Below are 72,089 nucleotides of genomic sequence, written 5' to 3'. Positions count from 1 at the left end.
GCACGCAGCAACGGTATCATGTGTGGATCGGGTTGCACGTCGCAATAATGTGATGTTGAGTACAGTCTCCTATATTCTATTTTGTGTGTTTGTGTCCCTTTTTATAAGGAAGGTTCATGACACCTTTTCAGTTGTCTAATTAGTCACGTGGGTTGAGAAATCCTTTACAGAGTTCGTTTTTCTTAGGTATCGCAATCGAGTCCATAGCTTATTAGCTCATAGAGGCATCATATGAGGCTTATGGTTCGTTTTATCGTGTCTGAGGTGGTTTATTGCCTGAGCAGCTTATACTTGGTGAGACGAGATTATTGGATTTTGGATCTGTGCGATCAGATTATATGGAGTGTAATAAAGAGAAAATACCATTATTTGGTTATAATGAGGCAATGGTTCTTGTCATAATGAGAAACTCAATAATTGTTGACTCGACAGTTGATTATGAATTTCTACACATTTCTTCCATCGTGGAAGAATTTCAAGAGTTGGAACATGACTTATATGTATCATGAGGTGTGTTGTGAACATCAGATTCGTGAACTTTTGGCTATTGTTATCGGAGGATGTTATTATAGTCATGTGAATGATGCGGTGCATGGCCTAAATTCAAAAAAGGTATGCAATCCTGTATTAGTGCATCGTGTAGTGATTGATACGACATTCATAGGTTGGAGACAGGCATGGTGGAGAATTCTGGATGTTAGAATTGTGCTCTAAGGCTTATTTGCTTAAATAAATGAGAGAATTTTAAGATTGGCTCGAGTTAATGTGCTCAACTGGGTGTGGTAGCACGGGTAGGTGCATGAGGTGTTAAACAGTAATTTTGGATAACTCCAGAACACTCCTTAGCACGTTCGAGGACGAACGTATATTTAAGTGGGAGAGAATGTAATGACCCAACCGGTCATTTTAACTTTTAGAACCCCGTTTCCTAAAATAAAACTTTCCGTAGGTACTTGTAATGATTTATGACTTGCGGGGATGGTTGGTTCGGAATTTTGAAGTGTTTGAGGTGAAACCGGAACACTTGATTCCTTAAGTTGGCCTTAAAGTGCTAAGTTTGACTTCGGTCAACATTTTGAGAAAATGACCCCGGAATAAAATTTTGATGATTCCAACAGCTCCGTATGGTGATTTTGGACATAGAAGCGTAATCGGAATTTTATTTGGAAGTCCGTAGTAAAATTAGGCTTGAAATGGCTAAAATAGGAATTTAAAGTTTGAAAGTTTGACCGGGGAGTTGACTTTTTGATACCGGAGTCGGAATCCAGTTCCGAAAATTTTCATAGCTCCATTATGTAATTTATGACTTGTGTGTAAAATTTGAGGTCAATCGGAGTTGATTTGATAGGTTCCGACATCGAATGTAGAAGTTGAAAGTTCTAAGTTTCATTAAGCTTGAATTGGAGCATGATTCGTGATTTTAGCATTGTTTGATGTGATTTGAGGTTTCAAATAAGTTTGTATGATGTTTTAGGACTTGTTGGTGTTTTGGGTTAAGGTCCCGAGGGCCGAGGGTGAGTTTCGGATGGTTAACGGATCAAAAGTAGGACTTAGCTGCTGCAAAAGCTGCTGCAATTTTTCTGCTAGAAATGCTGTCAAAATCGGGCTGCCTGTCAAAATCGAACTGCCTGACAAAAATCGAACCCCTGTCAAGATCGAGATCCCAAGATCGAGCTCCCAAGAACGAGCTCCCAAGAACGAGCTCCCGAGATCGAGCTCCCAAGAACGAGCTCCCGAGATCGAGCTCCCGAGAACGAGCTCCCAAGAACGAGCTCCCGAGATCGAGCTCCCAAGAACGAGCTCCCGAGATCGAGCTCCCGAGAACGAGCTCCCGAGAACGAACTCCCAAGATCGAACTCCCAAGATCGAACTCCCAAGATCGAACTCCCAAGATCGAGCTCCCAAGAACGAACTGGGCAGATTTGTAAGTTATAAAAACAGAGGCACTCAACCCATTTGCCATTTTTGACAAACTTGAGCTTGAACAGAGGCAACTTTTGACAGATTTTCAAGGAAAGACATTTGGGGTAAGTGATTTTAACTCGGATTTGATCAATATACACGAATATATCATTGTTTTCACAATTTAATTAGTGTTTTGAGATTGAAATTTGGAAAAGTTTAGAAATCTCATAGAAACGAAATTTTTAGATTTCGGTATCGATTCGGAGTCGGATTTGAGTGAAACTGGTATGGTTGGACTCGTAATTGAATGGGTTATCGGATTTCATAACTTTTGCCGGATTCCGAGATATGGGCCCCGCGGGCGAATTTTTAATTAATTTTGGATCTTTTCTTTAAAATGTAGTATTTTCTTATAGAATTGATTCCTATAATATTTAGTGATTGTATCGAATTACTTTGGCTAGACTCGGGCTAGACGGAGTTGGATAATCGTGGAAAAGGCCTTATAGTGGATTAAATTAGAGCAAGACGAGGTAAGTCTCTTGTCTAATCTTGTGAGAGGGAAATTACCTCATAGGTGATTAAGATTAAATAATTGTTGCTAATTGTGGGGGCTACGTACGCACGAGGTGACGAGAGTCCGTACGTAGCTACTATTAATGCTAAAGTCCGGGTAGTTTAGGACTCAAAGCATGTATTACTTGTGTAAATTGTATTCTTTGATTAATTAATATTAATTGATATATATATATATATATATGAATATATTATGAATTATTTGATAAAGATATTAAAGGATGAAAATCTCATAGGCTTGATTTTCTATTTAAATCAATTAATTGTTAAAAGAAATTGTTCTCCTCCCAAATTATCTTATAATAAACATACTATCCTTCCGGAGGCACATAAGAAAATGTCCTCCTTTCTTGTGGAGCGGGCTGAACGCCTCGGCAGGATAGATGCATCTATGGATCGCGCCGCACGTCCCTCGGCAGTGTACACGACACTCTGGATTGGGTCGTACGTCCTCGGCAGAAATCTTGCTTAATTGTGATGACCCAAAATATCATCTTTAAATTTAATGATTAATTATGTGATCTAAGCACTATTTACCATTACTCGACTTGAGTGTGCAGTCCGTAAAAAAATTTCGGAAAGTTTTCAGGTGAAAAATGAATTAAAATGTGAATTAGAGCTTTAAAACTCAACTGAGTTGACTTTGGTCAATATTTTTAACAAACAGACCCGGATCAGTGTTTTGACAATTTTGGTAGGTCTGTATCGTTATTTGGGACTTAGGAGTATGCCCGGAATCAAATTCCGAGGTCCCTAGCCCGAGATATGAAATTTTGAAAAAAAATTAAAAGTTTAAGTTTAAATAGTGATTGGATGTCAAATTATGTGCAAACGATCCCGGAATAGAATTTTGATGATTCCAACAGCTCCGTATGGTGATTTTGGACTTAGGAGCATGATCGGAATTTTATTTGAAAGTCCGTAGTAGAATTAGGCTTGAAATGCCGAAAGTTGAATTTTTGGGAAGTTTGACCGAGGGGTTGACTTTTTGATATCGGGGTCGAAATCCGATTCTGAAATTTTTTATAACTCAGTTATGTCATTTATGACTTGTGTGCAAAATTTGAAGTCATTCCGAATTGATTTGATATGTTTCGACACAAGATTTAGAATTTAAAAGTTCAAAGTTCATTGATTTTGATTTGAGGTGCGATTCGTCGTTTTGATGTTGTTTGATGTAGTTTGAAGGCTCGACTAAGTTCGTATGGTATTTTGGGACATGTTGGAATAATTGGTTAAGGTTCCAAGGGTCTCGGGTGGATTTCGGAAGGTAAACGGAATGGATTTCGGACAGAGTGCTGGAAATTTCTGTTGTAGAAATTCCGTGCATGGAGCCAATTTTGGAAGCTTATATCTCGCAATTCATAAGGAATCAGAAAATGTGCAAAACATGAAAGTTGTAGTCGTATGATTATAGGTTCCAGAAAGTTAAACTATGCATTAGTTGGACATTTGTACAGAAAGTTATGACGGATTGAATGAAGGCTAGTAGAGCAGTTTCGCCAGAAATTTCGCCAGAAATTCTGATACATGCAGCCGACTTTGGGAGCTTATATCTCGCAATGCATAAGGAATCAGAATAATTGCAAAACATGAAAGTTGTAGTCGGTGGATTCTAGTTTCCAGAAAGTTAAACCATTTATCATTTGGATATTTGTACATAAAGTTATGATCAATTGAAGTAAGACTGATAGAGCTGTTTCTGGTAGACTTAGTGACGAAAAATGGACTTTTAGTGACGGATTGGCAGAAACTTAAGAACCAAAAATGCTCATTTCATTCATTTCGTTTTGGATTTTTGGAGCACGGTTCTTGGGCGATTTTTGGGCGATTTTCACGGGAAAACATTGGGGTAAGTGTTCCTTATCCTATATTGATTATATTTCATGATTCCATACTCATTTACATCATGAATCCGTGAATTTATAGAAGAAAAATCAAGATTTTTGCAAAATCTTCCAAAAACGAAAATTTAAGATTTGGAGGTCGAGTTGTTATCGGATTTTGGTAAAATTGGTATGGGTGGACTCGTAATTGAATGGGTTGTCGGATTTTATAAGTTTCGCCGGATTCCGAGATGTGGGCCCCACGGGCAAATTTTGAGCTAATTTCGGATTTTAATGAAAATGTAATATTTTCTTATGAAATTGATTACTATAATTTTTGTTGACTGTATCGAATTAATTATGACTAGATACGAGTCGATCGGAGTCGGAAAATCGAGGAAAAAGCATAATACTTGGTTAAATTGGAGCAAGTCGAGGTAAGTGACTTGTCTAACCTTGTGTGGGGGAAAATTCCCCTAGGATTGGTATTGATGTGATTATTGAAATATGTTGAAAATCGTGTACACGAGGTGACGAGTGTGTACACGGACTAAATTGTGAAAGATTATATTTTTAAATTGTGTAGATCACTGTTGCGCATTTATTAAATTATTTTATCTTGTTATATTCTTCATCATTGATCTGCGATATATACTTCAAATTTGTTTGATCTTTTCTTACTAATTGTTTTACCTGTTTAGTTGAAACTTGGTTTCTTTTATTCTGTGCATTATTTGAAGGTTGATTTTTTTAAAATTAAATATTATTAATATGAAGTATTTGATATTTTTAAACTTGATATTGAAGCAACGTAGTAAAGATTTTGAAATATTATTTTCCTAAATTATTTACTCCTGAATATTTTTATACTCATTTTGAGGGAGCCGTGAGCTCTTTATTGTGGATTAAATTATTTTGGCAAGTTAAATTATTTGAGCACTTGAGGTGCAAATTGTGATATATTGTGATATTGATACGCATGCGGTGGTATAAGGTCTGGGTGTTGAAACGCATGCGGTGAGATAAGGGTGGCTTGATACGCGTGGCTAGTAGGGGTGACTACTAGAAGTCATGCGGTGTGATAAGGGTGGCTAAAACGCGGGATGCTATTTCGAAAAAAATATTTTCTTTAAATAAATTGTGAAGGCTCCCGCGGTGATATAAGAAAATGAGATATTGTGAATTTATTTATGATTTGGGACTACGAGGCGGTACCTCGGGAGTGCCCTTGTTGATATTGATTTATGGCCATAGTTGCTTTCGATTAATTGTTGTGATTTTCATAAAGTTGAAGGAAATTCTGTTTTGATTCCACGAGATATTATTTGTAATTATTTGATGTCATTAGATGTGACATACTATTTGATTCATTTCCAATGTCTCATTTTATTTTACTACATTGATAAACATTTTACCATGCCATTATTATATTCCAGTAGGGCCTCACCTGACCTCGTCACTACTCTACCGAGGTTAGGCTTGGCACTTACTGGGTACCGCTGTGGTGTACTCATACTATGCTTCTGCACATCTTTTTGTGCAGATCCAGGTACATTTTACCAGCCTAGACGTCAGTGAGTTACTTGCGCACGGAGACTTCGAGGTATATCTGCCAGCGTCCGCAGACTCCGGAGTCCCCTTCTATCATTTTATGTTGCTTCCTTATATTTTATTTAGACCTTGACATATAGAGATATTGAGAATAAATTCTTAGAAGCTTGTGACTTATTTCTACCGGGTTTTGGGAGTTGAAATTGTTTGAATTGTAGTTTATTTATTTCAGATATTTATTATTATTCCGCATTGATAGGCTTACCTAGTCTTAGAGACTAGGTGCCATCACGACATCCTACGGAGGGAATTTGGGGTCGTGACATTAATAATAATAATAATTACACAATACTTGGACAGTTCATTACAGCTTGTAAATTTATCTGATACATTGGAAATTTATTGAAATTAAATTGTAGCTTGTAAAGCTATTTGATAAACTGGAATTTTTATTGAAATTGAAAGATTTACTTAATAGATTAGAAATTATTTGAATTGAAGGAATTTAATTGTTATACTGAAATTATTGGAATTGAAGAAATTTAATTACTTCTGCTGGTTCAATAAATTATTGTTAATTATGTGAATCATCGTTGATATAAATATTTCTATTTTCATGATTATTTAATATTATTGACCCATAGTAAGTGTCATAGTCGGCCATCTCGTCTCTACCTCTTCGAGATTAGGCTTGATACTTACTGGGTACATGTTATTTTCGTACTCATACTGCACTTGCTGCACATTTTATTGTGCAGGTACATATATGTATAGTAGCCTTGTGGGCGCAGAGGTGTTATAAAAATTATGGGGACATAGGTGAGCTGCATTCTATATTACGATCCGCAGCTAACAGGATCTCCTTCAGAGTTATTATATTTTCATGTCTAATTTGTATTCTGGACAAATGTTGTATCAAGCCTAATCATTTTAACTCATAGAGTAAATGATAAATATTTTTGCATGATTAGGCTTGATACAACATCTGTCCAGAATACAAATTAGACAGGAAAATATAATAACTCTGAAGGAGATCCTGTTAGTTGCGGATCGTAATATAGAATGCAGCTCACCTATGTCCCCACAATTTTTATAACACCTCTGCGCCCACAAGCCTGCTATACATATATGTACCTGCACAAAAAAGTGCAGCAAGTGTAGTATGAGTACGTAAACAACGTGTACCCAGTAAGTATCAAGCCTAATCTCGAAGTGGTAGAGACGAGATGGCCGACTTTGACACTCACTATGGGTCAATAATAATAACTGAAATAAAACTAGGATTTTTAAATCAGCATGATTTACAGAATTTACAAAAATTTATTTAATCAGCGAAAATAATCAAATTACCTTCAAATGTAATAATTCTCAATATATTAATTAAATTCCTTCAATTCAAATAAATTCCAATTTATCAATTAAATTTTATTTACAGGAGTAACAATTAATTCTTAAACAAGCAAGAATAATAATCCATTAAATTTCAAGGATTTTTCAATTTATTAATTGGCTTCACAAGCTAAAATAAATTATTAAAGTATCGTGTAATTATTATTATTAAGCACATTTTTGCCGAGGACGTACGGCCCGATCCAGAGTGTCGTTTACACTGTCGAGGAACGTGTGGCGCGATCCATTGATGCATCTATCCTGCCGAGGCGTTCGGCCCACTCCACAAGGAAGGAGGACATTTTTTTATGTGCCTCCGGAAGGAGAGTATATTTATTATAAGATAAATTCGGGAGGAGAACAATTTCTTTTAACAATTAATTGATTTAAACAGAAAATCAAGCCTATGAGATTTCCATCCTTTAATATCTTTATCTAACAATTCACAATATATTCATATATATCAATTAATATTAATTAATCAAAGAATACTATTTACACAAGTAATGCATGCTTTGAGTCCTAAACTACCCGGACTTTAGCATTAATAGTAGCTACGCACGGACTCTCGTCACCTCGTGCGTACGTAGCCCCCACAATTAGCAATAATTATTTAATTTTAATCACCTATGAGGTAATTTCCCCCTCACAAGAATAGACAAGAGACTTACCTTGTCTTGCTCCAATTTAATCCACTATAAGGCCTTTTCCACGATTATCCAACTCTGTCTGGCTCAAATCTAGCCAAAATAATTCGATACAATCACTAAAAATTATAGGAATCAATTCTATAAGAAAATACTATATTTATAATAAAAATTATGAAATTAATTAAAAATTCGTCTGTGGGGCCCACGTCTCGGAATCCGGAAAAAGTTACGAAATCCGATAATCCATTCAATTACGAGTCCAACCGTACCAGTTTCACTCAAATCCGAATCCGAATCGATACCGAAATCTCAAAAAAAATCGTTTCTATGAGATTAATAAAAATTTCCCAAATTTAAATCTCAAAACACTAATTTATGGTGAAAACAATGATATACTTGTATATGTAGACCAAATCCGAGTTAGAATCACTTACCCCAATATTTTTCCCTTGAAAAACTGACAAAAGTCGCCTATGCTCAAGCTCAAGTTCGTCAAAAATGGAAAATGGGACGAATGTCCTCTTTTATAAACTGCCCAGGCAGCCTTCGGAAATTGGGCCTCGGTCGTGGCTTCGATTGTGGCCCTCGAGCCTGGGCTTCGGTCATGGCCTCGATCATGGCCTCGAGCTTGGGACTTGTTCATGGCCTCGATCAGGCCTCGAGCCTGGGACTCGGTCATGGCCTCGATCAAGTTCGATCTTGGGTCTTGATCCTGGCCCTCGAACCTTGCCTTCGATCATGGCCCTCGAGCTGGACCTTCGATCGTGGCTTCGATACTGAGCCTCGTCCCTGGCTTCGACTTAGGCCTAGATCATGGGCTCGATTTCTGGGTTCGATCTGGGGCTCGATAGCTGGGTTCGATCTGGGGCTCGATCACAGCCCAGAATATACAGCATAAGGGAAAATTGCAGCAGCTTTTTAAGTCCAACTTTTGATCCGTTAACCATCAGAAACTCACCCGAGGCCCTCGGGACCTCAACCAAATATACCAACAAGTCCTAAAATATCATACAAACTTAGTCGAACCTCTAAATCACATCAAACAATGCTAAAACCATGAATAATATCCCAATTCAAGCCTAATGAAACTAAGAGTTTTCAACTTCTACATTCGATGTCGGAACCTATCAAATCAACTCCGATTGACCTCAAATTTTACACACAAGTCATAAATGACATAACGGAGCTATAAAAATTTTCGGAACTAGATTCCGACTCCGGTATCACAAAGTCAACTCATCGGTCAAACTTCCAAGCTTAAATTCTTATTTTTAGCCATTTCAAGCCTAATTTAACTACGGACTTCCAAATATGGTTCCGAATACGCATCTAAGTCCAAAATCACCATACGGAGTTGTTGGAATCATCAAAATTCTATTACGGGGTCGTTTTCTCAAAATGTTGACCGAAGTCAAACTTAGCACTTTAAAGCCAACTTAAGGAACCAAGTGTTCCGGTTTCACCCCAAACACTTCCAAATCCCGAATCAACCATCCCCGCAAGTCATAAATCATTACAAGCACATACGAGAAGTTTTATTTTAGGGAACGGGATTCTAAAAGTTAAAATGACCAGTTGGATCATTACAAGCTTGTTGAATTGTTGATTAAATCAAGTTAAGAGAATATTTGAGAGACGTTTTCCTGAAGACTAATCCACTAACGCATGCTTGCATACTTTCACAATGCTTATATTAGTTCACCTCGTAGAGTTAAGATTTAATCGAGAGAGGAATCTTGACTACACATTTTAACTAATCATCGATTCAATTCGTGAGAATCATTAGAATATTAGAGTGAATTAAACTAGAGTTAAATCCCAAATAGTTATCTTCCACCTATCCTGTCAAACCCTTATTCCTCACATTGATAAGAAACCAACTCTGTTAATCTCTAGTTCTTTGTAGTCAATTGTCAATTGCTTTATTTTAGTAGTTAAACGTAATTTATAATCATTTAACTCAAGTGTTGATCCTCCTGAATAGCAATTAAACCAGAAATTACTCGAACATTGTTTAAATCCAACCCCTGTGGAGACGATAATTTAACTATACTATCTTTGACTAGCGAGCATTAATTTAGTGTTGTGTTTTGCGCTCGTCTTTATCTTTTTTTCACAATATCTTCTTCAAAATTCCTTTTAGAATAAAAACCTATACTCTAACAAATTTTATGCCATTATTTTGTGATACTTTAATAGCTAATAAGTTCTTTTTTGCTCTCATGATACTTATAAAATTACTAATTTTGTTTATTGAAAATAAAAATAAAGCATGGCAAAACGTGCGGTCATTCCTTCTCGGCGAGTAAATTCAATTTTGATGCCGATAGTCGGCAGTAAATTCAGTTATGCAAGTGGATGATATGGGATTAGTATTTAATTCTATCTTACCGTATACTAGTATCTATGAACGTGCGTTACACGTTAATAATGACACGTAATGATTTAAATATTTATTTATATGAATGAACAATAAAATTTAATTAATGAAAGAAATTTTATGTATAATAATACAACAATCATCTAAATGCCTAAAAATATTATTACATTAACATAATACATGAATTTAAAATAAAAGCGCATCATCAAAACTTACACAAATTATAAATTTTGTCATGTTAATTAGATAATTATATATTATACTTTAAAAGTTATAATGTGATGATATCTTAACGAACACTTCTTTATGGACAATATTTTTTTGTGTATGTTTCCTCCTAATGCGTTGGTTGCTCTACCTTAACCAGAACTCTTGTTGTCGATCTTGATATCCCTCTTGAAAGTACAACATAAAGTTGGTCGAGCAAGAAAATATATTGCGGTAAATATAGTCCAATAATTAGGATGTTTGTCCTTATGCTTTATTTATTATATTTGCAAAACATAAACATACTAAAAATTATTTTCACACAAATTTTAAAGGATACTCCTTAGTTTCGGAAGACGAAAGTTGAATTTAGGGATAAGAATATATTTAGAAGCACTTTAACCAGTATGATAGTTTTTGTGTATATGACGTTATTGTCAAAACTTCTATATACCATTTGTGTGCAATTACATAAGGTATTCGACGTATCTAAGTTTTTCAGTAGCATGACGGGCATATTTTTCTTCAAAATTAACCTATATACAATGGAAGGTCAATTTTAACTTAGTCTATTATATATACGGTGACCCGAACATACGTAAGAAATAAGAAACTTGACAATAAACATGTATGATAGAAAGTCATTTGATATTAACATATTTAAGTACTGTTCTTGGTAGTAATTATTGGTATTATTTTCTGCCGAGTAAAAAACTGGAAAATATTTTTTTTTTAACTATAAAATTTTACAATCAATATTTTATTTAGTTGATCAACATATTCATTTATGCTAGCTAAGATATCTTTTTAATTCTATTATGCGCTTTGCACAAATTGCATTTTAATGTAATGATAGAAATATTTCTCTTATTAAATGCACTACTATTACCGTTGGGATTGATAACCCAGTGTTCAGGAAAAATCAAATCATCTTTTATTGGATGCTCTTCTTCATTTCCCACACGAAGCAAGAAGACACTAAATACTAGATCTATTCTTACTTTATATTTCTTGTCAGTTGAATCTTTTTCGTTTGAGGCCAAAAGTATAGCTTTGGCAAGCTAACTTTTACAGTCTTTGCTTTTGTCGATTTTGGAACTACTGGTAGTATTTCACAGTCACCTCTCAAACCATTAATTTTTCACCAAATAATTCATTAATATCCAATATATCTCTAGAATTTCGGGCAATTATTTCGATCGTTTGACACTTGGCCATAAGTGCTTCATCCCATGTTATCAATTTTGCTTTCCTTATAAATTTAGCACCATTGCTCTGCTTTGATATATTTGTGATGGTTATTTAAATTGTTTGAAGGGGTATATCAAATCTAAAGTGGGTGGCCTCATAATAAAATCGTTGTTGGTACACCATTTCCTATTATTGCTAACAGTGTCATGCCTCTCGATATGATATTTGCAAGTAATGCATGACATAAATATTATTTTGATTCCGCCGGAGGCATCTACAAAGAATAATCCCATTATACCAGAGCCGACTCTTTATAATATAGTCTTGAAAGCTTGTTCTAGTTCAGGATTTAGCTTTGATAGTGCTTACTCAGACACTTGTATAATATTTTGATTCTTAATAATATACTAACCTTTTCACTTTGTGTTCTAAACACCCTTTTTTAGGAAATAAATTTATATACCCTAAGATTTTTCTTAATTTGAATAAGAATTTTACTCATATGATGAATTTAAAAAATAATTGAATTGGATTCTCTTGCTAAATAATTAATTAAAAGATTTAATTATTTAGTTTTAACATAAAAAATAATTTATTCTATGTTGATTCAGATCTTAATATTAGTTCATCTCTTGTTTCGAATATTTAATCTTAATTATAATTTTATCCACCATAAATTTTATTTTGAAAGACTAAAAGATTTATATGTATTTTCACCTTAAGATCTTTATGTTTGTACAATCATTAGTGGTATTGACTCTTACTAACCATTTTTTCTTTTTCTCACACATTTATATTCTTAAATATTTTCTTAGTTGTTGTTTAATAATATAATTATTTTAGTAGGAAAATAGTTGAAATATAATATAAAAGTATATTATCGTGGGGGTATTATTTTTCTCAGTTCAACTCATTATGCAGTCCATTTAATATTTTTTTTTCTTCGTATTGGACATTATGGAGTGGTAATGTAATGCCAATACGGAGGATTCTTATACAATTGATTTTATTAAACCTTCTACATATTTGTAATAAGAATTTAATAGATAAATTTTTATTAATTTTAAAATCTTAAATATTAAAAATTAGCATAAAAGGTATTGTAGTCCAAAAATAGGTTATTGCAGTTATGTCCTTTCCCTATGAGTTCTTCCGTTTAATATTTTAGGGCTATTTTGATATTTTAATATTGTATTTATGCTTTTATAATAATATAGGCTCTCATTTTTCTAAATGGATTTGGACAATATAATACATTATGAAATTAAATTAGTAATAGGATATTATAATATGTTTTCAAATTAAATTAGTAATAGAAATTTTTAAGAAGTAATAGGATTATATGACTGAAGATATTTACTTGTTCAATTTTATATGGATTAGACAACCCGAAAATAATTATACTAATAAGATTCCTAACATGTAGGATTCCTAACATGTAGTATTATGTTCTAAAACTAATAGGATTATAAGGCTAATATCTAGAATTTCGGTTATATCCTTTTATTATGAATTACTATGTTTAATATTATAAGGTTATTTTTGTAAACCGATATTCTATTCATGCTTTTATATAATAATATAGATAGATATAGATGCTAGAAATTCTTATATAGTTTAAATAAGGTAAGATTTGATAGTCAAATTTTAATTGATTTTTAAGTCCTAAATATTAGAAAACTAAATAAATTGACAATTTTGTCCAATGTGAATTTTATTTTTAAAGGGTAAAAAATGGCGAACGACATTTCGATAAGGGAATTTGTGCTTTTAATATAACTAGTTACTATGTACGTGCGTTGCACGTAAATCTTTAGGCAGAACTTTGATATAAAAGAACAACTAACTAAATTTAGTAATAAATTATTTACAAGATGAAATAATCATCGTTGCTTCACCGTACTCAAAGCAATAAAATATTAATTATACAAATGTTATGACAAATCAAATCCCTGATTAAAGATTTTAGAGAAGTACATATTTTTAATCGCTTCTAAAAATAATAGCAGATAAATATTTTTTTGGTATATATGTGAAATTATATATATATATATATATATATATATATATATATATATATATATATATATATATATATATATATATATATATATATATATATATACTATATAATGACCCAACCGGTCATTTTAACTTTTAGAACCCCGTTCCCTAAAATAAAACATTCCGTAGGTGCTTGTAATGATTTATGACTTGCGGGAATGGTTGGTTCGGGATTTGGAAGTGTTTGAGGTGAAACCGGAACACTTGGTTCCTTAAGTTGGCCTTAAAGTGCTAAGTTTGACTTCGGTCAATATTTTGAGAAAACGACCCCGGAATAAAATTTTGATGATTCCAACAGCTCCGTATGGTGATTTTGGACTTAGGAGCGTGATCGGAATTTTATTTGGAAGTCCGTAGTGAAATTAGGCTTGAAATGGCTAAAATAGGAATTTAAAGTTTGAAAGTTTGACCGGGGAGTTGACTTTTTGATACCGGAGTCGGAATCCAGTTCTGAAAATTTTTATAGCTCCGTTATGTAATTTATGACTTGTGTGTAAAATTTGAGGTCAATCGGAGTTGATTTGATAGGTTCCGACATTGAATGTAGAAGTTGAAAACTCTTAGTTTCATTAAGCTTGAATTGGGGTATGATTTATGGTTTTAGCGTTGTTTGATGTGATTTAGAGGTTCGACTAAGTTCGTATGATGTTTTAGGACTTGTTGGTATATTTGGTTGAGGTCCCGAGGGCCTCGGGTGAGTTTCGGATGGTTAACGGATCAAAAGTTAGACTTAAAAAGCTGCTGCAATTTTCTCTTCTGCTGCATATTCTGGGCTGTGATCGAGCCCTAGATATCGAGCCTCAGATCGAGCCCTAGATATCGAGCCCACAATCGAGGCCTGAGTCGAAGCCAGGGACGAGGCTCAGTATCGAAGCCTCGATCGAAGGCAAGGCTCGAGGGCATGATCGAAGGTAAGGCTCGAGGGCTAGGATCGAGACCCATGCTCGATGCCCTGATCGAAGGCTCAAGCTCGATGCAATGATTGAGGCTATGATCGAAGGCCCAACCTCGATACCCTGATCGATCTCCCTGAGACCGAGCTCCTTGAGATCGAGCTCCTTGATCGAACTCCCTGAGATCGAGCTCCTTGAGATCGAGCTCCTTGATCGAACTCCCTGAGACCGAGCTCCCTGAGACCGAGCTCCTTGAGATCGAGCTCCTTGATCGAACTCCCTGAGATCGAGCTCCTGAGATCGAGCTCCCCTGATCGAGCTCCTTGATCAAACTGGGCAGAGCTGTAAGTTATAAAAATAGAGGGCATTCGTCCCATATGTCATTTTTGACGAACTTAAGCTTTAGCAGAGACGACTTTTGGCAGATTTTCAAGGGAAAAACATTGGGGTAAGTGATTCTAACTCGGATTTGGTCTACATATACAAGTATATCATTGTTTTCACAATTTAATTAGTGTTTTGAGATTTAAATTTGGAAAAGTTTAGAAATCTCATAAAAACGAAATTTTGAGATTTCGGTATCGATTCGGAGTCGGATTTGAGTGAAACTGGTATGGTTGGACTCGTAATTGAATGAGTTATCGAATTTCATAACTTTAGTCGGATTCCGAGATGTGTGCCCCGCGGGCGAATTTTTAATTAATTTCGGAATTTTTATTAAAAATGTAGTATTTCCTTATAGAATTTATTTCCTATAATTTTTAGTGATTGTATCGAATTATTTTGGCTAGATTCGAGCCAGACAGAGTTGGATAATCATGGAAAAGGAAAAATTTTGAATTAAATTGGAGCAAGACGAGGTAAGTCTCTTGTCTAATCTTGTGAGGGGGAAATTTCCTCATAGGTGATTAAAAATTAAATAATTGTTGTTAATTGTGGGGACTACGTACGCACGAGGTGACAAGAGTCCGTGCGTAGCTACTATTAATGTTAAAGTCCGGGTAGTTTAGGACTCAAAGCATGCATTACTTGTGTAAATTGTATCCTTTGATTAATTAATATTAATTGATATATATATATATATATATATATATATATATATATATATATATATATTGTGAATTGTTAGATAAAAATATTAAAGGATAAAAACCTCATATACTTGATTCTCTGTTTAAATTATTAATTGTTAAAAGAAATTATTCTTCCTCCTAAATTTATCTCATAATAAATATACTCTCCTTCCGGAGGTACATAAAATGTCCTCCTTTCTTATGGAGCGGGCCGAATGCCTTGGCAGGATACATGCATCTATAGAGCGCATCGCACGTCCCTCGGCAGTGTACACGATACTCTGGATCGGGCCGTACGTCCTCGGCAGAAATCGTGCTTAATAATAATAATTACACGATACTTTAATAAATTATTTCAGCTCGTGAAGCTAATTAATAAATTGGAAAATTCTTGGAATTTAATAAATTATTATTCTTGCTTGTTAAGGAATTAATTGTTACTCCTGTAAATGAGATTTAATTGATAAATTGGAAATTATTTGAGTTGAAGGAATTTAATTAATATATTGAAAATTGTTACATTTGAAGGAATTTGATTATTTTCGCTGATTAAATAAATTATTTGTAAATTCTGTAAATCATGCTGATTTGAATATCCTAATTTTATTTTAATTATTATTGACACATAGTGAGTGTCTAAGTCGGCCATCTCGTCTCTACCACTTTGAGATTAGGCTTGATACTTACTGGGTACACGTTGTTTACGTACTCATACTACACTTGCTGCACTTTTTGTGCAGGATCTGAGACAGGTACTAGTGGAGGACCTATCATCACATACCCACGTCATCCCGAGGCATAGTGGTGAGCTGCCTTTCTGAGCCGTTCTGCAGCTACCAGTGTCTCTTCTGATATTTCTATTCTGTCTATTTTATTTCAGACAGTATTTGGAGTTTTGTATAATCTACTAGATGCTCATGCACTTGTGACACCGGGTCTTGGCACACACATTAGTAGAAATTGGTATTTTATTATCTTCTTGGAATAAAAGTTTAACCAATGTATATTTGACTTATTAGTTGGCTTGCCTAGCTGTAGTGTTGGGCGCCATCACGACCTATAGGTGAAATTGGGTCGTGACATACTCTTTGGCTAGTAAATATAATTATTTTTGACAAAGCGATCAATTTTGTATTTTGCCCTGGATTTAAGCATTGTATACTCAAAATAAATTGTACAACAATAAATTGTAAGGGATTTCGATTTTTGTACATTTTTCACTCAAAATGATCACCCCCTCCTTAAAATACAACAAAGATAATAGTCACAATCATGCAAGAAAAACAATTACATGTGACACCTATTAAGATGATTTTTTTAAAACATATAATGCAACATTGTTGAGAAGCTTTTTTGCAATTTTTTGAACATATGTAAGAGTAATAAAATACATGATTAACCACATGAATCACATAATTGTGTCGAGTTCGTACGTTTTACTTGAAAATAATATAGAAAATTGCAAAGAAGTATAGGATAACTTTGAAACTCATTTCAATCATTTGAGTTAAAACAATTTTAAAATTTTTAGATAAATCTCTACTATTTAAATATGTACTATCGAAAATAATCAAGAATTTCGTGGACATGAAGAATATATACATTTAAAAGAATTATATTACTCTAAAATAACATATGTATCCCTCAATAAATCTATACCTTAAATAGTACAAACATTTATTTTGTAAAAAAATAAATATTTATTATCTAGAATAAGGTAAATATGAAAAAAAAATAGATAATTTGAAAAACAAAACTTAAATTCATAAACTCAATATCCTCAGAACAATACACAAAGATAAAATCAATACCTTATATTATACTAGCTTCCTATTTATTTGGAAAGTTCCAGCTGATTTTCATATTCTATATGAACATCGTAATATATTTTTGCTTTTGTAACAGAGACGATCCAATCATTGTGCTTCACTTACTTTAAACTGTTTTTAACCAATCATCACGTATAATACTTTAATAATAATTATCACGACCCAAAATCCAACTAGTTGTGATGGCACCTAACCCAACCCGTTAGGTAAGCCAATTACCATCTATCTAACTTCAATAATAATTATTAAAGCAATTAAAGTGAATAAAGGTCTTAATCTTGTACAATCCCCAAGAACTGGTAGTACAAATCATGAGCTTCTAAGAATAGAGTATACAAAGTGGAAATGAAATAAATACGTAGTCTGTTTGAATAATACATAAACAGAGCTTTTATAAATCTAAGGCTACCCTGAACAAGAGGCAGCTACAACAGGAACGCAGGTACATCTTCAAATCTCGCGACCATCGAGCACATCAACAACAACAACAGCCAACATCTGCACGTAATATGCAGAAGTGTAGTATCAGTATAATCGACCACATGTACTGAGTAAGTAGCAAACCTAGCCTTAGGTTGAAAGTAGTGATGAGCTTCTACCAAGGTCGGGTCCAAAACCACTAGTCCACAACAGTTCATAACAACATAAAAAAAATAATACCAGAAGTAATTCAGAGATAAAATGCTTAGCCAAATCATGATTTCAAAAAATAAAGTTCTTCCTTTCAAGTACATCAGTGAAAAACCCCAAATCTTTCTATTCTGTCTATTTTATTTCAGACAGTATTTGGAGTTTTGTATAATCTACTAGATGCTCATGCACTTGTGACACCGGGTCTTGGCACACACATTAGTAGAAATTGGTATTTTATTATCTTGAAATAAAAGTTTAACCAATGTATGTTTGACTTATTAGTTGGCTTGCCTAGCTGTAGTGTTGGGCGCCATCACGACCTATAGGTGAAATTGGGTCGTGACATACTCTTTGGCTAGTAAATATAATTATTTTTGACAAAGCGATCAATTTTGTATTTTGCCCTGGATTTAAGCATTGTATACTCAAAATAAATTGTACAACAATAAATTGTAAGGGATTTCGATTTTTGTACATTTTTCACTCAAAATGATCACCCCCTCCTTAAAATACAACAAAGATAATAGTCACAACCATGCAAGAAAAACAATTACATGTGACACCTATTAAGATGATTTTTTTAAAACATATAATGCAACATTGTTGAGAAGCTTTTTTGCAATTTTTTGAACATATGTAAGAGTAATAAAATACATGATTAACCACATGAATCACATAATTGTGTCGAGTTCGTACGTTTTACTTGAAAATAATATAGAAAATTGCAAAGAAGTATAGGATAACTTTGAAACTCATTTCAATCGTTTGAGTTAAAACAATTTTAAAACTTTTAGATAAATCTCTACTATTTAAATATGTACTATCGAAAATAATCAAGAATTTCGTGGACATGAAGAATATATACATTTAAAAGAATTATATTACTCTAAAATAACATATGTATCCCTCAATAAATCTATACCTTAAATAGTACAAACATTTATTTTGTAAAAAAATAAATATTTATTATCTATAATAAGGTAAATATGAAAAAAAAATAGATAATTTGAAAAACAAAACTTAAATTCATAAACTCAATATCCTCAGAACAATACACAAAGATAAAATCAATACCTTATATTATACTAGCTTCCTATTTATTTGGAAAGTTCCAGCTGATTTTCATATTCTATATGAACATCGTAATATATTTTTGCTTTTGTAACAGAGACGATCCAATCATTGTGCTTCACTTACTTTAAACTGTTTTTAACCAATCATCACGTATAATACTTTAATAATAATTATCACGACCCAAAATCCAACTAGTTGTGATGGCACCTAACCCAACCCGTTAGGTAAGCCAATTACCATCTATCTAACTTCAATAATAATTATTAAAGCAATTAAAGTGAATAAAGGTCTTAATCTTGTACAATCCCCAAGAACTGGTAGTACAAATCATGAGCTTCTAAGAATAGAGTATACAAAGCGGAAATAAAATAAATACGTAGTCTGTTTGAATAATACATAAACAGAGCTTTTATAAATCTAAGGCTACCCTGAACAAGAGGCAGCTACAACAGGAACGCAGGTATATTTTCAAATCCCGCGACCATCGAGCACATCAACAACAACAACAGCCAACATCTGCACGTAATATGCAGAAGTGTAGTATCAGTATAATCGACCACATGTACTGAGTAAGTAGCAAACCTAGCCTTAGGTTGAAAGTAGAGATGAGCTTCTACCAAGGTCGGGTCCAAAACCACTAGTCCACAACAGTTCATAACAACATAAAGAAAATAATACCAGAAGTAATTCAGAGATAAAATGCTTAGCCAAATCATGATTTCAAAAAATAAAGTTCTTCCTTTCAAGTACATCAGTGAAAAACCCCAAATCTTTTACCGAAATTTCCAAAAATATGAATAAGTTTGAAAGCAATAATTTTCCCAAAATTCTTTCAATAATAAATAATATGTTTCATTTTCTTTCCAGATAACCCGTGTAAAAAAATTGCATCATTATGTCCATCTGTCAACATGTGTGAGAAATCACGAATAATGTGATACCGTAGAGCATGAGGAAAACACATCTCTATGCATATATGTCATGTGTGCATGTCAATGCTGTAATGACCCAACCGATCATTTTAACTTTTAGAAACCCATTCCCTAAAATAATACTCCCTGAACATGCTTTTATTAATTTATGACTCGCGGGGATGGTTGGTTCGGGATTTGGAAGTGCGTGGGTTGAAATCGGAACACTTGGTTCCTTAAGTTAACTTTAAATGGACAAGTATGACTTCGGTCAACATTTTGAGAAAATGACCCCGGAATCGGGATTTGACGGTTCCAATTGGTTCGTATGATGATTTCGGACTTGGGGTATATTCGAATCGGGTTTTGGAGAACCCAGGAGCGTTTTGGCGCTTAGTAGTGGAAATCAACTATTTGAAGGTTTAAAGTTCTTTAAATTTGGTTTGGAATAGGTTTTGAGAACTTGAAGTCCGCTTGAAATTTCGAGTTTGAGAATAGTTCCGTATAGTGATTTAAGACTTGCACGCAAAATTTTGTGTCATTCCGGGTAGTTTAAGTACGTTTCGGCGTATTGGAAGTAAATTGAAGAACTTGAAGTTCTTAAGTTTGATTCAATTTGGTTTGGGGTATGATTCTTAGATTTGATGTTGTTTTACACGTTCCGTGAGTTCGAGCAAGTCCGTTTTATGATTTCAAACCTGTTGATATATTCGGGCGGTGTCCCGGGGACTCCGAGTGTCAATCGGACGAGGCTCGAACCAAGTTGGAAGTTGGGAGCCAAAACTGAAGCTCCCAGCTACTATCAGAATCGCACTTGCGCTTGGCCAGTCGCAGGTGTGACATTCTGTAATGACCCAAAATATTATTTTTAAATTTAATAAGTAATTCTGTGTTCTAAAACCTCGAAAAGCACCATTTATTATTCCTCAACCTGCATGCGCAGTCCGTACGATTTCCCGAAAAGCTTTTATGTGAAAAATGGATTAAAATGTGAAATAGAGCTTTAAAAACTCAATTAAGTTGACTTTAGTCAACATTTTGAGCAAACGGACCCGGATCAGTGTTTTGACAATTCCGGTAGGTCCGTATCATGATTTGGGACTTGGGCGTATGCCCGGAATCGAATTCCGAGGTCCCTAGCTCGAGATATGGAATTTTGATGAAAAATTCAAAGATTGAAAGCTTAATGATTTTTAAGAAATTACTGATATTGGATTTATTGACCTCAGGTCCGTATTTTGGTTTCAGAGCCCGGTGTAGGAATCACAAGCCGGCGATGCACAGCTAATATCGAGTGCTCATGTGGGCATACGAATGCGTGGAAGGAATTCAAAGAGTTATGTTTCAAGTTGAATCAATTCTGCACGATAGAATACAAGAAGGGAAATCTTTCCTAAGGGTTCGACAGCCTCTCGAAGATAAGTACAGACGTCTCCGTATCGATCCGCAAGACTCTACTAAACCTGCATATGACTCGTGAGACCTATGTCACCTAAAACTCTAATACCAACTTGTCACGACCCAAAATCTCACCTGTCGTGATGGCGCCTATCGCATTTGCGAACATCCCAAATCCTGTCAGGCTTGCATTTGCGAAGAGTACCTGGGTTAGCATAAGTTCGCATTTGCGATCAAGTGGTTGCAATTGCAGGGAGGCCAGAGTTCGCATTTGCGAACAATACTTCGCATTTGCGAAGTGGGGTTGGGGGAGGCTTGGTCGTATTTACGATCAATTTGGTCGCAAATGCAGAAGATCAATTTTCGCAATTGCGAACAAGTCATCGCATTTACGATGAAAGCAGAAATGGGAAGGACTTCACATTTGCGATGGTTTCTTCGCATTTGCGAACCCTAAATCGCAAATGCGACATCTGCAACTGATCAAAATGGGACTTAGACGGGATTTTGGCTCATTCTCTCAAAGTTTCAAAACAAGAAACCCTAGAGGTGATTTTCCCAAGAACCTTTCTTCCCCAAATCATTGGTAAGTGATTCTAAACTAGTTTCTTTCAATCTTTTACTACATTTCCTTAGATTTCAACCAAAAATCTTGTGTTTTCATGGTGGAAATTGGGGGTTTGGGTAGAAATAGGGATTTTTGTAAATTGGGGATTTAGACCTCAAATTGAGGTCAGATTCCAAAACAAATTACATAATTGGGCTCGGGTGAATGGGTAATCAGGTTTTGGTCCGAATTTCAGATTTGGATCAAGCGGGCCCGGGAGTTGACTTTTGTTGACCTTTTTCAAAAATGGCCTAAATTGAATTCTTTGCAATCGTGGGTAGTTTCTAAGGCTTAATTTGAATCCTTTGGTTGGTAATTTGCTAGATTTTATTGGTTCGGAGGCTTGTTTGAGAGGCAAAGTTGTGGTTGAGCATTGAGTGGTCTTTGGAGCGAGGTAAGTGTTGTGTCTAACCTTGTCTTGAGGGAATTAGGAACCCTCGGACTATGTGCTATGTGGATTTCATGTGAGAGGCATATATGCAAGGTGACGAGTTCTTATGTGCCGTTGAATTATCTATTTTTCCCTGTTTTCCCATGTTTCTTAAATTATCTCTTTCCCTGTCTTAATTGTTATATGCTCTAAATGTGTTCACATGCCTAATTGCTACCAATTAGTTAGTGTTTCATCCTGGTTATAATATTAGATCTTGTCATAGTTTCATGCAAGTTGGTTTATTTGTATCTCCTAGTTATGAATTCTGGATTGGTCTCATTGTGTAGTATTACTTATGCAGATTATCATGTTGTACAAGGTTTCCTATTTGTTTCAGTTTGGTGTTTAGGGATTGTAAAGGCTTTTTCCGTGATTTGAATTGTAAGTTTTACTGTGCATATTGCGTACTTGATATTGATATGGTGGGATCAGGTTGCACGCTGCAACAGGTGAAATAAGGGTGGTATGATGAGGTGGAATAAGGGTGAATCTATACTGTACGGTGGGATCGGGTTGCACGTCGCAACAGGTGTAATAAGGGTGGATTGTTTTGGTGGAATAAGGGTGAACTATGATTATGATATTGTGATATGATTTGATCGGGTTGCGCACCGCAACACTTATATATATACCTATTGTTGTTAATGTTGTTACGAGGAAATAAGGGAGGATTATGTGACGTTCGGTGGGATCGGGTTGCGCGCCGCAACAACCTGTGTGTTTATATTCATCTGAGCTGTGATAATTTTACGGTATTTCCTTTTGCACTTAAGGATTGGAAAATTCTTAACATCGTTGACTTATTCATGAAGTTGTAGCTATTACTTTCAATTGACTGCTTTATTTTGTTATGTATTCTCTTTTTATGTCTCTATTATTTATATTGTGTACAGGTTGTAGTTTGAGTGACCCGCCTTAGCCTCGTCACTACTTTGTCGAGGTTAGGCTCGGCACTTACGAGTACATGGGGTCGGTTGTACTCATTCTACACTCTATACTTCTTGTACAGATATTTAGTACCAGCCCGACCTGATCGTGAGGCTTAGCAGCTTGGACTTGCATATTGGAGACTCAAGGTAGATATGATGGCGTATGCAGACCTTGGAGTCCCCTTCTATCTCCCCTATTTTACTGTTTCTTTTCATTCATAACAATTGTATTTCTTTCAGACTATGTTTGTACAAAATCTTAGAAGCTCGTGAGTTGTGACTCCAGATCCGAATTGTATCAGATATTATGGGCATTATGTTATTCTGCATTCAGTTTTAGCTTCTATTTAGTTTAATTGATTCTGTTATTGAAATTGACTAAAATTGGTTTAAAGAATTCTCTAACACAGGCTTGCCTAGCAAGTGGAAATGTTAGGCGCCATCACGGTCCCGAAGACGGGAATTCCGGGTCGTGACAGTCACGACCCAAAATCCACTATATGTTGTGATGGCGCCTAACGTTGCCGCCAGGCAAGCCAACGGTGATTGATCAATTTAATTACTCATTTTATTACTTTTGAAATCACAAATTTTAATAAGAAAGGAAATTTACACTTTTAAATCCACGGGAATGTACAAAATTGTAGTTTATAAGAGAAATGAAAGGCGATGATAATATACAGAACCGTAAGCACCAACTAGTATAACCCAATACCGGGTGTCACAAGTACATGAGCATTTACTAAGGAATGCAATAATAATACAACATATGTTTAGAATGTAAATGTGACAGGATAAATTAAATTTCGCCAAAATTGTAGTTTATAAGAGAAATGAAAGGCGATGATAATATACAGAACCATAAGCACCAACTAGTATACCCCAATACCGGGTGTCACAAGTACATGAGCATTTATTAAGCATTTTACTAAGGAATGTAATAATAATACAATAATACGATGGAGACTCTATGGACTACGATGCGTAGCCTGGAATGCAGCTCACATAAAGTCTCCTCAACAGTTTCGCCTACGCGCCAAAATAATCACTAAATGAATATGTCAGATCCTGCACATTTATTTCAGAAGTGTAGCATAAGTACGTAAATCAACGTGTACCCAGTAAGTATCTAGCCTAACCCTAGAGAAGTAGTGACGAGGGGTCGATGTCGACACTTACTAGTGGTCCAATAAATCAACATGGTAAATCATAAACAGATAAGAGGTGCAACAGTAGTAGTGAGGTAAAATTATAACTAACACAATCTTCCAAAATTTCTTTCTAACGATATCAATTTCTCAATCTCGTATTCTATCTCAACATCTCAGAAATATCAAGTGCCAATATCAAGCGGATAAGGAAGTACCATATAAGATGCAAGGCATCAGTGGAAGGAAGAACCTCATGAATATTCATATTGTTAGTGATATAATGCACTATTATGTCGAGGTCATACGACCAGATTTGGGAAGAATATGATACTGCCGAGGCGATCGGCCCGATCCCATCATAACGTGTACACTGCCGAAGGTCGAGCGGCACGAACCATATATGCATTTATTATACTGCCGAGGTAAACGACCCACTCCCATGAGAGTGTGTTACATAATCTTTTCGAGGCGTTAGGCCTGATCCACAAGAAAGGAAAGGAATTATCGAATTACGAGACACGAGCTTACGATACAATATATGAACACAAGGTGAGTATAACCTTTACCGTTTCTCAAATAACTTGCCAACAACTCAAGGTAATAAAGCTCGGCCTAATATATATGCATGTATTTCTGTCACGGCCCAAAATCCAACCTGTCATGATGGAGCCTAACTCGATACTAGGCAAACCGAAAATCGCAATAAACCCAAACTTCTCTTTAAGGTTGAAAATATAATATTTAAATACAATACAAACACTCTCCAAAATATGGTGTCACTGAGTACATGAGCATCTAATATTATTACAACTCTGGAAAATACAGTCTATAATAATCTGAGACCAAATACATTGAACAAACAGATAGAGAAGGAGAGACAAGGACTGCGGAACACGGCAGCTACCTCAAAATCTCCTGAAAATCAACCGCGCGAAAGGATCAACACCCGCTATGTCCGGGAACACCTGGATCTGCACACGAAGTGCAGGGTGTAGTATGAGTACAACCAACTCAGCAAGTAACACTAATAAATAAGGAACTGAAGATAGTAACGAGCTACACAGTTATGGTTCATTTCCAGTAATCCCAACAAAGAATAGACATGCTATCAAATATGGCAGTTTAACGTCAAGTCAATTTTTATACAGTTCCTGTTCATATAATCCGTATATCAACAATCTTTCAGAAATTTCACAACAATGATAGATAGCAACAAAGTGCAACAATAAAGGGAAATCAAGTACAACCTCTCAGGACAACAATCACTCACTAGGCTCCCAGCCCTCATCACTCCCTGGGCTCCCAGCCCTCATCACTCACTCAATGGGTACCCGCGCTCACTGGGGGTGTACAGACACCGGAGGGGCTCCTACAACCCAAGCGTTATAATCTGCACGGCCAACTCACGTACCATAATATAAATATTTGGATCCGCTCGGCCAACTCACGTGCTGCACGGCCAACTCACGCGCTATAGTATAATATAAGGATCTGCACGGCCAACTCACATGCTATAGTATAAATTTCTCACAATCAGGCCATCGGCCTCACTAGGTCATAAATCTCTCCAGTCTCTCGGGCTCTCAAAAATCATGAAATCAGCCCAAACAACAATGATATGATGTATCAATAATAACAACAGAGACTGAGATAAAATGTGCAAGTAAAAACTGAGACTGAGTACATATAGCATTTAGCAGGCAATTCAACAAGTACACGACCTCTGTGGGCCCCAACAGTACTATCACATAGCCTAAGCATGATTTAATGTCAAATTTTATCAACACATAGAGAGCATATAGCTAACAATAAATTATTCAACTTTACAGTTTCCTGAGACGGACCAAGTAACAATCCCCTTGGTGCATGCCCACACGCCCGTCACATAGCATGTGAGTCACCTCCAAAATAATCACATGATACCAAAAATCTAGGGTTTAATACCCTCATGACTAGATTTAAAACTGTTACTTACTTAAAGCCGTGAAATTCTTATTCTGTAATTTCCTTTCCTCATGAATTGGACTCCAAACGCCTCGAATCTGGTCATAAATAATTCGTTTCAGTCAATAAAATTCATTGGAATTAATTCCATAAGAAAATAATGATTTTCCATAATAATTCAAAAATTACCCGTGGGACCCACATCTCGGAACTTGACAAAAGTTACAAAATCCGGAAGCCCATTCAACCACGAGTCTAACAATACCAATTTTACCAAAATTCGATCCCAACTCGACCCTCAAAGCTTCAATTTAAACCAAGAGGGTTTTCAAATTTTTCCAACTCAATTCACCAATTAAATGATAAAAACAACCATGGATTCGGGTAATTTAACCAATATTGAGTTAAGTACACTTACCCCCGTTGTTTCCTCTAAAAATCACCCAAAATCGCCTCAAATCCGAGCTCCAATCGTTAAAAACTTAAACTCTCTGCCCAGACATTTGCTCTACGCAATCGCGAACATCCCCACGCGATCGCGAAGAACAATTTCCATCACCCAGATTTTACTCTACGCGATCGCGGACTTTCCCACGCGATCGCGATACACAACATCACAGACATATGCGATCGCGAACTAGTCCACACGATTGCGAAGCACAAAACGCGTGAATTCTACTCCGCTCCACTTACTCTACACGAATGCGACCTTCGTCACGCGTTCGCGAGTCATAAAATCCCAAAGCTACGTGATCGCATCCCGTTTCACGCGATCGCAAAGCACAAAATGCCACTGCCTCACATTAACCCTACATGATCGCAGATATCCCCACGTGATTGCATAGAACAACCCCAACCCCCTACTGACCAAATAAGCCTACGCAGCCGCAAACGTATTCACGCGATCGCATAGAAGGAAAACATCATCAGATATCAGAGAATTCCAGCAGAGTTCCAAGTCCAAAATCCAACCCGTTAACCATCTGAAACTCACACGAGCCCCTCGGGACCTCAACCAAATATACCAAAAAGTCCTAAAACATCTACGAACTTAGTCGAATCCTCAAATCACTTCAAACAACGCTAAAACCATGAATTACACCCCAATTCAAGCCTAATGAACTTTGAAATTTCTAATTTCTACAAACGACTCCGGAACCTATCAAATCACATCCGATTGACCTCAAATTTTGCACACAAGTCATAAATGACATAACAAAGGTATTCCAAATTTCAAAATCGGATTCCAACCCCGATATCAAAAAGTCAACCCCCCGGTTAAACTTCTCAAAAATTAAACTATCGGCATTTCAAGCCTAATTCCTCTACGGACTTTCAAATAATATTCCGGACACGCTCCTAAGCCCAAAATCACCATACGGAGCTATTGGAATCATCAAAATTCAAATATGAGATCATTTACACATAGGTCCATATCCGGTCTACTTTTCTAACTAAACTTTTTAATTATGAGACTATGTGTCTCATTTCACTCCGAGTTCCTTCCGGACCCGAACCAACTAACCCGATAAGTCATAAATCAATTGCAAGACATAAATTGAGCAGTAAATGGGAGAACGGGGTTATAATATTCAAAACAACCGGCCAGGTCGTTACATTCTCCCCCTCTTAAACAAACGTTCGTCCTCGAACGGGTTTAGAATAATACCTGGAGTCTCAAATAAGTGTGGATATTGGTTCCTCATCTCCTGCTCAGTCTCCCAAGTAGCTTCTTCAACTGGCTGGCCTCTCCACTACACCTTCACTGATGTTATGTTCTTTGACCTCAGCTTTCGAACCTGGCGGTCTAAAATAGACACCGGCTCCACATCATAAGTCAAATTACCGTCCAGTTGTACTGTACTGTACTAAAATCCAGAATGTGAGACGGATTCCCGACATACTTTTGGAGCATGGATACACGGAACACTGGATGAACACCTGATAGACTAGGTGGCAAAGCAAGTTCATAAGCTACCTCCCCAATTTTCTTAAGTATCTCAAAAGGCCCAATATACTGAGGGATCAACTTGCCCTTGTTTCCGAACCTCAACACATCCTTCATGGGTGAAATCTTGAGCAGAACCTTCTCCATAACCATGTGAACAACATCATGAACCTTCCTGTCGGCATAACTCTTATGTCTAGCTTGTGCTGTGCGAAGCTGTTCCTGAATCACTTTGACCTTCTCTAAAGCATCCTGAACCAAGTCAGTACCCAATAGCCTAACCTCACCTGGCTCAATCCAACCCACCAGAGACCGACACCGTCTCCTATATAAAGCTTCATACGGAGCCATCTGAATGCTTGACTGGTAGCTATTATTGTAAGCAAACTCTGCAAGTGGCAGAAATTGATCCCAAGAACCCCCAAAATCAATGACACAAGTGCGTAGCATATCCTCCAATATATGAATAGTGCGCTCGAACTGTCCGTCCGTCTGAGGGTGAAATGTGGTACTCAACTGAACTTGTGTGCCCAATTCTCGCTGCACTGCCCTCCAAAACTGTGAGGTAAACTGCGTACCTCGATCTGAAATAATGGACATTGGCACACCGTATAGGCAAACAATCTCGCGAATATAAATCCCAGCCAACTGCTCCCAAGAATAATTAGTACCGACTGGAATACAATGCGCAGATTTGGTAAATCGATCTACTATCACCCAAACAGCATCAAACTTTCTCAAAGTCCGTGGGAGTCCAACTACGAAGTCCATGGTAATACGCTCCCACTTCCACTCCGGTATTTCAAGTCTCTGTAGCAATCCGCCCTGTCTCTGGTGCTCGTACTTTACCTGTTGACAATTTAAACACCGAGATACAAACCCAACTATATCTTTCTTCATCTGCCTCCACCAATAGTGTTGTCTCAAATCCTTATACATCTTTGTGGCACCTGGATGAATAGAGTACCGCGAACTGTGAGCTTCCTGGAGAATCAGCTCACGCAAACCATCTACATTAGGTACACATAGCCTCCCCTGCATCAGTAATACACTGTCATCTCCAATAGTGACTTCCTTGGCATCACCGTGCTGAACCATGTCCTAACGGACAAGCAGATGTGGATCATCATATTGGCTCTCTCTGGTGCGATCATACAAAGAAGACTGAGAAACCACACAGGCCAAAACATGATTCGGCTCAGAAACATCCAATCTAACAAACTGATTAGCCAAGGCCTGAATCTCCAAGGCTAAAGGCCTCTCTTCTATCGGTAAGTATGCTAATCTGCCCAAACTCTCTGCCTTACGACTCAAGGCATCGGCCACCACATTGGCCTTTCCGGGATGATAAAGAATGGTGATATCATAATCCTTAAGCAACTCCAACCACCTTCGCTGCCGCAAGTTAATATCCTTCTGTTTAAACAAATGTTGTAGACTCCGATGATCAGTATATACCTCACACTAGACACCATACAAGTAATGCCGCCAAATTTGCAAAGCATGAAAAATAGCTGCTAACTCAAGATCGTGGACTGGATAATTCTTCTCATGTACCTTTAACTATCTGGACGCATAGGCAATCACCCTACTATCTTGCATAAGTACTGCGCCGAGACCAATCCGCGACGCGTCACAATACACAATATAAGACTCTGAACTTGTAGGCAACACCAATACTGGAGCTGTAGTCAAAGCTATCTTGAGTTTCTGAAAGCTTTCTTCACATTCATCCTACCACCTGAACGGAGCACCTTTCTGGGTCAATTTAGTCATAGGTGATGCAATATATGAGAAACCCTCCACAAAACGACGATAATAACCGGCCAAGCCTAGAAAACTCCGAATCTCAGTAACTGGGGATGGTCTGGGCCAATTCTAAACTGACTCTATTTTCTTTGGATCCACCTTAATACCTTCACTGGACACTATATGTCCCAAGAATGCCACCGAACTAAGCTAAAACTCACACTTAGAGAATTTGGCATAAAGGTTCTCCTCTCTCAGCCTCTGTAATACAATACCCAAGTGTTATGCATGCTCCTCATGTCTACGTGAGTACACCAGAATATCATCAATGAATACCATGACAAATAAATCAAGATATGGCTGAAATACACTATTCATCAAATGCATAAATTCTGCAGGGGCATTGGTTAGCCCAAAAGACATCACAAGAAATTCATAGTGGCCATAACGAGTCCTGAATGACGTCTTTAGAAATCCAAATCCCGAATTTTTAATTGGTCATACCCAGACCTCAAATCAATTTTGGAGAACACCCTCGCTCCCTGAAGCTGGTCAAATAAATCATCAATACGCGGCAATAGATATTTATTCTTGGTTGTAACTTTGTTCAACTGCCTATAATCAATGCACATCCGCATAGTACCATCTTTCTTTTTCACAAACAGAACCGGTGCACCCCAAGGTGACACACTAGGCATAATAAACCCCTTTTCAAGGAGTTCCTAAAGTTGCTCTTTTAATTCTTTTAACTCAGATGGTGCCATACGATACGGAAGAATAGAAATGGGTTGAGTGCCCTGTACCAAGTCAACACCGAAATCAATATCCCTGTCGAGTGGCATACATGGAAGGTCTGTAGGAAATACATCTGGAAAGTCTCGCACGACCGGTACTGAATCAATAATAGGAGCATCTGCATAAACATCTCTCACAAAGGCCAAATATGACAAGCATCCCTTTCCAACCATACGTTGGGACTTCAAATAAGAAATTACCCTGCTAGGAACAAAATCTAGAGAACCCCTCTATTCAATATTTGGCAACCCTGGCATCGTCAACGTCACGATTTTTGCGTGACAGTCCAAAATAACATGGCATGGAGAACACCAATCCATACCCAAGATTACATTGAAATCAACCATACAGAGTAATAAGAGATCAACTCTAGTCTCCATCTCCCAAATAGTTAGCACACACGACCGATACACACGATCCACAGTAATAATATCGCCCACCGGTGTAGATACACAAACATGTGAAACTAAGGACTCACGGGGCATATCCAGATAATGAGCAAAATATGATGATACATATGAATAAGTGGAACCAGGGTCAAATAATATAGAAGCCTCCATGTGGCACACTGAAACAATACTTATGATCACTGCGTCTGAGGCATCAGCATCTGGCCTGGCAGGAAAATCATAGAATCGAGCCTGCCCGCCACCTGATCGGCCTCCCCCTCTTGGGCGACCCCTAACTGCCTGACCCCCACCCCGAGATGGCAGGGTGGGTGGTGTAACTGCTGGTGCTAGTGTCGTCGGTCGAGAACTCTGCTGTGAAACCCCACTCAATAGCCTAGGACACTCTCTCTTGAAATGACCAAATTCTCCGCACTCGAAACAACCCTTCCTCTGACGGAACTGCTACTCCTGATAACCCGAGGAATGACCTGCAGAATCCTGTGTGGACGAGGCATGATGAGAACTCTGCGCTGGTAGTGCACTGAATGAAGACTAGCCTGAGAGAGCACTATAAGAACCATGGCTAGCTGATGCACCACAATGAGTTGGATGAACCGTATGAGCGTGTCTGTAAGAACGACCACTACCACAGTGAAACTGACCCTCTGAAGGAACACTGCCATAATCACCAGACCATGAGGCCTTTTAGCCTCTCTCTCTCTCGACATTCCTGGCTACGAACCATCTCTATCTGTCGAGCAATGTCCACCACCTAATCAAAAATAGCACCAGATACTCTCTCCCTAGTCATAAGTAACCGCAGCTGATATGTGAGGCCATCAATGAACCTCTTAATCCTATCCCTATCAGTGAGAACCAACCAAACTGTGTGATGAGCCAACTCATAAAATCTTACCTCGTACCGCATCATGGACATATCACCCTGGCGAAGCTGCTCAAACTGTCTGCGCAGCTCTTCTCTGCGGGACTGAGGTACGAACTAATCCAAAAATACCATGAAGAATTGATGCCAAGTAAGGGGTGATGCGCCAATAGGCCTACGTCTCTCGTAAATATCCCACCATCTGAGTGCACACCCAGAAAACTGAAAAGTAGTAAATGAGACCCTACTAGTCTCCAGAATACCCGTTGTCCGAAGCATCCGTTGACACCTATCTAGAAATCCTAAGCATCTTCTGACTTAGTACCGCTAAATGGTGGAGGTCGAAGCCTCTCAAATCTCTCAAGTCTCCTTTGCTCATCATCTGCCATAACAGGAACTACTGGGGCCTGAGCAGCTGCAACCGGCTGGGCTGGTAGTGCCCCCGCTATCTGAAGTCCCTATACTACCTAGTCTGGAGTACGAGCAACGGGGGTATGAGTACCTCCCCCAGCCTGAGAAGTGGCAAGTGCGGCCTGAGCCAAAACTACCTGAGCAAGGCCAGTGCAAGATGCCAATATCTGGGCCAAAGTCTCCTGAATGCCTGCAATCTCAATGGGCACAGCTGGTGCCTGAGCTGATCCTGTCGGCTCAACTATATCTGGAATCTGCTCTTGTGCTGGAACAACTAGTGGTACTACAGGTGTTATTCCAACTGTGGTACGAGCTACACCTCGACCTCTACCTCTACCCCGGCCTCTACCACGGCCCCGACCTCTCGTGGCCCTAACTGGCGGTACTAGTGGTTGACCGTCTGATCCGGTAGTACGTGTCCTCACCGTATGAGAGAGAACAGAATAGCAGAAATTTAGTTTCTAGAATCAACAAATGCGCACGATAGAATACAAGAAAGTGAAATTTTCCTAAGGGTTCTGTAGCCTCTCGAAGATAAGTACAAACGTCTCTGTACCGATCCACAAGACTCTACTAAACTTGCTCATGACTCATGAGACATATGTAACCTAGGCTCTGATACCAACTTGTCACAACCCAAAATCCCAACCTGTGGTGATGGCGCCTATCTCGATATTAGGCAAGCCGAAAATCTCAATAAACCCAAACTTCTCTTTAAGGTTGAAAATATAATATTTAAATACAATACAAACACTCCCCAAAATCTAGTGTCACTGAGTACATGAGCATCTAATATGAATACAACTCTGGAAAATATAGTCTATAATAATCTGAGACCAAATACAGTGAACAAAGTGATAGAGAAGGAGAGACAAGGTCTGCAGAACACGACAACTACCTCAAAATCTCCTGAAAATCAACCGCGCGAAAGGATCAACACCCGCTATGTCCGGGAACACTTGGATCTGCACACGAAGTGCAGGGTGTAGTATGAGTACAACCAACTCAGCAAGTAACACTAATAAATAAGGAACTGAAGATAGTAACGAGCTACACAGTTATGGTTCATTTCTAGTAATCCCAACAAAGAATAGACAAGCTATCAAATATGGCAGTTTAATGTCAAATCAATTTTTATACAGTTCCTATTCATGTAATTCGTATATCAACAGTCTTTCAGAAATTTCACAACAATAACAGATAGAAACTAAGTCAACAACAAATGGAAATTAAGTACAACCTCTCAGGACAACAATCACTCACTGGGCTCCCAACCCTCATCACTCCCTGGGCTCCAAGCCCTCATCACTCACTCAATGCGTACTCGCGCTCACTAGGGGTGTACAGACTCCGGAGGGGCTCCTATAGCCCAAGCGCTATAATCTGCATGGACAACTCACGTGCCATAATATAAATATATGGATCCGCACGGCCAACGCACGTGCCATAATATAAATATCTGGATCCACATGGCCAACTCACGTGCTATAGTATAATATAAGGATTTGCACGGCCAACTCACGTGCTATAGTATAATATAAGGATCTACACGGCCAACTCACGTGCTACACGGACAACTCACGTGCTATAGTATCAATATCTCACAATCAGGCCCTCGGCCTCACTCAGTCATAAATCTCTCCAGTCTCTCGGGCTCTCAATAATCATGAAATCAGCCCAAACAACAATGATATGATGTATCAATAATAATAACAGAGACTGAGATAAAATGTGCAAGTAAAAACCGAGACTGAGTACATATAGCATTTAGCAGGCAATTCATAAAGTACGCGATATCTCCGGGTCCCAATAGTACTATCACATAGCCTAAGCATGATTTACAGTCAAATTTTATCAACACATAGAGAGCATATAGCTAACAATAAACTATTCAACTTAACAGTTTCCCGGGACGGACCAAGTCACAATCCCCTCGTTGCACTCCCACACGCCCGTCACCTAGCATGTGCGTAACCTCCAAAATAATCACATGATACCAAAAATTTGGGGTTTAATAACCTCAGGACCAGATTTAAAACTATTACTTACTTCAGGCCGTGAAATTCTTATTCTGCTATTTCCTTTCCTCGTGAAATGGTCTCCAAATGCTTCGAATCTGGTCATAAATAATTCGTTTCAGTCAATAAAATTCATTGGAATTAATTCCATATGAAAATAATAATTTTCCATAAAAATCTAAAAATTAGCTCAAACATTGCCCGTAGGGCCCACTTCTCGAAACTCGACAAAAGTTACAAAATCCAGAAGCCCATTCAACCACGAGTCTAACCACACCAATTTTACCAAAATCCGACCCCAACTCGACACTCAAATCTTCAATTTAAACAAAGAGGGTTTTCAAATTTTTTCAACTCAATTCACCAATTAAATGATAAAAATAACCATGGATTTGGGTAATTTAACCAATATTGAGTTAAGAACACTTACCCCGTTGTTTCTTCTGAAAATCACCCAAAATCGCCTCAAATCCGAGCTCCAAATCGTTAAAAACTGAAAATGGGATAAACTCTCTGCCCAGACATTTTCTCTACGCGATCACGAACATCCCCACGTGATCGCGAAGAAAAATTTCCATCGCCCAGATTTTATTCTACGCGATCGCGGACTTTCCCACGCGATCGCGATGCATAACATCACAGACATACGCGATCGCGGACTAGTCCACGCAATCACGAAGCACAAAACGCGTGACTTCTACTCTACTCCGCTTACTCTACGCGAACGTGACCATCATCACGCGTTCGCGAGTCACAAAGTTCCAGAGCTACGCGATCGCATCCCGCTTCACGCGATTGCGAAGCACAAAATGCCATTGCCTCACATTAACCCTACGCAATCGTAGATATCCCCACGTGATTGCGTAGAACAAAAAAACCCCACTTACAAAATAAGCCTACGTGATCGCGTAGAAGGAAAACATTATCATATATCAGAAAATTCTAGCAGAGTTCCAAGTCCAAAATCCAACCCGTTAACCATCCGAAACTCACCCGAGCCCCTCGGGACCTCAACCAAATATACCAACAAGTCCTAAAATATCATACAAACTTAGTCAAACCCTAAAATCACCTCAAACAATGCTAAAACCATGAATTACACCCCAATTCAAGCCTAATAAACTTTGAAATTTCTAATTTCTACAAACGACTCCGGAACGTATCAAATCACGTTCGATTGACTTCAAATTTTGCACACAAGTCATAAATGACATAACAAAGGTATTTCAATTTTTGGAAGCGGCTTTCGACCCCGATATCAAAAAGTCAACCCCGCGGTCAAACTTCTCAAAAATTAAACTTTCAGCATTTCAAGCCTAATTCCTCTACGGACTTCCAAATAATATTGCGGAAATGCTCCTAACCCAAAATTACCATACAGAACTATTAGAATCATCAAAATTCAAATCTGAGTTCGTTTACACATAGATCCATATCCGGTCCACTTTTCCAACTAAAATTTTCAATTATGAGACTACGTGTCTCATTTCACTCCGAATTCCTTCCGGACCCAAACCAACTAACCCGATAAGTCATAAATCAATTGCAAGACATAAATTGAGTAGTAAATAGGGGAACGGGGTTATAATATTCAAAACGATCGGTCGGGCCGTTACAATTTCTAAATCAAGTTCAATTAAAATTTCAATGAATTAAGACGGCAAAACGAGTTCAAATATTTCAAATATTACATGGTAAAGTCTTACATCTACCCGGACATAAACATGTTTTAGCTACGTACAGACTCTCGTCACCTCGTGCGTACGTAGTACCCACAACTATTAGCACATAACAATTACATCACCTGGGGGTAGTTTCCCCCTCACAAAGTTAGACATGAGACTTACCTCGCTCCGAAGTTCCATAACTGGCTCCCACGCCACTCTAACACCTCAAACCGCTGCCCGTCGCTCCAAAACTAGCCAAACAATGTGCAACCCAATAAATATATATTCTAATACTCATAATAAATCAAATCTCAACTCCATTCGAAAAGTTTATAAAGTCAACCCTCGAGCCCACGTGCCCGAATTCCAAAATTTTCGAAGATAATCATTACCCATAACACCACGAACTCAAATATATAATTTATTCCTAATTTCATGTCCAATTTCGTGGTAGATGTCCAAAAATACCAATTTCTAGGTTTCTTTCAAAATATCACAACTTCTTCTAGTTTCCATGTTTAAATCCTTGTATAATTCATGTATTTAACTTGTAATAGGGAGAAATCATTTACCTCGAGTTGCTCGATAAAAAACCCCTCAAAATAGCTCCCCAAATTTGGCCATCCAAGTGGAAAATGAGTGAAATGAGAGTTAAGTCTCGATTTAAAGAACCTTTCTGCCCAGCGATAATCTCGCACATGTGGCCAAAATGTTGCACCTACAGCATCTCTTTTGAGACCACTCCTCTGCTTCTGCGGAAAATGATCCAAACACGATGCTTCGCACCTACGGAAACATTCCCCGCTTCTGCGACATCGCAGGTGTAATGACCTGGCCGGTCGTTTTGAGTGTATTAGCTCTGATCCCCTATTTACTACTTTCCCCGTATCTTTTTTGCTTATGTGACTTGCCGGGAGGTTTTGTTGTGGTTTCGGAATGATTTGGGACACTTAGTTCCTAAAACGAAAGCTTAAGTCTTAGGATTTTGACAGTAGTTGGAACTATGTGAAAATGACTCTCGAATGGAGTTATGTTGGTTTATTTAGCTTAGTTGGGTGATTTTGGACTTAGGAGTGTGTCTGGGTTGTAAATTTGAGGTCTGTAGCTGATTTAGGCTTGAAATGGCGAAAGTCAAATTTTTGAAGATTTTGACCGAAAGTGGACTTTTTGATATCGGGGTCGGATTTCGATTTTGGAAATTGGGGTAGGTCCGTAATGTTGAATATGACGTGTGTGCAAACTTTGAGGTCAATCATAGATGGTTTGATAGGTTTCGGCATCGGTTGTAGAAATTTAAAGTTTCAAGTTCATTAAGTTTGGATTGGGGGGTGATTTATGTTTTTGTTGTTGTTTGACGTGTTTTAAGGGCTCGACTAAGTTCGTATGGTATTTTAGGACTTTTTGGTATATTTGGTTGAGGTCCCGGGGGCCTCGGGTGTGCTTCGGATGCTTAACAAATTAAATTTGGACTTATACAAATTATGGTGTTTTCGCACCAGCGGTGGGGAGACTGCAGGTGCAGACTCGCACGTGCGGAAGGAGGAGCGCATGTGCGGTTTGGTCAAGCTTGGTCTGTGGGAGCAGGTGCGAGATTAGCCCGCAGAAGCGGACGGGGCCTGGAGCGTGAGGATCGCAGAAGCGAAAGATATCCGCAGGAGCGGGCGCGCAGGTGCGGCCCCTTGCTCGAAGATGCAGACCTAGGCTCCTTAAGTCATTTCCGCACCTGCGAGGGAAATTAAGCAGGTGCGGCGTCGTAGGTGCGACCGGTGGTCCGCATATGCGGAAATGCCTGGGCAGAAGCTTTTTAAGCGAGGCTTCGAGATTTTTGGCCATCTTCTTCATTTTTGAACTCGGGTTGACGATTTCTTGAGACCATTTTCGAGGTATTTCGTGAGGTAAGTCCCCCGTGCTTATTTTTGAAAAATAATCTTGCTTCACCATTAATTTTTCCACCTTGTTAGTGTGTATTTAAGGTGAAATTTGGGAGTTTGAGGCTAGGGATTTGAAGAGTTTGATTTTGGGTTTTAAGTGGTCATTTATGGTCGGATTTTGATAAATTTGGTATGGTTGGACTGGTGAGTGAATGGGCTTTCGGAGTTTGTGTTTTTTTCCCGATTCCGAGACATGGGCCCAGGTCGACCTTTTAGGACGGATTTTGGAATATTTGTTAAAGTCTTGATTTAAATTATTAGATTAGTCTATTATAGTTGTATTTATGGTATGTAATTAATTTTGGCTAGATTTGGCCCATTCAGAGATTGATAATCGAGGAAAGGGCATTCTTACTGATTGATTTAGCTTGGTTCGAGGTAAGTGTCTTGCCTAACCTTGTGTGGGGAAAATTCCCTTAGGATTTGGTACTGTCGTGATATGTGAGCGATGTGTACGTGAGGTGACGAGTGCATAACTTGTTCTCATTCTTAATTGAGTTATACCAATATGTGTATTTATCCTATTTAGTCTAATATTGCATGTCTACGTGCTTTAACTACTTATTTGAACTTTGTGCAGCATGCCTAGTCAATTTCCTGCTTTTCCTTATTCTTTATCAGTCTTAACTGTAGAATTCTAGTTGTTAATTGTGGTATTTACCAGGTGAGCTGTGTGTTTACTTTTGAGACTACGAGGCGATTTCCCGGGAGTTCTCCCTGTACATTTACTTTTGAGACTACGAGGCAGTTTCTCGGGAGTTCTCCCTGCACGTTTACTTTTGAGACTACAAAGCAATTATTCGAGAGTTCTCCCTGCACATTTACTTTTGAGACTACGAGGCGGTTCCATGGGAGTTCTCCCTGCACATTTACTTTTGAGACTGCGAGACGGTACCTCAGGATCTCTCCATGCATAATTACATTTGAGACTACGAGGCGGTACCTCGGGAGTTCTCCATGCATATTTATTCTGGCACTACGAGACGGTATCTCGGGAGATCCCCTGCTGTTTATCCTTGTGTGTTGCATTGTTATTTCGGTGTGTTTTCCTTTTGTTAAATTCCAGTATCTTACTATACTGTTATATTCTCCTTCTTTATTTATTATATACCAGTGGGCCTGACCTGACCTCATCACTAATCTACCAAGCTTAGGCCTGGCACTTACTCAGTACCGTTGTGGTGTACTCATGCTACTCTTCTATACATATTTTGTGTGCAGATCCAGGTACTTCTTATCAGCCCCGCTATTATTTAAGAGTGCTTGCTGTTGTACGGAGACTTTAAGGTATATCTGCCGCGTCCGCAGACCTCGGAGTCCCTCTCTATTCTCTCCTATGTCATTTTCCTTCTGTACTTCTTTTATTAGACTCTGGTTTATAGAGATACTAGTTTCCTTTTGTAGCTTGTAACATACGATGTTCCGGGTTTTGGGAAGACTGTATTTATAGAGTATTGGTTATTGTACTTGCCGAGCGACATTGTTACTAGTTATTCAGTTATTCACTGTTATTAGTTGCCAAGTTTTACTTTCATTTTATTATTTTCCGCAATTTGTTAGGCTTACCTAGTCATAGAAACTAGGTGACATCACGACGTTATTCGGAGGGTGTTTGGGTCATGACAAGTTGGTATCAGAGCTCTAGGTGTCGTGAGTCACAAGCAAGTTTAGTAGCGTCTCGCGGATCGGTACAGAGACATCTGTATATATCTTTGAGAGGCTATGGAACTGTTAGGAAAAATTTCACTTCTTTGATTCCTTGTCGTGCGAAATTGTTGACTTCGAAATTCTTAACTTTTGTACTCTATTCTGTCACAAATGGTGAGGACACGTACAGGTGGATCTGATGACCAGGAACCCACGCCTCTGCTAGAGTTACGAGAAGCCGGGGCCAGGGTAGAGGCCGAGGACGTCCACGCGGAGAAGCCAGAGCACCCACACAAGATGCCATAGAGGAGCCCCCAGTACCTCCAACTGGAAGACAGACACCTAAGATACATGTTGCTGCACCAGCTCTCCAGGAGATTCTAGCCCAGTTTCTGAGTATGTTCAGCACCTTGACTCAGGCTGAATTGATTCCACTTGCTCCTGCCACATCTCAGACCGGGGGAGGAGCACAGACTCCAGTCGCCGGTACTCCAGAGCAGCACGTTCAGGTCGACCAGGTTCCAGAGATTATATTGATGCAGTCGGTAGCTCTAACTTAGCCCGAGGTTAGGGCAGCAGTTTCTGAGGCGGAGCAGCTCAGACTTGAGAAGTACAAAAAGTACCACCTTCCTACCTTCAGTGGATTGGCGTCAGAGGACACCCAGGGTTTTCTAGAGGAGTGTCACCGTATTCTCCGTACTATGGGCGTGGCGGAGTCGAGTGGGATTTCTTTTACTGCATTCCAACTTAGAATAGCAGCCTATTAGTGGTGGCGTGCTTATAAGTTGGGTAGTTTGGCTGAGGTAGCTTCACTTATAAGGACTCAGTTCTCAGACATGTTCTTAAGGTAATATGTTCCTTAGAGTCTTAGAGACACATGGCGCGCGGATTTTGAGCAGTTGCACTAGGGTGCTATGACTGTGTCAGAGTATGCAGTTCGCTTCAATGATTTAGCCCTACATGCACCGGCCTTGGTTCCCATAGTTCGAGAGAGGGTTAGTCGGTTTATTGAGGGACTCCACCCTAGTATCAGTCTTAGCATGGCCCGGGAGTTAGAGATAGATATTTCTTACCAGCAGGTTGTGAGTATTCCTAGGATATTGGAGGGTATGCTTGCTCGGGAGAGAGAGGAGAGGGATTCCAAGAGGTCTCAAGAGTCTGGAACTCATAGTGGTACTCGTGACCCGGGTGCAGGTCACCATGGTAGGGGCTATAGGAGTCGCCCCGTTCATTCAGTGCTTCCAGCTGTCAATGGTATTCTGGTCCCTTATAGGCCCCAGGAACCTTATTATGCACCTCCAGTATCTAGTGAACCTCCTACAAGGGGTGCTTTTAGTTGTCAGTCCAGTAGACCTTGCCCGAGCCAGTCACAGAAGTCATGCCCTCCGAGAGCTTGTTTTAAGTGTGGCGACACTCGCCATATGGTAAAGGATTGCCCCAGACTTAGAAGGGGTGCACCTCCACGGACTTCTCAGCCACTGTGTGCTCCACCGGGTCCTCAGGCTATGATCCCAGCACCATCTACCGCCCCACCTTCTCAGCCAGCTCAAGATGGAGGTCGGGGAGGTCGAGGTCGCCCTAGAGGGGGAGGCCAGGCCAGATATTATGCTCTTCCTGCTCGTAAAGAGGCAGTTTATTCTGACTCTATCATTACAGGTATTGTTCCGGTCTGTCATAGAGACGCATCGATTTTATTTGATCAAGGCTCCAGTTATTCCTATGTGTCCTCTTATTTTGCCCCATATTTGGGAGTATCTCGGGATTTCTTGAGTTCCCATGTTTATGTGTCTACTCTTGTGGGATATTCTCTTATTGTGGACCACGTGTATTGATCGTGTTTGATTGCTCTTAGTAGTTTTGAGACCATAGTCGATTTATTATTGCTCAGTATGGTAGACTTTGATATTATTTTGGGCATGGACTGGTTGTCGCCCCATTATGCTATTCCTGATTGTCATACCAAAACCGTGACGCTGGATATGCCAGGATTATCGTGATTAGAGTGAAGAGGTACCTTAGAGTATACTCCCAGCCGAGCTATTTCATTTCTTAAAGCTCAACGAATGGTTGAGAAGGGGTATGACACGCATCAAGCTTATGTGAGAGATGTAAGTATTGATACCCCTACAGTCGAGTCAGTCCCAGTAGTGAAGGACTTTCCAGATGTGTTTCCAGCTGATCTTTCGGGCATGCCGCCCGACGGAGATATTGATTTTGGCATTGATTTGTTATCGGGCACTCAGCCCATCTCTATTCCTCTGTATCGTATGCCTCCTCCTGAGTTGAAGGAATTGAAGGAGCTGTCACAGGAGTTGCTTGATAAAGCCTTCATTCGACCCATTGTGTCACCTTAGGGGTGTTCCTGTCTTGTTTGTGAGGAAGAAGGATAGTTCTATGCGTATGTGCATTGATTATCGTCAGCTGAACAAAGTTATAGTGAAGAATATGTATCCATTGCCTCGTATTGATGATTTATTTGATCATCTACAGGGTTCCAGGGTGTTTTCAAAGATTAATTTACGTTCTGGCTATCATACGTTGAAGATTCGGGAGCCAGATATCCCGAAGACTGCTTTTAGGGCGCAGTATGGTCACTACGAGTTCCTTGTGATGTCATTTGGACTGACCAATGCCCCAGCAACTTTTATGCACTTGATGCATAGTGTGCCCAGCTTTATCTTGACTCTTTCGTCATTATATTTATTGATGACATTCTGGTGTACTCCCGGATTCGGGAGGATCATGAGAAGCACCTGAGGACTGTGCTTTAGACTTTGAGAGAAAAGAAGTTATATGCAAAATTTTCAAAGTGTGAGTTTTGGCTAGACTCTGTGGTATTCTTGGGTCATGTAGTATCGAGTGAAAGGATCCAGGTGGATCCGAAGAAGATTGAAGCAGTGCAGAGTTGGCCCAGACCGTCCTCAGCTATGGAAATCTAGAGTTGTCTTGGTTTGGCGGGGTATTACCATCGATTTGTATAGGGTTTCTCATCTATTACAGCACCTATGACCAGGCTGACCCAAAAGGGTGCTCCGTTCAGGTGGACAGAGGAGTGTGAGGAGATCTTTCAGAATCTCAAGATAGCTTTGACTACAGCCCCATTATTTGTATTGCCTAGAGGTCCAGGGTATTATACTATATATTGTGATGCATCGCGGATTGGTCTCGATGCCGGTAGGGTGATTGCCTACGCGTCCAGACAACTGAAGGTTCATGAAGAGAACTGTCTTTTCCACGACCTTGAGTTAGCAGCTATTGTTCATGCCTTGAAGATTTGGTGGCACTATTTGTACGGTGTCCCTTGTGAGATCTACACCAATCACCAGAGTTTGCAGTATCTGTTCAAATAGAAGGATCTTAACTTGCATCAGTGGAGGTGGTTGGAGTTGCTTAAGGATTATGATATCACCATTTTGTACCATCCCGGGAAGGCCAATGTGGTGGCCGATGCTTTGAGTCGCCGGGCGGAGAGTTTGGGGAGCTTAGCATATCTACCAGCAGCAGAGAGGCCATTGGCATTGGATGTTCAGGCCTTAGCCAACCAGTTTGTTAGATTGGATATTTCTGAGCCGAGTTGAGTATTGGCTTATGTGGTCTCTCGGTCTTCTCTTTATGATCGTATCAAGGAGCTTTATTATGATGACCCTCATCTGCTTGTACTTAAGAACACGGTTCAGCACGGTGATGCCAAGGAGGTCGCTATTGGAGATGATGGTGCACTGAGGATGCAAGGCATGCTATGTGTGGCCAATGTAGATGGTCTGCATGAGTTGATTCTCCAGGAGGCTCACAGCTCGTGGTACTCCATTCACCCAGGTGCCGCGAAGATGTATCAGGACTTGAGACAACATTACTGGTGGAGAAGAATGAAGAAGGACATAGTGGAATATGTAGCTCAGTGTCTGAATTACCAGCAGGTAAAGTATGAGCATTAGCGGCCAGGCGGAATGCTTCAGAAGTTAAGAGATTCCGGAGTGGAAATGGGAACGGATCACTATGGATTTCGTTGTTGGGCTTCCACGAACTCAGCGGAAGTTTGATGCAGTTTCGGTGATTGTGGACAGGCTAACCAAGTCAGCTTATTTCCTTCCTATGATGACTACCTATTATTTCGAGCAGCTTGCTCGAATTTATATCATCGTCAGGCTTCATAGCGTACCGGTAACTATCAACTCTGACCGGGGTACGCAGTTTACATCACGGTTCTGGAAGGCCGTATAGCATGAGTTGGGTGCTTGGGTTGAGTTGAGCACATCATTTCACCCTCATACGGACGGACAGTCCGAGCGCACTATTCAGATACTGGAGGATATGCTCTGTGATTGTGTGATAGATTTGGGGGGTGTTTAGGATCAGTTCTTAGCACTTGCGGAGTTTGCCTACAACAATAGTTATCAGTCGAGCATCCATATGGCGTCGTATGAGGATCTGTATGGTAGGCGGTGTCGGTCTCCAGTGGGTTGGTTCAAGTCAGGCGAGGCTAGATTATTGGGTACAAACTTGGTTCAGGATGCCCTGGATAAGGTGAAGATGATTCAGGATCGACTTCGCACATTCCAGTCCAGACAGAAGAGTTATGTTGATCGAAAGGTTTGCGATGTTGCATTCATGGTTGGAGAGCGGGTCCTGCTCCGGGTGTCACCCATGAAGGGTGTTATGAGGTCCAGAAAGAAGGGCAAGTTGAGCCCAAGGTTTATCGGCCCATTCGAGGTGTTGCAGCATGTTGGGGAGGTTGCTTATGAGCTTGCCTTGCCTCCTAGTCTAGCAGGATTTCACCCGGTATTCCATGTTTCTATGCTCCGGAAGTATCACGGTGATCCGTCTCATGTGTTGGATTTCAGCTCAGTCCAGTTGGACAAGGATTTATCTTATGTTGAGAAGCGGGTGGCTATTTTGGACAGGCAGGTTCGAAAGCTGAGGTCAAAGATCATTGCTTCCGTGAAGGTTCAGTGGAGGGGTCAGCCGGTAGAGGAGGCGACTTGGGAGACCGAGCATGATATGTGCAACTGCTATCCTCATCTTTTCACCACTTTAGGTATGTCTCTATGCTCGTTCGAGGACGAACGATTTTTTTAAGAGGGGGAGGATGTAATGACCCAGCCGGTCGTTTTGAGTATATTAGCCCTGATCCCCTATTTACTACTTTCCCCATATCGTTTTCTGCTAATGTGACTTGCCGGGAGGTTTTGTTGTGGTTTTAGAGAGATTTGGGACACTAAGTCCCTAAAATGGAAGTTTAAGTCTTAGGATTTTGACCGTAGTCGGAACTGTATGAAGACGACTTCGGAATGGAGTTTTGTCGGTTCCGTTAGCTCCGTTGGGTGATTTTGGACTTAGGAGCTTGTCTTGGCTGTGAATTTGAGGTATGTAGCTGATTTAGGCTTGAAATGACGAAAATCGAATTTTTTGAGACTTTGACCGGAAGTGGACTTTTTGATATCGGGTCGGATTCTGATTCCGGAAGTTGGTGTAGGTTCGTAATGTTGAATATGACTTGTGTGCAAAATTTGAGGTCAATCGGGCCTGGTTTGATAGGTTTCGGCATCGATTGTAAAAATTTGAAGTTTGAAGTTCATTAAGTTTGAATTGGAGGGTGATTCGTGTTTTTGTTGTTGTTTGACGTGTTTTGAGGGCTCGACTAAGTTCGTATAGTGTTTTAGGACTTGTTGGTATATTTGGTTGAGGTCCCGGGGGACTCGGGTGTGTTTCGGATGCTTAACAGATTGAATTTGGACTTATGCAAATTGCTGAAGTTTCCTTATTTCTGGTGTTTTTGCACCTGCGGTAGGGAGACCGCAGGTGCGGACTCACACGTGCGGAAGGAGGAACGCAGATTCGGTTTGGTCAAGCTTGGTCTGTGGGAGCAGGTGCGAGATTGGCCTGCAGAAGCGGAGCCGCAGCTGTGGAAGATGGAGCGCAGAAGCGAACGGGGCTTGGAGCGTGAGGATCGCAGAAGAGGAAGATATCTATAGGAGCGGGTGCGCAGGTGCGGCCCCTTGCTCGCAGATGCAGACCCAGGCTCCTTAAGTCATTTTCGCACCTGCGATGGAAATTTTGCATGTGCGGCATCGCAGGTGCGATCGCTGGTCCGTAGATGTGGAAATGCCTGGGCAGAACCTTTTTAAGTGAGGCTTCGAGATTTTTGGCCATTTTCTTCATTTTTGAGCTCGGGTTGACGATTTCTTGAGAGCATTTTTGAGGGATTTCGTGAGGTAAGTCCCTTGTGCTTCTTTTGAAAACTAATCTTGCTTCCCCATTTATTTTTCCACCTAGTTAGTGTGTATTTAAGGTGGAATTTTGGAGTTTGAGGCTAGGGATTTGAAGAGTTTGATTTTGGGTTTTGAGTGGTCATTTATGGTCGGATTTTAATAAATTTGGTATGGTTGGACTCGTGAGTGAATGGGCTTTCAGATTTTGTGATTTTTGCCCGATTCCGAGACGTGGGCCCAGGTCGACCTTTTAGGACGGATTTCAAAAAAAATTTTAAAGTTCTGGTTTCATTAATTAGATTAGTCTATTATAGTTGTATTTATGATATGTAATTGTTTTTGGCTAGATTTGGGCCATTCGAAGTCGGATAATCGAGGAGGGCATTCTTACTGATTGATTAAGCTTGGTTCGAGGTAAGTGGCTTGCCTAACCTTGTGGGGGAAAATCCCCCTAGGATTTGGTACTGTCGTCATATGTGAGTGTCGTGTACGTGAGGTGACGAGTGCATTCACAAGCTATTTGTTGTAAAACCCGATTTGTTCTGAGTAGTAACCTGTTCTCATTCTTAATTGAGTTATACCAATATGTGTAGTTATCCTGTTTAGTCTAATATTGCATGTCTACGTGCTTTAAATGCTTATTTGAACTCTGTGCAGCATGCCTAGTTGATTTCCTGCTTTTTCTTATTCTTTATCAGTCTTAACTGTAGATTCTTGTTGTTAACTGTGGTATTTATCGGTTGAGCTATGTGTTTACTTTTGAGACTACGAGGCAGTTCCTCGGGAGTTCTCTCTGCAGATTTACTTTTGAGACTACGAGGTAGTTCCACGAGAGTTCTCCCTGCACATTTACTTTTGAGACTACGAGGCGGTTCCTCAGGAGTTCTCCCTGCACATTTACTTTTGAGACTATGAGGCGGTTCCTCGGGAGTTCTCCCTGCAGATTTACTTTTGAGACTACGAGGCGGTACCTCGGGAGCTCTCCTTGCACATTTACTTTTGAGACTACGAGGCAGTACCTTGGGAGTTCTCCTTGTATATATACTTTTGAGACTACGAGGCGGTACCTCGGGAGTTCTCCTTGCATATTTATTCTGGGACTACGAGACGGTATCTCGGGAGATCCCCTGCTATTTATCCCTGTGTGTTGCATTGTTATTTCGCTATGTTTTCGTTTTGTTAAATTCTAGTCTCTTATTATACTGTTATATTCTCCTGCTTTATTTATTATATACCAGTGGGCCTGACCTAAACTCGTCACTACTCTACCAAGGTTAGGCTTGGCACTTACTGGGTACCGTTGTGGCGTACTCATACTACACTCTGCACATCTTTTGTGCAGATCCAGGTTCTTCCCACCAGACTAGATACAGTGAGTTGGACCGCACGTGGAGACTTCAAGGTATATCTGCCGCATCCGCAGACCTCGGAGTTCCCCTTTATTCTCTCCTACATCATTTGCCTTCCGTACTTCTTTCATTAGACTCTGGTGTATAGAGATACTAGTTTCCTTCTGTAGCTTGTGGCTTACGATATTTCGGGTTTTGGAAATACATTGTATTTATATAGTATTGGTTAGTATACATGCCGAGCGACATTGTTACTAGTTATTCAGTTATCCATTGTTGTTAGTTGCCAAGTTTTACTTTCGTTTTGTTATTTTCCGCAATTTGTTAGGCTTACCTAGTCGTAGAGACTAGGTGTCGTCACGACGTTATACAGAGGGAGTTTGGGTTGTGACAGCATGTGCGAGCCTCTTCCGCTTTTGCGCCCAACGTTTCGCTTCTGCGCTTGCGCAGATGCCAACCAAAGCTCCGCACCTTCGGCCCTTCCTCTGGCTGGCCTTCTCCGCTTCTGCGACGACCTCCCTCGCACATGCATGTCCGCACCTGCGACCAAACCACCCGCAGGTGAGATGACACTAGACTTTACCAGTCTTCAGCATTTTCTCGAATACAAATTTCAATCTGTTTCAAACCCGAGGCCCTCGGGACCCTATCCAAACATACCAACACATCCCAAAATATGAAACGAACCTGCTCGAGGTCTCAAATCGCACCAAACAACATCAAAACTACGAATCGACGATCATAATCCTTCTTTAAACTTTCAAACTTCCAAACTTCGACGAACGCATCCGAATCATATCAAAACATTCCGGAATGTCGCCAAACTTTACGTACATGCCACAAATCACGACACAAACCTATTCCAAGGCTCGGAACCCCAAACGGACATCGATAACATAAAAATCCACTTCAAACCCAACTTATGAAATTCTTAACCCTTCAAAATGCCAACCTTCCATAATAAGTGTCGAAATGCTTCCTGATCACCCGATACTCAATCCGAACATACGCCCAAGTCCGAAATCATCATATGAACCTATTGGAACCTTTAAATCCCGATTCAGAGATCGTTTGCTCAAAAGTCAAACCTTAGTCAATTCATCCAACTTAAAGCTTCCAAAATTAAAATTTTCCATCCGAATCAACTCTGAATTTCCCGAAATTCGATTCCGACCATAGGTACAAGTCATAATACATGAAATTGAGCGACTCGAGGACTCAAGCCGCCGAACGACGCGCTAGAGCTCAAAACGATCGATCGGGTCGTTACATTTTGACTTTTGAAAAATATAATACCTCAACTAGATCTTGATTTAGACACCCACTCGTGGGGGTTTAAAGTAAAAGGGAGAAAATAAAACCAAGCAATCAATTTAGTATTAGGCGTCTATTCGCCGAGTCTTAAAAGCTTTGACAAATAGTCATTATCGCATACTGAATACTACCATCCCTCTATACTTGTTATTCATCGTTTAACGTTTTGGCATATCTATTAAAAACTTATTTATCATTAATTTGATTAAATTATTTTTATTTATAACAAAATGTTTTCTTTGTGTGGTACAGTCGAATTTTTTAAAAAAAATTCTAAAATGATAAATATTTTATAAAATTGTTTAAGTAAAGCAGTACACACTACAAATATATGAACCACAACATGCAAAGTGGAATAATAATTGTCTAGAGAAATGACTCGAATGAGTCTCATTATCGGAGGTCGTTTTCTTTTATATTTACGTTACGTTAAGTACCTATTTTACTTAGCTTTGTGTGTGTATTTCTTTTTCTCTTTGCCTTTGGGCGTGAGGAACGGTGGGCACAGCTCGTAGCCTAGTAGATAATTGGTGGCAAATATTATCCGAGAAATAAACACTGATGAGACAAGTAATTTACACACGAAAGCAACCACAGTAGCAACGTGGCAGAATAAATCGGGAGATTCCTTTGTGCCTGTTACGTGCAAATGCACAGTCTAACACCTATCCTCATTATATTGGCTTGTCGTGTTTGGATTATTTTTACTGTGTGGCGATAAATTTAGTATTATATTTAAACATCAAATACCTATTTGTTTACCTTTAAAAATAAATAACAATTGAATTTATACGTGATTTTAAAGATAAATGATTTAATTCAATTCAAATAATTTATGATGTTAGATAACCAAATAAGAAAAATAAAATAAACTGCCAAATCAGTGACGATAGTGAGTCCGGGCTCGGTTAAAGGCTTACCAAAAAGCTCGCCTTCAGTTCCGAACCAACACTTACGTAGAACTTTTGAACCAAATAAAAACTTTGAACAACTTTTAGAGATAGAGAAAAATAGATGTATATTATCTTGATATGCTTGTAAAAGATTATCTTGATATGCGTGTAAAAGAGACTTTATTGAATAATAGACTCCCCTCTAATAATGCTTTGTTGCACAGGAAAGAAACAGCATATTCACACATTGAACCAAATCTTTCATGCTCAACTCTTTCCAATCTCTGAAACAAATCTAAAATTCCCTGAGCACCCTTAACTTCAAAGATCCTTTTTATCAATGTCATATAGATCCTTGTAATAAAAGGCAAACCTCGATCAATTAGTTCAACGAATACTTCAATTGCTATGTCCGCCAGGCCATTCCTACAGAGCCCTTGAATGGTGCAATTGTAACATGCAGCTGAAGGTATAGATGTCTTCATAAATAAGGCTTTTATAAGCAAGTTGCACATAGTAACATCGAGAAAAACATCAGCTGCTTCAACTCTTTTTTTTGTCTCAAGCATTCCCATGACATTTTCTTCTTGAATATAACCATGTAACAATGTACTATACGTGATAACATCTCCGAGGATTCCCTTAGACACATCATCGGCCTCATTCATCCTTCCCGGCTTTGCACAATCCATTGATAATGGTATTATATGTAACAACACTAGGTTTTATGCCTTTCTTCTCCATTTCACTGAGGAAAAGTTGTCCTCTGCAGGGGCAGTAGTATGCAGGCATCAATGGAGGTGAAAAGAGCTGGAGGTGTCGCAGCTATTTTAGGAACTCCATTTAATGAAATACAAGTCACCCCTTTTTTGGATTCCACAACAGTTGCTTTTTCATATGGCCTAAATACAATCCGAACATATATACAGACTGAAAAAAATCCAATGGCAACACTTCTCCCAGGGCAAACATTGATTGGTACCAAGCCAGCATCAGTCATGGCTCCTTTCACTTCCAAAGGACCAAATATAGTAGATCCTAACATTCTCAAGGTAATATATATCAGCACTAAAAAAGGAGTATTTTAGCAAACAACCTGCCTTATTTTCCAGACTACTAGTAACCTTTTACGAACAATTTCCACTAAAACGTTTTTACACCGACAGTGTATAGAAGGCAAGTAAACTCTTTCTGAACAATACTTTTACATTAATTGCAGCCAGATATAACTGCTCCTGGATTAAACATACTAGCCGCATGGAGTGAAGCATCCTCCCCCTTGAAATTGCCAGAGGATCGTCGAGTTGTTAAGTATAACATGCAGTCTGGGACATCCATGTCTTGCCCACATGTTTCAGCTGTAATTGCACTCTTAAAATCCATTCATCCAGATTGGAGCAGTGCTGCAATCAGATCAGCTCTAATGACAACATGTAATGCTTTACTCAGCTTCTCGTAAAGAATTGTCCTTGTTATTTTTTTCTAAAGAATTTCTCAGACATTTGTTTTCCTCATACTGCAGCAACAATCAATAATGTGGTTGGTAGACCAATAACAAATGCCACTGGTAATGATGCAAACCCCTTTGAATACGGAGCAGGCCATTTCCGACCATCAAGAGCAGTAGATCCTGGACTCATTTATGATGCAACGTATGAGGATTATCTTCTCTATCTTTGTAGTCAAAACATAAGCCTAGATTCCTCGTTCAATTGTCCTGAGGAAGTACCAGAAGCAAGTAACCTTAACTATCCATCACTTGCAATAGCTAACATCAAAGGATCCAGGACCGTCAGAAGAGTTGTTACAAATGTTGGAAAAGACAATTCTACTTACATTTTAGCTATGAGATCACCTCCTGGATATGTTGTTGACATCATTCCGAAAACTTTACGCTTCAGCAAGTTGGGAGAGAAACTTAGCTTCAATATAACAGTTAGAGCACAAAGTGTTGAAAGGAGAAATGAGTTTGCCTTTGGTTGGTACACATGGAGTGACGGAGTCCATGTGGTTCAAAGTCACATTGCAGCATCATCCGCATAATTAAATCATCCGATTGTGAATAAGTGCCCAACATATTTTGTGTTATTAAATAGAGATAATATGAAATTTTGCATTATAAATGTAATTGCATTTCATTCTCATGCAAAAGATTTGTACCATGTGAAATAAAGAAGTAATCATATATCCTGTTGCTCCATACATCTTGGACTTATAATTGATTTAAGTATTTAAACAGTATTTTATCCAGCCTTGTCCCCGTAGAGAGTGTAGCAGAAGGGACACTCTTAAAAAGTGGCTGCTACCCAAAAAAGTTGGGATAATGATAACACAACAACAATTATGCCTCAATCCCAAGTTCGATAATGATAATAATCACAACCCCCCCCCCCCCCCCCACAACAAAAAAAAAGAAACACTACAGCAACAACACTGAAGGCAGAGGGGGGCAACTGAATGGTTCTAAAAAATTTCCCTTGGAAAACGATATCGCTAACCTTGATGCTAATACTGAATCAGGATCACGGGGTCCTTGATATTAATAGAATTTCCCACCTCTTCTTCATGAATCAAATCAAGGACATCAAGCCAGCAATTTTTATAACAAAAACAAAGCTTCTTAATTCTGAGTAGCTAACTGTTCACTCGTGTGACAATGTTCTAGGTATCATGTAGAGGGAGTTTAAGTCTCTAAATAGAGGAAACATTGATGACAAAATAGACAAAAATGGTTAGTTGTTAAAGTGAACATGATGGTTTAAGTGGTTTAAGTGACTCTTATACTCCACTTCAAGAAATCTAATTACACCCTGTATCTCATTGCAGATGGAAAAAAAATGAAGCACAAGAAATCACAAACCTCTAGCTTACTCTATCACGTGCTAAATAGCCAAAAATCATCCATCCAATACAAAAAAATGGAAAAATAAAACCTGCTCACATGAGGAAATGGCTGGAAATGTGCCATCGACAATACTACGAAGAGAGGTATATGATTTTGTATCTATGTAGCAATTTACGACAGTTTGACCCTGTAGATTATAAAAATATCATCAGAAACTTTCTTTAACAAAGTTATATGCAAAGTTCCTTCGCAGTTGACAATGACAGTTGACAACGTACCTTTGGGTTGACGGTGAAGATATTTCCTTTAGGTTATTCCAACCTTGAGGTAGCTGATCTTATCTGTTTCTCTGTTGCCAAAACCAGCATAGAAGGGATAGGATTCCTATCAGAAGGGAAGAAAGCTGTTCATCCTGCAATTTCAAAGTTTTTTTTTTTTGAATGATAACATACATACTGCAATTCTAAAGTTGACAGGTTATTTATCTGCATTTGTTACCATAGCTAAAATTAGTAATTACATCTTCTGCACAGCCGGTAATTTAGATGCTATGCTCCTTGCCCTCAAGAATTTGCTACATTGTTATTCCCAGAGAGCCTGTGAAAAACAGAAAGAAAACCATTGTTGCCTTTACGGTACAAGATGTTTTCCAAAGATTTTCTTTCTCTTATTAGTCATTATATCCATCTTGCAGTTTATCTATTTCATTGAACAAATCTTGATGTTTCCGCACAGCCATATTTTAAGAGCGGCATAAGATCAGTTAAATGGTATCCAAATCTCAGTGTATCGAATACCCACTTTGTACATTTTGAGCATTTGGAAATCTGCTGTGTTAAACAGTGTGTTTTCGTGCATCAAATTCGAATACCCATCTATTCTCTCTTATTCAGCACTAAATACCCATCTATTCTCTCTTATTCAGCACTAAATACCCATCTATTCTCTCTTACTCAGATTGTATAATCATTACGAACAATAACTCCCCTAAGCTAGCAAAAAACGAAAGATAGAACTCAACATAGAAGTAAGTCGTCTTTATTTCAGTAAACAGACAAAAGCACTCAATCTACTGCCAATCATCAATACGGTGATGCAATAGTCTGAAAGCCTCCCCAGCCTCATGGCTTACGCAGACGTGCAAACCTTCTTTTGCTTAAAATGCTAAAAAATTCTATTAAGAAAAAAAAAAAGCAAATCTGAATCAAGAAACTGACCTATAAGCAAGCGATTTTGAATTCATGAGGAGCTCTTCTAACCACAGCAAAGAGATTAATATTCTACTACTCAATCAGAGATGCTGCAAGTATATAGGTTTGTTAGGATCGGGAACTCGGGTAGTGCGGAATTTAGCCAAACAATGTTACAATGACAGTAACAAAGACAATGCAAGTTGATAATAACGACAATTAATGTAGATAAAGAAGACACCAATTTAATGTGATTCGGTCAGTATAACCTACATCCACAAGCGGAGAGGAGCAATTTCACTATACCAATAAGAGTACAAAATTAGAGTAAATACTCTAATTAATCCCAAATACCCTAAGAGAATAACCTCACAAGATCACTCCAAAGAAAGGGATCACACAAGTGCTTCACAATACTTAACTCTCATACAAAACACTCTTAATAAAGGAGGAGAGGAAGAAACAAGAAATAAAGACACAAGTCTTGTTGGTGTGTTTAAAATGAACCAATGGCCTTTCCTTTTATAGGCAAAAAAGCATTGGCCTCTTAGTTGTAAAAGAAAAGATACAACTTGTGCAAATGATATCCACTACACAATGCAATATTTTTGGGTCCCAAAGAATATTGCCAACAAAGACTACTTTGCAAATAGGCTTATGCTTATATGAGATGGACTCCACTAGCCAAAATATTGGCCATAATTACAAGGTTGGAGTTATAATGCAGAAGAAAATAGCTTCTTTCAAATGTTAAGTTCATGCGGAAACAAAAACATGAAATAGCAGCAAGTGAAACAATAATGCCTGTTGCATTCTAAATGTATGTTACTACTAATATGATTTGAGGCTTGTCGCCTGTAATACTAATGATCTTTCCTTGGCTATTGCATAGTCGATTAGGTGATTGTATGCAGCAGGATAGTTACAAATTGCTAAAATAAATCAAGAAATAAAAAAGGACATAAGAACATGACAGTACAAGAAAAGTACCATGCATCGCAAACCCACTTTGATCTTCCAGATTATTTTAGCTGGCCATTGTTCATCTACTATGTCTCCTTGAACTTGCAACATTTTATAACAGGATATAACAGAGAACTTCTCATCTCTACTGGCTGTCCACTGTACTGAGTCCTCCCTTTCTTCTATTATGACCACTGAACTCAACTTTTGAGGCAAAAGGTTAACATCTTCAATCTCCCAATCATCAAAATGACTTCTAAATTGCAAATTCCATCCATTTCCGGAATAACAATCAGAAATCCAGCATTCCTTGTTACAGCATTCCCGTGATGGAGCTTGCGACCTGAAAATCCAGATACTTATTGAACTCAGTACACATGGGTACGGTCAGAATGAAAATAAACGATTTTTGGAAATACATAGATTGACTAGAATGAAGAAGTAAAAAGTAACCTCCGCAATAACACGAGGAGTGACAATGAGACATTTTCTCTTTCATGTAGTCTGCAAAAATGCAGATAAAAATGCCACCAAGTCTCAAATGGACTTTGCAAGAATGTCCAAATTCCCCTGAGCTTCTGCTTCAGAAAGAATGCTACTAAGTCCATCGTGCAAAGTTTTTAAGCACATAGGTTTAGCCTCTGAAATTTGCTCTTCTTGGTGTAAAGGAGGAATCCAGAGGTTCACAAAAGCTTCCAACTTACTTTTACTTACTTTAATTCGTTTTCCTCCTGCATAGGATATTAACTCAGAGTTGGTTCATAATTCAAATACTTGCATTAGAATTTAAAAATGTAACTTAGGGAAGAACTTATGTAATTAGAAGTAATAGAAATTAAAATAGCATTTAATACGCTAAAAATATAAAATTGATTAACTTATTCTTCTAAAGCAAAGACTCGGAATAACAATAGAATAAACTACCACTACAAAGTTTTAAAAAAAAAATTATGACCTACAAAGATAAAAATATCATTTTGAATTGTTTGTTAGAAATAGATATATGGGTTTGCCAAGTTGAAGAGTCACATAAAACATGAATGACACACTTAGATATCTCGACAACCAAAAGACATACCTAAGATAGCTCTTGTATGGTTCTTTGTTCTCAAACCATTGACAAAGAAGCTAGCTAATATTGTTGAAAAGACAATCATGTTCTATGTGAAACCAGTAATAACTTTAGCCACTTCATTAGCCTTATCACACTCCCCTTTTGAACACAATAAAGCAATACAGGAATAGTAAGAATTGAAGTCGAGCAACTGGGCTATTTGAGTGTCTTGGTCATGACGGTTGTTTGATGCCTTCTCAGGCATCCAACTCTGACGTGATCTTGAGTCTATATCCATCTCTCCCCCATTATAAGGCTCTTCGATTTTTCCTAATAAATTCCAAGCTCCACACCCCCTTCTAGCAGGGAAAAACATGGATACCACTTCATTCAGAATAGTAACTGCCTCTTGTATGCTTCCTCGCTCACACAATAGAGAAAGAAAACTTCTAATAGACTCTGTCTCGATTTGGATTTCAACTCTGCCAAGAAGATCAATGACAGATTTTGATTGAAGCATCTCTCTCAAAATGCATCGGGATTCTTCCATCCTTCCTTTATCACATAAGCCTCTCACCAAGTACATGAAACCCAAGAAATCAGGTAGTATGCCTTTCATTTTGAACTCAGAAAAGAACCCAAGAGCTTCCTCCATGTCACCCTTCTGACAATAGCTGTTAAGTACTGCACTGACAGTGAATTCATCTGGTGTGAGGCCTTTAGCTTGTAAATCAAGGAGAAGCTTCAAAGTTTCCTGGATTTGACCTAACTTGCTGCATCCATCGATTAATGAATTGTATATACGATTACTCGGTCTAAGATTCTTCAGGAACATTTCCTCAAACAACCTCCTAGCATCGGCTAAAAGACCTTCTTTTGACAAAGCATCAATGAGTATACTATACGTGATTTCTGAAGGAACTATATCATTCCTTTCTAAAGAATCAAATAACCGAAAAGCCTCAACCATGCACCCTTGACGACACAACCCATTGATAACTGAGTTATAGGTTACAATATTGAAAGAAATTCCCTTATTCTTGGCAAAATTACAGAGATCTAATGCCCTGTCAATATTTCCTCCTTTGCAAAGGCCGTCAATAACAATTGAGTAGTCAACGACATCCATGAGAGGTAGTTTATCTCTCGCTCCCATAACAAGGTTATACGCATCCAGATATCGTCCACCTCTTGTCAGTGTCCGCAAAACTACAGCAGAAAAGGTCACCTCAGATGTGTCGCCTTTCACTATAGTAAGAAACCGAAGTGCAGTTTCTACATTTTTAATGCAAAGGAAGTACACAAGCATCTTCTTTGCCCTGTGCTCAAAAATCCCATACTTTTTTAGGAATGTTGTCAAAAGAAGTCCAGTCAAAAAGGTTTGGCCACCATACAGAAGAGATTTCATTAAAAGATGGTAGGATTTCTTGCTTAGAACAAAACCATTACTTTGGATCACAATTAGCAGATTGACTGCAGCCTGTAATAATCCTTTGTTGCACAGGAAAGAAAGAGCATCTTCACACATTGAACCAAAATTTTCATGCTTAACTCTTTCCAATCTCTGAAACAAATCTAAAACTCCCTGAGCACCCTTAACTTCAAAGATCTTTTTTATCAATGTCATATAGATCCTTGTACTTGAAGGCAAACCTCGATCAATTAGTTCAACGAATACTTCAATTGCTATGTCCGCCATGCCATTCCTACAGAGCCCTTGAATGGTGCAATTGTAACATGCAGCTGAAGGTATAGATGTCTTCCGAAATTCATCAAATATTTCAAGTGCCTCATCTATCATTCCTACTTTCAAGTAACCGTCAATCATGGCACCGTAAGTAACAGAATTGGAAGTGATGCCCATATCTGATAATTTCTTATATATGGCAAGAGCATCCTCAAACAATCCCATCATAAATAGGGCTTTTATAAGCAAGTTGCACATAGTAACATCCAGAAAAACATCAGCTGCTTCAACTCTCTTTTTTGTTTCTAGCATTCCCATGACATTTTCTTCTTGAATATAACCATGTAACAATGTACTATACGTGATAACATCTCCGAGGATTCCCTTAGACACATCATAGGCCTCATTCATCCTCCCAGCTTTGCACAATCCATTGATAATGGTATTATATGTGACAACACTAGGTTTTATGCCTTTCTTCTCCACTTCACCGAGCAATTTGAACGCACGCTCAACGTCACCCATCCTGCACACACCATCAATCAATACTGCATACACAAACTCATCTGCTTCAATCTGCAAATCCTCAACCATCTTAAACACTGCAAACGCATCAAGCACTTTCCCCTTCTTGCAGAATCCTAATACAAGTGCTGTTAGAGTAACCAAATTAGGTTGAAGACCATGTTTTTTCATCCTGTATAGGAACCCAACTGCTTTCTCCACATGTCCCTCCTTTGAGAACCCATCAATAAGTATTGTATAGCCTATTGTATCCAACTCAATTCTCCTAGTACACACCATCTCATTATATCTTTTTAGTGCCTCTTCAATTGCTCCTTCCCTAAAATACCCATACATCCAATTACTGTAAAACACAACATCTAATTCTAATCCATACATTCCCAAATTAGAAACCTCCTCAATTCTACCTAACCTACAATAAGCACTCACAAGTGTTGTGTAAGTAATAACATTGGGCTTTAAACAACCTGAATTCACAGCATTTTCAAAGAACTCAACAGCGAGCTCAGCCTTTCCAACACTCAAGAAACCATGAATCACAAAACTGCACACAAAATTATCAAATGGGTATTTAATTTTCTCATGGGCCATTAACTCTAACACTTGAATTGCTTCATCAATCCTTCCCCGAGTGCAGAAAGAGTGAATCAATGAACAAAAAGTGTAAGAAGAGAGCAAAATACCATCTTTCCCTGAGCAATCCTGCAGTAAAGAAAGCGCCTTTCCGGGGTTTGTTTGAGAGAGGCCCTGAATTAAAGAATCAAATAGGCGTTTATCTTTGTACACCTGGGTAGCACTATTCGATTTCAAGTGCTTAAGTGCCTCTTCGAATCTGTTCTCTTCGGCAAGTGCTTGTATGAAGATTATCCGGGTCTTGGAGTCAGCGTTGAATTGATTTGATTTGACTAAGTGAATGATGAGTTTGAATTTTTTGGAGCGAGAAAGGAAGAGGAGGAAATGGTTCAAGTGTTGGGCGGTGGGAGTGAAACCACTCTTAACTACAGAAAGAAGCGACGAGAGCTTCATCGTGTGCTCCTTAGCTGGACGCCGTTAGTTTTTACGTATTTTCGTCCATTTGCAGTAAGAGGTGGAGCATTTTAGAGGTGGATCAAAAAATGCTCCATTTAAAAGACACTGTTATAGTACTAATCTTTTTTTAAAATTTACAAATATTTTAATTTAATCTTTTTTTTATTTGATGATAAATTTTATAGTCAAACAAATATTATGCTATGTTTAAATTCATAATTGTCAAAAGTGTTATAATATATGTTTCAAGATTCAAATGTATTTATTTTTTCTTAAACTTTAAGTTGGTCAAACAATGTCACTTAAAATAACGGGGAAGAAGGGGCAAAGTAATAATCAATCAATTGTTGATGCAGAGTTAAACGGGCTGCTTAAACAATATGTAGCTAGTATTAGAGGCGGATCCAATATTTTGGCAGGATGGTGCACTATTAAAAAGAGGTGTATCCAGAATATAAATTTTACGGGTTCAACCTTTAGTTCTTACGATTGCGTACCCATTGCATTTTTGTAATTATAAGTTCAATTTTTTATTTTTTTAAATAGCAATCTTCTTACATCTATATCTATTTTTCATGAAAATATTGAGATCAGTTGAACTTATTGACTATATGCTACATCATATACTGCTACTAGTTTTAATATACACATTTTGCTTAATCATATAAGATTTTACAGCGACAAAAGAAAAATAGGAATTTCAATTTGTGAAAATTTTGAAAGAATTAACCAAACAAAAAAAGAAATAAAAAGAAAAAGTTCTTAATTAATATGCAAAAAATAACACCAGACACGTCCATCTCCCATGGGCGTCTACTTCTAGAAAAAAATAGGAAAAAACAACAAGTTTGACATAAGATTTGAACTCACAACCTCACCTAGAGAGGTACACTCAATAACCATCAATCATATAATACTTTGAGCATGGGTGCACACACATATATTTAAATATTTTTTGAAAAAAATATAACATTACTATATATGATTTAGGGCGGGGAGCATGGGTTCACGTGCCCCATGGAACCTCCCCTAGATACGCCCCTAGCTAGTATGTATTCTTTCTATCTTTTGCGTGTTTCGAGGCGATGTTTCTCAACTAATCAACAATACTGGTATTTTCTTTTCTTTTTGGTTTCTCACATGATATCCGCGTTGGAGCCCCGCTAAATTCACTAGGAATTCTCATAATGATATTTCACTCACGCTATCTTGATATAAATTGGTAACAAAATATAAGCTTATCCCCATAATTTGAATGCAACTTATTGTCATACAACTATTGTAATTATTCAGATCTTAATTTTGCTCAAACTAATTAAAACAAGAACATAATTCACTTTCTGAGATTGATGAAATTCAGTTAATTTCCGTGAGGCAGAAGGCGAACAGGAAGGCCATGCTTTGGCACAGGAGAAGCATGGAACACAATCTCCTCATCAGGAATAACCTTTTCAAGTTTAAACCTTTTAACCACATTGTGCATCAACACTAGTATTTCCAGTCGAGCATACTCTTTTCCAGGGCACATCCGAGGTCCTCCCCCGAAGGGTATAAACGTGTAGGGTGCAGGTCCACTTCCCTCGAACCTCGTTGGATCAAACTTTTCAGGATCAGAGAAGTATTTCGGATTCTTATGTGTAGAGTGCACTGACCAAAATGTCTGTATATAGAATAAAAATATGTCAATTTCTTACATACCACATAAAGCTAGTAACAAAATGATATATTTAATTTTGTACCTTCCACCCTTTTGGAATTGTAAAACCTGCATATGTACAATCAGTGATTGTTTCTCTAAAAGCTCCTTGAGCTGGTGGAGTTAGCCTTAGTGATTCACGAGCTACATTCCAAGAATACTTCATCTTCTCAATGTCCTCCCATGTTAGCAACTCATCTTCTCCTTTCAACTTTGCAATTGCCATTTGTTCTGTCATCAAACAACAATTGTCATGTGAATATATTTGACGCATAGCCTGTATGGCCAAGCTTCTAACATCAGCTTATTTTGAGAAGTCATTTTTCTCATAAGTACTTTTGAAAAGCATTTCTAAGTAGCAATATTTAATGTTTGGCCAAACTTTTAAAATATGCTTTTAAGTATATTTTTCTCAAAAATATTTTTTCTGCTTATCTAAAACTGTTTTCTTCTGCTCAAAAACACTTTTCCTTCTAAAAGCTTGGTCAAACACTACAACTTTGGGAAAAAAATTACCCAGGAGAAGTTTGGTCAAACAAGTTGTTAGATTTGTCAACCTATTTAAGTACTTTACCTATTTATGAATTAAGTATATAACATTTAGATTTTCATTTTCCAAGCATGTTTAATTTACCTTTGTAAACTTGATCATAGACGTGGGGAAGTTCAGCGAGGTACTTCAAAACACTAGTGACTGCACTACTAGTAGTCTCAAAGCTTGCCACTAGCATTCCTATTATATTGTTGGAGATCTCCATTTCACTCATAAACCGTCCATTTTCATCAGTAACAAGCAACATTTTTGACAACAAGTCTCTGCCTCCTGCTATTATCTCTTTATTCTCCATTTGTAATTCCTTTCTCCTCTGTGTAATGATCCTCATGAGTTCATCCCTAACCATTTTCCCGCCTTTGATAGCGCGATTATAAGCTGTTCCGGGCAAATCAATAGGCATAGAAAATATTCCATTTGTAACAAGAGTGAAAGGATCAGCCAACCTTTTTATTTCCTCAGGATTTACCAAATTCATGAACAATCGACACGCCAAATCAAATGTGTACTTTTTTGACAATGGAAAAACCTTGACTACTCCATTATTAGGAATCCAATTTTCATCTACATGTTCTCGGGCCATTGAATCCATAACTGGAATGTATTGTTTTAGTGCCTCAGGCTTGAGAATATCGTGGAGAAAACCGCGTTGTAAAGCGGATACTTCTTTCAATGAACTCTCAGCAAATTCAGGGAAAAGCAATGCCTTTTTCATAGATTGTGGCCACCAGGAGGTGAGAAGTTTGTTCTCACTTGAGAATAAGAACTTATTCCCTTGTGCACCACAAAACACAGCCATTTTCTCTCCCATTATTGATGTTTGGAACACTTGAGGTGAGTACTTTTCCATTCTATTTTTGATGAATTTCTCAGGACCTAATAAGGCAAACTCCATATTTTCTCCTAACAATGGCCATCCAGATGTTCCTGGCGGAAGTTTCTTGCTATTCGAATCGCGTTTACGGAGGAAGAAGATGAAAGTGAGAGATAGAGGAAGGAATAGCAGAGCTAATAGGTAAGAAATCATGGCTTCCTTTTCTTTTTTTCTTCTTCCGCTAAGGATGGGAGAAACTAAAAAGAAGTGAGTTTTTTGCTATGTGTTGGAGAAGTGAGTGTAGAAGTGTAGATATATATAGGATGTGAAGGGCTTAAGCTAATTGGACTATACCGAAGATAAATAAGACAACTTGAAGGATATATGATTACTTGAATATGAGAATTAAAGAAAATGTTGAAATAGTTTAATGAAATTTTTAACATTTTTTAGGCTTTAAATAAAAAAGACAAGATTTGCAGAATTAGGACTTGATTTATAAGATTCTCTATTTTGTCTTCTTCTGCCTTAGAAATATATGATATCAATATTTATTTTTAAAATCATAATGCTGTCCACTTTAACCATCAAATGGATCAATTTATTTTTGATTTATTCTTCATCTATTCTCGATGTTTTGGATCAGCAAACTATTGGTGATGTATGTTCTAGATCAAACGAAAGCCAATACAAAAATATTACATCAAGGCTGATTCTTTATGGGTTAAGATTTTCATACATTTCAAAAATAGGATTCATTTTTCTGTTTCTACTTAACTAACTACGATAACTTATTTTAGAACTTTTTTTGGTACCATTAATCTGAATTCACGCTATCTATGGCCCATTAAAAAGGAGAGTGCTTTCTCCCGAGAATTTTTTCATGTGCAGGGCTCGACCCGAGACCTCTGATTAAGGATAGAGCGATCTTATCCGGGAGATGCAGATAGGCTATATACGAAAATTATAGGATTTTGCATTTGAGCATCGATTTATTAACGGCCGTGAAACATAAGTGTATGTGTCCAAAATATAGTTTCAACAAGTGACAAACAAGAGCGGTTGCCGGTCGGCATCTTTTCTCAGATCGACCATAGAAATTTTGCCTCTACAGTATTAAATTCATGTTCTTGATTACAAAGTTAAAGGTGGAAAATGATTTTCACCCGTATATATGTCTATTAGTCCTCTGCCAGAGCTTAGAAACTTCTTCGTTCATCGTTGTGGTTTTGCTAATACCGCATTGATAGTCCACATTTTTCTCTCGCTTTCTAGTGTTAGGCTAGCCTTAGTTCCAGGCCTATACCTAAATTTGAGGGGCAAGTGCGCACATAGTCATTTTCAGCAATTTAGGACATTTTTGTCCTGAAAAATTGAATCAAAAAAACATTCAGGATGCAATGGCTAATTCCTAAATAACAGCCTTTTTAAAAGTGGCTACACGATGTTATTTCTACAAACTTGGAAGACAGTCATCTTGGGCTCGAACAGGTTTATACTTTGAAAAGCCCACCTTTCATTTACAAATTACGTACACACACTTTTTTTCTTTTGTTTCATCGTTTTTCCCTTTATAAGAACTACAAGTAAACATACCACCAAGGAATGTGGTGAATGATAGGAATTCCTCTACATTTAATCAATAGTCTCGTGTCCGAGCTTTGCAGATAAAGAATTTCTTAGTAAGGGTATTTTTCACCTTTAGCGGCTCTACGAAATCGAGAAAAATTCACAAGTAGAAGTTGAAAATCCAAAATCAATCGAGTTAGTGGGCTTCGCATATCGGACTACAAACAAACACCTTTGTACCACAGAAAAAGAAAGTTCTATAGATCTAAAATAAGAGTCCAAGTGGTGAAAGTATTACTATATAAGTTGTTTAGTATTATTTTTTCAACCTAAAGTAAGTTTACACTGACAAATTTGAATTGAGGCTTAGTTCGCTGATTTGTGCCAAAAACTATGTCTTTGTCATTTAAATATAAGTCACTTATTCATAATTCCTATAAGAAAAATGGTTGTACTCTTCCTTCAGATGCATCTCGTTTAGAAAATAGAAAACCAAAATATTCTGCTCTGAGGGACGTATCACCACCTTCCCTTCAGTTCTTGTCAACAAATCTAGCACTCTGGGGTTTTTATGCAAACAGTAATCATTTAATTGTTTGTAAATTAATAAATGCTAGTCAAACTAGCCAATTAATTCAAAACTCTTATCTCCGCAAAATGGAAATTTAGTCATTGGGCCACCTCATTTCTTCATTACCCTACTCAGAGTATGTAGCCTATCCATATATAGTCTTCAATTCGCCAACACTTCTTGTCTTGTAAGCAATACTAACTACTTGAGTAACAGATGAACAACTAATTACGTAGCATGTTATTTTTGACTTCCTTTACGGAGCAATTTGGGAAAATAAGTAAAGCTAGTCATTAATTCTTGTTCTTAGGAAAAAACAAGAACTAAAACATAAACAAAACGATCAGTTTATTACTTAATCATCTTTGCTCAAGTTTATCTCATTCTTGCTCTTGAATAGGTCATTGGCACTTCGGGTGTGCGTAGTACAAAAAACAAGTTGTGCTGCCCCAAATTTCCTAATAGATAAGTTAAATTTAGCTTACGTAGAGCTCTCTTGTGAGTAGCTATTCCTCAAGGGGTCTAAGACATTCAAAGAAAATTTACAAAAGATTAAAAGAAATTAAAACCGATTATATAGGGTAATAAAGTCTTAATTACATCTAGCTTACCTAAAACTTTTTTGACTTGAAAAAGTAGAATACCTCAACTTGTTTTTGATTTAGACACCCACCCGTGGGGTTGAAAGTAAAAGGGAGAAAAAAACAAATCCAAGCAATCAATTAAATGTTAGGCGTCTATTCGCCGAGTCTTAAAAGCTTTGACAAATGGACATAAAAAAGCGGAGTAATAATCAAGTCCTCAAATTTTCAGAATAAGATGAGATCGAAGTCATTATCGTAGAGTTGAATACTATTCCCTCTGTATTGTTTCTTGGTCGTTTAACTTTTTGACATACTTCTCCATTCTAGTTTAGGTGAATCTTTTTAGAATATGAGGATCAAACTAACCAACTTTATATAGAATTTTTAAAATTTTTAAAATAAAATTTACATATTTATAAATTACATAACAGTATTATGAGTCAAAGTAGCTCACAATTTAAAATATCTAAAAAGTATTTGCAAAAACTTATAATCAAAGAAAGCCTTGTTTGACTCTTCAAATTAATAATAGAGACACATAATTAAAGTGCAATAGATGGAATATCCATTTTTAAAAAAATTATCTAATAATATGAATCATAAGGAACATTTGATTAGAGTATCTTTATTTAACTCTTCTCTAAATGAGTAAGTAATAATTGTATGTCGTCTTTAAGTAGCATTGATGAAATCAAACAATTAATACCTTTGTAATTTTCTAAAATGAGTATTGTTTTCCTAGAAAACGGATAACAATTAAATTTGTACGTGATTTTAAGGATATGTGGATTAATTCAATACAAACGATAAATTGTGTTCGATTAAACAGATAAAGGACATAATGGATTGTCAAACCACTTAAGGGGGTGATTCCGGATTCAATAACAGCCTTAATGAGATGCTTGCCCTCGATCCCGGACTCACAATAACGAAGCACTGATGAACAAGAATAAGAACTTTGAATAACAGAAAAAATAAGAGTATATTTTCTTGATATGCATGTTGCAGTGTCCTTAATGAATAATTAGACATTCTTTATATAGTAGGGGAGTTTTACCCAAAGTATAATTCCATAAAAGGTAAAAATCTTCCATTTAACGAATCATCGGTTCTCTGTCGATATGTGCCGAGATCCACGCCGTGATATCCGGCCGGTCGCGAATATCACGGTCTTTTGGGGTTCATGGCCCCGATACTTACGAGGGCGGGTGTTCTGCCCGGACCCCGGACCAAGGGGTTTCTCGCCTCGATTTCGATCCCTTGCCTTTACATTTCTTGCTTCATTCACTTCATCGGAAACCGAGGCATCACACGGACTCGGTTTCACCCATATACAGATAGTCCTCTCGTTTCTCGGAGAGTGAGTTTACAGAAACGACGAGAACATCGATTCCTTCTTCAATACGCCGTGACAGAAATGACAAATAAATTGAAACGTCCGTCAGTCGCGTCATAATGACCTAAAACGCGTGTTGGCCCTCGGTAGACCGTCCCTGAACACGAAACGGTGCAAAGCCTTTATAAATACTCCTCTCCTTCGTTCATGTTTTACATTTGACCAAGCTTCTACCTTCGTACCTTCAGGATATTACTGTCTTTCTTCATACCCTAACATTTTTACCTTCGTTCTTCAAGAGTTTTCAACAAATCACAAGTTTTCATTAATCTTTTACCCAAACTAGCGCGTTTGATTTTCTCGGCAAGCTTTTACCCTTCATCTCCCAATCTTCCTTTTCATTTCTCCTAACTCTTTTCTAGAAAATAATGGCGAAGACTTCTAACAATGTTCCCCAAAAGGTTGTTACTTCTTCGTCACAGCCAACCACTGAAGTCGAGGACACCGCTCCCGATATGGTTGACCTTGAGAGGTCCGCTCCGGGCGTGGCTATCGATGAACTGGCAGTCGAGCCTCCCTTGAAAATATTCGTCCCAGGGGGGTTCGGTCGCGGACGACTTTAAGGTCGAAAAGCCCTCATCGGTGCAAGGCCGATGCGAGGCGGTGCCTATGTACATTTGCTCAATCACCGAGGTCGTCCTTACTACGGTTCGTAAGGACTGTGGCTGGGCGGATAACGACATAGTAATCCCCGGGCCCGATGATGACATTACTACCCATGTGGAGGGGTATCTAAGCGTTTACACTTACCCCTTCACACTGGGCCCGGTGGACCACGATTATTCTGGACTTCTGTAGGAGATATGAAATATGCCTCGATCAGATCCACCCATCGTTGTGGAGGATTGTAATCCTCTTTCGATTCTTTATGAACAAAATCGACTCTTGATTGTTCACCATCGATCATCTACTCTGCCTGTACAGTCCCTGAATCTTCCAGGGGGACTGATAAAGCTCATACACCGGGCCAACAAAGCCCTATTTTCAAGCATCGATGAGGACCGAGATCGGGGCTGGCAGGGACTCTTTGTCCGGGTGAAGACCGCAGACTTGATACCTACCGAGTTCAGGACATTCCCCGAGAAGTGGAATGTATCATGTCAACATAGATTTCTTTTAAATGTCGATTTTATGTTTTATCTCCCTTTTTCTCATTGGTATTTGCTGCGATGCACCATTTGCTCGAGTCCCAAACGTCATTCCTCGGCTCAAGAAATGGATCGAGGGCATTTGCTCGCAGATGCCTTATTCTGAGCGCTCATGAGGCAAGCTCTCGAAGGTCCGTTGGGAGACTCGTTCTCACAGTAAAATCTCTTTCCCCGATAAGTAACATTAGGCTCCCCTTTTAGCATAACATTCTCATTTCCTTTCTATTCTTTTCGCAGGCTTGCCTAAGACCATTGAGCTTAGGCCTTCAGTAGGGGATGATGACTTGTCCGTTGATCCCTCTGCCTCAGAACAGCTCGGGGTTGCTGCAGGGGAAAATAAGAAAAGAAAGGCTCTGAGTTCCCCGAGCTCGGAGAAGAAGAAACCAAGGAGAATAATGGTCTGCAATCCAAAGGAGAGTTCTGGTTCTCCAGCACCCGACTCAAGCTTTCTTTATCGGCTCAGGGATAAGCCCGATGAGGATGATATCCTCATGGTTGGTAGACCAATCTCTCCCGAAGAGTGGGTGGTTGTTGAACGAGAGATTCATGAGGCCGACCTACCATAGATTAGGGAAGTCTATGAGGAGACCGGAGCCGAGACTTCCCGGAATGCCGGCCATGCCCTGAAGGAGACACCAGAGTGATAGATATTTCAGGGTCGCATTTTTATACCGAGTATATGCTCGAAGAGGCTCGAACGACAAAGGAGCGGTCCAACGAAGGGGCTCATGGTATGGACGATCCCCTCCGTTCCTTTTTTGAAGGTGTGGACTCAACCATCGTGGAAGACTTCTCCGGGTTGGGTGATTTGTAGGTGCCGAGGAAAGACCCATATTTGGTGGTCGGCGGGGTGAAATGTAGCCCAAAATTAATCAATTGGTTCCCCTCCCCCCGAGCATGGATCCCGGCCGAAAGAGGTCAATAATTATCACCGTCCCGAAGGATGCCCGAGTTCTTTCCGCCCCCGTTGGAGTAGCTAGCTACCTCCGGTGCCTGGTGATCGAAGAAGACCAGGCAAAAATGAATGAGGTGGATACGCCGTGCTTGTTTGACGAAGCACAGTAGGTGCTGAACCGGGTAAGGTGTCATTACACTCTTTCATCTTCGGGTTTAATTTTTGATATCTCTCGTGCCTTTTCTTTTTTCCTTTATATTTTTGAAGGCTTCGGTACTTTATCACGAAAGTTTTCCTCCGGTACCGGGCTGAGGTTCTCAGCGAGCAACGTGTACAAGCTTCTCAGCGAGCAACGTGAAGAAGAAGCAAAGAGTCGTCGGACTGAGTTGGATGCGGCTCAAAAGGAGCATGCCGACCTGGTGGAACAGGTAAAGATTTTTGAAGTTAGTGATGATGAGTTAGACATGGCGACTAACGGCCAAATCCTGTAGGTCCAGCAGAAGGTTGAAAAGGTCGACCAACTCCGAGCTGAGATAGACGAGGTCAAGGCCATGGCCGAAGGGTGGTAAGAAAAAATGGACCGATTGGATTCGGAGAAGGAGACTGCCCGGGAAGAGCTGGCATCAGTGGAGGTCCAACTCCGAGTGGCGAGAGAAAAGGCCTAAGCACGGGCTCAATGAATCGAAGACCTCTAGTCTCAACTGGGCTCGACCATTGCTGAACGGGATGCCCTCGGCAAGGAGCTTGAAATAGCGAAGTCAGCGTCGGAAAATAACCAGGGTCGATACTGCAGAGATGGTGGCCCAGTACAGGGCTAATGTTGAGGCAGCCCAAGACCGCCTGAAAGTTACTGTCGAGTACGTGAAGTGGCTGTCCCTAAGGGAGATTCTTGAGGAAGTCCATGCCCGGGGTTTCGACCTGTCGGCCGAGATCGAAGATGCGAAAAAGGCTCGAGGCCGAGGTCAATAAGATGGCTGGCCCCGAGGGTGAGGAACGCTCTGATGAACCCGATGATGGAGAAGACCCCGATGGCTCCAGTGACTGGGCGAGTTCTGGTGAAGATGAGGCTTAGGTGCCTTAGGGATTTTTCTTTGTTTTTGTATTTTGTTCATTTTGTTGAGGTCGTTATCATTGGCCTTTGTAAAAGACTTTTATTGCAATGTATATAAGGCTTTTCTTTTCCCTTTGACAATTTTTGATTTCATTTCTTTTGGCTTCCCTTTCATGTTTGCAAAGTTTTCAAATGCCTTAGCATGGAATAAAACGTAGAATTAAGGTCTTGTTCGGAGGTTTGAAGAAGCTCTTTCACAATGTAAATTTTATTTGGATCTTGTGGGGGGCTCGGTATGACCGGAAGCTCTCCCCAAATTTCTTGTTTAGATGTTTTAAGATTATAGTTTTGTCGAGGGTAGCCTTTGAACAGGTTTGGAATTTTTGAAGGCCTTTATATTTTGATTACGGGCTTCGGATGTCTTCGAGACATGTCTAGGGTGGTCGTAGCCTTTTAAGTCCAGGTACTGCCTAATAGGCTTTGTACCTCTAGGCTTGGATACTCGAGCCGTCCGAACTTGCCTTGGACGACATTCCCCGAGTGGGGTGGTCATAGCCTTTTAAGTTTAGGCACTGCCTAATAGGCTTCTATGCCTCCGGGCTTTGATATCCCGAGCCATCCGAGTTTGCCTTGGATGACAATCCCCGAGTGAGGGTGATATCTTAGATCCGAATAGAGGCGTCCCTTGGGCTCGATATCCTTAAGGAAAAAATGTAATAGTCTTAAGGGGCAAAATATATGTCTGCAAGGTAGAAACTTATTTTTCATTCATGTGTGCAATATACAAGATTGTAAGTATGTACAAGCTTCGTGTTATGGCTTAGGTGGTCTATGCGGGCATGGTTCACTTGACCGTTTGGCCCTTACAATAAATCCTATCACCGAGCCCAGGCTGTTTAATCACAAAGTTTCCTTCCTTCCTAGAATCATTACCTGAGGGTGATGGCCCCCAGTATTCGAGGTCGATCATCTAGAGGGCTCGGATACTCTTGATGCGACCATCGATTCCGGTTCATAACTGGTCTATAATTCTAAGTTAGCACAATCCATTGTTGCCTTGTTAAAAACCTTGCCGAAAAACCAATTTGGGACAAAATCGATTCAAGGGAAAATGAGTGCAACGTGTGCTTTCAGGCCTAACAACTACATCATTCTTTGGTTGTTGCCTGCAAGTGTTAGTCCAATTCACAACATATGTAAAGAAAAGAATGGATGGGGTCCTACCTCAGAAGTAGTATCATTTTAAGTGGGTCACATTTCAGTTGTTTGGTAGTTGTTCATTGTTCCCTGCTTCGAGTTTACATGAACCTTTACCGGTAATCTCGATAATTCGATTTGGAACTTCCTAATTCGGTTCCAACTTCCCTTCATTCGGGTTCCGGGTGTTTAGTGTCACCTTTCTTAACACCAAGTCTATGATATTTATGTATCGTAGGTTGGCTCTCTGGTTGTAATATCTTTCGATCCGTTATTTTTGGGCGACTAATCGGATGAAGGCGGCCTTACGCCTCTAGTCCAATAGTTCCAGTCTCGTGCTCATGGCCTCACTATTTGACTCTTCAGTCGTATATCAAAATCTGAAACTCAGTTCTTCTACCTCAACCAGTATTAGCGCTTCGGTGTCGTAGGCCAACGAGAATGGGACGACCCCGGTACTATTTTTTGAGATCATACGGTGTGCCTACAGTACTTCGGACAAAATTTTCTTCTATTTTCCTTTAGCGTCGGTCACCTTTTTTTAAGGTTTTGGAGTATGGTCTTGTTTGTAGACTTTGCCTGCCCGTTCCCACTAAGGTGATAGGGTATCAATAGGCTCCTTTTGATCCTATGGTCCTCAAAAAATTTTCTCACCTTACTGCCGATGAACTGCTTCCCGTTGTCACATACTATCTCGGACGGCAATGAACCGACATATTATGTGGTCCCAAATATAATAAATAACTTCCTTCTACCTGACTTTCTCAAATGCCTGAGCTTCAACCCATTTAGAAAAATGGTCAGTCATAAATAATATAAATTGAGCCTTACCGGGTGCCCGTGGCAGGGGACCAACGATGTTCATTCCCTGTTTCATGAATGGACAAGGTGACAAGACCGAATGCAGCAGCTCTCCGGGCTGATGGATCATCGGTGCGTGTCTCTAACAGCCGTTGCATCTCCGTACGAACTCCTTAGCATCTTTCTCCATATCGATCCAGTAATAGCCAGCTCTGATTATTTACGAAACAATGATTCGGCCCCTGAGTGGTTTTCACAAGAGCCTTCGTGAACTACCCTCAAAACGTATTAGGTGTCTCCCGGCCCCAGACATATAGTGAATGGGCCATCGAATGTTCTTCTGAATAGGGTGTTATCTTCAGGCAGGCTGAACCTGGCCGCCTTCGTGCGCAGATCTCTTGATTTCTTAAGATCCGAGGGTAGCTTGCCGCTCTTCAGGTAATTTATATACTTGTTTCTCTAGTTTCAGGTTAAGCTTGTTGAGTTTATCTCGGCGTGGCCTTCTTCTACTACCGATTTCATGAGTTGTACGACCGTTTCCGAGTTAAACTCATCGTCATCAATGGACGACCCCAAGTTGGCTAGAGCATCGGCTTTACTATTTTGATCCCGGGGTATATGTTGCAGGGTCCACTCCTTGAACTGACCTGTAGTTAATCCAGGTATCTTCGCATTCATTCCTTTTTCACTTTGAACGTCCCATT

The 72,089-nt window shown here is 38.9% G+C and overlaps 3 protein-coding genes across 5 annotated transcripts; 1 reads left to right on the top strand and 2 right to left on the bottom strand.

Moving 5' to 3' along the window:
• The first annotated feature begins 50,995 nt into the window (after positions 1-50,995).
• On the top strand, positions 50,996-51,993 carry LOC142171634 (subtilisin-like protease SBT5.6). Its single transcript, XM_075235033.1, has 2 exons — positions 50,996-51,250; positions 51,340-51,993. Exons 1-2 carry the CDS (start codon positions 51,136-51,138, stop codon positions 51,858-51,860), a joined length of 636 nt encoding a protein of 211 aa, XP_075091134.1. The 5' UTR covers positions 50,996-51,135; the 3' UTR covers positions 51,861-51,993.
• Positions 51,994-52,524: 531 nt separating this feature from the next.
• Positions 52,525-59,179, bottom strand: LOC107832733 (pentatricopeptide repeat-containing protein At5g57250, mitochondrial). Of its 3 annotated transcripts, none has more exons than XM_016660601.2 (7): positions 55,894-59,179; positions 55,269-55,546; positions 54,843-55,158; positions 53,880-53,962; positions 53,161-53,259; positions 52,941-53,074; positions 52,525-52,849 (listed from the first exon to the last, which is right to left on the bottom strand). In XM_016660601.2, exon 1 carries the CDS (start codon positions 59,105-59,107, stop codon positions 55,976-55,978), a length of 3,132 nt encoding a protein of 1,043 aa, XP_016516087.1. In that variant the 5' UTR covers positions 59,108-59,179; the 3' UTR covers positions 52,525-52,849; positions 52,941-53,074; positions 53,161-53,259; positions 53,880-53,962; positions 54,843-55,158; positions 55,269-55,546; positions 55,894-55,975. The 3 variants fall into 3 exon arrangements, with proteins under 3 accessions (XP_016516087.1, XP_016516088.1, XP_016516089.1); XM_016660602.2 differs by having other exon boundaries at positions 53,183-53,259; XM_016660603.2 differs by lacking the exon at positions 53,880-53,962.
• A 1,042-nt stretch (positions 59,180-60,221) lies between these two features.
• On the bottom strand, positions 60,222-62,447 carry LOC107832734 (beta-amyrin 6-beta-monooxygenase-like). Its single transcript, XM_016660605.2, has 3 exons — positions 61,441-62,447; positions 60,850-61,037; positions 60,222-60,770 (listed from the first exon to the last, which is right to left on the bottom strand). The coding sequence occupies exons 1-3, from the start codon at positions 62,384-62,386 to the stop codon at positions 60,471-60,473; spliced, it is 1,434 nt and encodes a 477-aa protein (XP_016516091.1). The 5' UTR covers positions 62,387-62,447; the 3' UTR covers positions 60,222-60,470.
• Positions 62,448-72,089: the final 9,642 nt, after the last annotated feature.

This window comes from Nicotiana tabacum, chromosome 17, assembly GCF_000715075.1.
Source record: "Nicotiana tabacum cultivar K326 chromosome 17, ASM71507v2, whole genome shotgun sequence".
NCBI classification, from domain to species: domain Eukaryota; kingdom Viridiplantae; phylum Streptophyta; class Magnoliopsida; order Solanales; family Solanaceae; genus Nicotiana; species Nicotiana tabacum.
This window is presented reverse-complemented; position numbering and strand designations above follow the sequence as displayed.

Coding starts and splice junctions, on each gene's coding strand:
- LOC142171634 (XM_075235033.1), top strand. CDS start 51,136: ATGCAGTCTGGGACATCCATGTCTTGCCCACATGTTTCAGCTGTAATT. Junction 51,251..51,339: donor ATCAGCTCTAATGACAACAT/GTAATGCTTTAC, acceptor CTCATACTGCAG/CAACAATCAATAATGTGGTT.
- LOC107832733 (XM_016660601.2), bottom strand. CDS start 59,107: ATGAAGCTCTCGTCGCTTCTTTCTGTAGTTAAGAGTGGTTTCACTCCC.
- LOC107832734 (XM_016660605.2), bottom strand. CDS start 62,386: ATGATTTCTTACCTATTAGCTCTGCTATTCCTTCCTCTATCTCTCACT. Junction 61,038..61,440: donor CTATGATCAAGTTTACAAAG/GTAAATTAAACA, acceptor GTTTGATGACAG/AACAAATGGCAATTGCAAAG. Junction 60,771..60,849: donor CAATTCCAAAAGGGTGGAAG/GTACAAAATTAA, acceptor TTCTATATACAG/ACATTTTGGTCAGTGCACTC.